Source organism: Callospermophilus lateralis, chromosome 10, assembly GCF_048772815.1.
Source record: "Callospermophilus lateralis isolate mCalLat2 chromosome 10, mCalLat2.hap1, whole genome shotgun sequence".
In the NCBI taxonomy this organism is placed as follows: Eukaryota; Metazoa; Chordata; class Mammalia; order Rodentia; family Sciuridae; genus Callospermophilus; species Callospermophilus lateralis.
This window is the reverse complement of record NC_135314.1, coordinates 78,369,820-78,440,922: the sequence shown is the minus strand read 5'-3', so window position 1 is coordinate 78,440,922 and position 71,103 is coordinate 78,369,820. Positions and strand designations below refer to the sequence as shown.

At 33.2% G+C, this 71,103-nt stretch overlaps 4 protein-coding genes across 4 annotated transcripts; all 4 read left to right on the top strand.

The window, feature by feature from the left end:
* Window positions 1-8,445: 8,445 nt before the first annotated feature.
* On the top strand, window positions 8,446-9,417 carry LOC143407872 (olfactory receptor 5K3-like). The gene has a single exon (XM_076867036.2). It carries the CDS (start codon window positions 8,446-8,448, stop codon window positions 9,415-9,417), a length of 972 nt encoding a protein of 323 aa, XP_076723151.2.
* Window positions 9,418-32,599: 23,182 nt separating this feature from the next.
* LOC143408525 (olfactory receptor 5K3-like) lies at window positions 32,600-33,523 on the top strand. The gene has a single exon (XM_076868347.2). The coding sequence runs from the start codon at window positions 32,600-32,602 to the stop codon at window positions 33,521-33,523; it is 924 nt and encodes a 307-aa protein (XP_076724462.2).
* Window positions 33,524-51,223: 17,700 nt separating this feature from the next.
* Window positions 51,224-52,150, top strand: LOC143408528 (olfactory receptor 5K3-like). The gene has a single exon (XM_076868351.2). It carries the CDS (start codon window positions 51,224-51,226, stop codon window positions 52,148-52,150), a length of 927 nt encoding a protein of 308 aa, XP_076724466.2.
* Window positions 52,151-64,812: 12,662 nt separating this feature from the next.
* Window positions 64,813-65,739, top strand: LOC143408529 (olfactory receptor 5K3-like). The gene has a single exon (XM_076868352.1). It carries the CDS (start codon window positions 64,813-64,815, stop codon window positions 65,737-65,739), a length of 927 nt encoding a protein of 308 aa, XP_076724467.1.
* Window positions 65,740-71,103: the final 5,364 nt, after the last annotated feature.

Sequence of the window (71,103 nt, the reverse complement as noted above, 5' to 3'; positions counted from 1 at the left end):
AGTGGTCATTTGTATGTGTGTGCATAGAATGTGTATATCGAATCTTGGCCTTGATTTTTAAAAACTTTTAAGCACAATCATAAAGTCTTTCTTTATAAGTACCTGATAATATGTCTTTCATCCTTTTTTAAAAATATGTAGCCATCTAGTACTCTGCTCTGTGTTTATTTACTTTAAGCTCATGGATAAGGATTGAGATTCTTGTCAGTACTTTACAAGACATCTCTACTTATTCCTTTTGTCTAGCCACATTTAATCACTTTACATTTGCTATATACCTTGTATATGTGTAACTCTAGAACCAAGTATTCCTTTATGAAAAAAATCTAAAAATATTACAATAAATGAGTTAACAACTTTACATTAACTTCTACAACTGATGGGTTTAATCCAACCTCTGTCAGATTTATCTCATTTAATATTTCTGACTCGCATCATGTTATGTTTACTGTTCTTCATTTATATGGTTTTTTTAACCCACTTTTGGGAGAATTTTTTATGGTATTTTTGACACTCTGTATAGTTTTTAGGTGTTTTCTTTATGTTAATACCTTTACCATATATACAATCCCCATTATCTGCAGTGTTTATAATTTGTAAATAATATTATTTGATTACCACTAGTATTTATGTGCCAGATGAGAGAATTGCTATACTTTAGTGTTCTCTCTTTATCCCTCTTTTGTTCATGCTGTTTTAATTTTTTCTAACTTTACTATTATTAATGACATTAAAGAGAATCAAACAAAAACCTTGGAACTAAAGAAATGAAAATTGGAAAAAATACAGTGAGAATCACAGTATACTATATAAAGCAGAGAAAGAGCATTTGGATTTGTATTTAGGGCTTTTAAAATAATCTGATCAGACAAAAGGAAAAAAATCAAGAATTGTTAAAAGATTCACGAGACACACTTCATTGAACAAATGTGTGCATTATGATTATTCCAAAAGGAGAAAGAGAATGACATAGAAAATTCATCTGCAAAACACTAGCTGAAAATTATACTAATATTGGGAAGATGCAGATATTCAGGTCCAATAAACTTAAATGCCCCCCAAATAGTTTCAATCAAGAAATTCCTCAAGGAGGTCTAAAATAGTCAAGCTGTCAAAAGTCAAAGGAAAAGATTAAATGCTAAAACTAGAAAAAGAAAATCATCAAGTTACCTATATATGGAAATCCCTATTTGGTTAACAGGAGATTTCTTGACAGAAACTGATTGGTATGGGGAAAAAGAAATGATATAATTAAAGTTCTGAAAGGAAAATTTCCAATGAAGAGTATTTTTATTTGTAATCTTTTTAGATATGCATGACAGTAGAGTATTTTGACATATGATCCCATTCTTGTGGTTGTACATGATGTGGAGTTTCACTGGTGGTATATTCATACATGAACATAGAAAAGTTATGTGTGATTCATTCTACTCTCTTTCCTATTCCCATTCCTCACTTCCCTTCATTCACCTTTGTCTAGTCCACTGAAATTCTATTTTTTCCTCCCAACCCCTTATTGTGTTTTAGCACTCACATATCAGAATGCACATTTAGCCTTTGGTTTACTTTAGCATAATAGTTCCAGATTCAACAATTTACCAGCAAAAGTCATAAAGTCATTCTTTTTAATGGCTGAATAATATTCTACTGTGTATACATGGCACATTTTCTTTATTCATTCATCTGTTGTAGGGCACATAGGTTGATTTCATAACTTTTCTTGTCTGAATTGAACTGCTATAAACATTGATATGGCTACCTCATGTCAATGTATGATTTGAAGTCCTTTGAGTATATAAAAAGGAGTGGGATAATTGAGTCAAATGGTGGTTCCATTTCAAATTTTCTGAGCAATCTCCATACTGCTTTCCAGAGTTGTTTCACCAATTGGCACTCCCACCAGCAATGTATGAGTGTTATTAATTCTTGAGCAGAAAAAGCCTCATGTTTTTATTCATTCAACAAAAATATGAGCACCAGAAAATGCCAGACACTACTCAGAGTTCTGGACATATTAAAGAAATCCCTTCTTGCTAAACCAACATGCTAATGGGGGAAGGAGAAGCAGTGACCAATCATAGAAGTATTGACAGATGTGGTTTAGTGAAGAGTGATTACCAGTACAAAAATGAAAGGTGGTGGTGGTGGGGGGGAAGAACAGTATAAGAAAGGTAAGGGGTAGGTGGTAAGAACAAGACATACAGAGAAAAGTCTCAGTAATTTGTGTACTAGACCAGTAATAAAATCAAATTTGAACTGAGTGCATTACAATACATGGGCATAAAATCAAGCCACGTAGTGAAGAACTTGATGACCTTCTCTGTACCTGACAACTTCTGGTTTCCTCTACAAAAAATAACTTTTTCTCATAAGACTTATTAATTCTACTTCCTCCAGAAAGTGGACAAACCAGCCATAAACTATTTTTTGACTCTCTTACATTTTATGTTCAGCATGTGAGAAGGAATGTTATAAGTTAAGATGTTTTGCACAAATCCGCAAGATGATCACAAGACTTTAGGAAACATCATTTGCTTTAACTTTATTGTCCAAAGGACATCTTTAATCAATTTCAAGTGGTTTAAATGTTTTTAGTACTTACTATCTCCAAAAAATAAAATACATTGATGTCAGTACAGGAAAACTTGGCAAAGTAAGGACACATTATTAACATTGGCTTATAGATATTCTCTGAGATTCTCATCCTCTTAATCCCAATTGCTGCAACACTAATGTACACGTATATATTTTTAAATACTGAGAGCCTCAGCATAAAGCAAACAATGTACTCTCAAAAAGATCTTCTCAGTGAAATCTAGGTAAAATGAGTATTAACACTTACATATCAGTATTTAAAATATGCTGCTTAGTATAACAGGCATAAAATAAATTCTGTTAAGAAGGAAAGCTGTATTCAGCCCTGCAGATTTTTTCAGTGTGTGTAATAGGCAATTTCTTTGGGATGATGCAGTACTCTTCAGGTTTAAAGTGGTTGAGTTTTCTGGAGTTTGGCAATAATTAACTTTTAAAATTTGATTTTGCTTAGCAATTTCTACAGAGAATGGAGAAAGTCCTAAACCTATATCATGTTTATATGTAGAAAAGCGTAAGCACAACTAACGCCCACATTTTAAAATTCAATTCAGTGTTCCATTTGTGCAGTTATTGCTTCTGAAAGGAAAATATTTCCTTGAATGCCACCATTATCATAGAATAATATTGTCACAAGAAGTTTCTCTTACCAATGAAACAAATCTATGTCAACCTAAACGAAATTGCCAATGTACCACAGTACTGCGCAAACTCACATAAAGGGCGAAAGCTGGTTCAAACTAATTGTTCCATTGAACGTAGAATCCTGAAATTGTTGCACAGTAATCCCAAATAATATTCACAAGCAATATTCCAGTATATTTTGAAACAGATTGGAATTGAGCATTAGTTAAGTTTTTACCTGAAAGACTGTAAGCTAGTAACAAATGCAGGGTGGGAAGCTGGTAAGTCAGTGACTGTGCAATAAATACCATTCAAGTACAAGGTTATAAAATTAAAGTCAGGAGCTGGGGTTGTGGCTCAGTGGCAGAGCACATGCCTCGCACATTTGAGGCACTGGGTTTGATCTTCAGCACCACATAAAAATAAGTAAAAATAAATAAATATATATTTTAAAAAAGAAAATTAAAGTCAATTTCAGTCAAGAATTTAAAATACTCATCTGTAACATTAGTTTGTATCCATGAATCCTATTCCTAGGATTTATGTGAATTCTGGCTACTTTGGGTTAGTCTACATTCTGTAAATATGCTTTGTATTTTATTATGTTTTGCATGTGAAGTGGGCCTCCAAAGCTCCTATGTTAATTAAAGGATATTCAGAGGTGAAATGCTTGAAGTATGAGTACTTTGACCTAATTTGTTCTGAGAAGTGGGGTTGTTGCTAGGACTAACTTGACACTGGGGTTCAGAATGTTTTTGAACTCATTTGTGGGAGGAGTTTGGATATGCAGGTTAGAGAAGACCTCGAATGTTGCAAGCAGAGCTTGATTGATGATTCTGGTGAGAGCTTCAAAGAACAAAATACTGATAGGAATGATGATAGTAAAGACTGTACTCATAATATGTCAGTGGGTAGAGAGGATTCCACTGGGATTCGGACTAGAGGTCATTCATATTTTATCCTGCTGAAGAACTTGTCTTCATTTTGCCCATACCCTGCTACTTTATGTGAAGGTGAATTTAAAGGTGATGAACTAATTGATGTGGCAGAGGATAAGTTAAGGCAGCATAGCATTCTGGCAGTGACATGGGTATTGTTGTTGACATTTAGCAAGGTTTATCATGAAAATAGGAAGCAGAAAGTAGAGAACAAGAATTTAAAGACCTACAGTTTTGTCAGAAAATCATGTGTAAATCTGAAACCAAGTAAGATGTGGTTGCTAAAGAGATTACTATCACTAAAGTGAAGCTAATGCTTTGTACAGAGATAATAGTAAAGGTACCTTGAGGGTATCTCAGGAATCAGAAAGGTCCTGCCCATGGCAGGACAATAGTGTATATGTGAAAACTAATTTAGGAGATGCTAGGGCATGCTGCTTACACAGGAGCACCTAGAAAGTTGTTTCTCTGGGATTACTTTCACTGTGCTTATGAACCCAAGCACCCAGAGTCTGTAGCAGCCATGGTCAAAGAGGGACTTAGCTATTGCTCAGGCTGGTAGTAGACCTTGGCATAATCCATATGGTGCTGATTCTGCAAGCATGCAAGATGCTGGAGTGCAAGAGTCAAAGAAGGCCGGGCGGGGGTGGGGTGTGGTCAGGCAAAATGTAGCAGGGCTGTAATCATCAAGGAAAACCCCTGAGAGGGTGATACATAAAATTGTAAGATGGGAGTAAAGCTAGAATGGAGTTCCCCAATGTACATAGATGCCAGTCATTTGTATCATCTGCTAAGGAGAGCTACTGGCCAGGGAAAGAGCCACATGAGGCTAAAAGACAGGCCACAAGAGTTACAATCAACAAGGTCAAAGGGGCAGAGTTGCCCAAGCCCTTGAAAGATCACATTTGCCCCAGATGCCAGATGTGGAGCTACAGGAAATGATTTCCTGATTGGGTTTAGGTCTTGCTTTGGTCCCATCTCTTCTTTATGTGCTCCTAAACTTCCTTTTGAAATGGGAACATTTTCTCTGTGCCATTACATGTTGGAGGTATATAACTTAATTTCTGTACCATTGCACATGGAAAGTATGTAACTTCCTTTCGATTTCTACATAGGTTCGCAACCTAAATAAGCCTTGAGTCTCGATGAGACTTTGGACTTGGAATTCTGGATAATGTTGAAGCTGTTTAGAGAACTATGAGAACTCTGGGAGAAGGAATAAATGAATTTTTCATTGAGAGATATACATGAGCTTTTGGGGACTAGGAACAGAATATAATGGTTTGGATATGAGGGGTCCCACAAAGCACCTGTGTTCATGCAGGAATACTCAGATGAAATGACTGTATCATGAGAGCTGTGACCTAATCAATCTCTGAAGGTTTAAATGAGCTACTGGATGATAAATGTAGACACCTGTTTCATGACTGGAGGAGGTGGGTCATTAGGGCATGCCCTGAAGGATTCATCTTCTCTGCTGCCCCTTCCTACCTCTCTCTCTCTCTCTCTCTCTCTCTCTCTCTCTCTCTCTCTCTCTCACACACACACACACACACACACACACACACACACACACAAACTTTCATAATTTATGTAGAATTGCCCTGAAATCAACACCAAGAAAATCCCTTTAGAATCAATAGTCAATAGACAACTTTAACTTTGCCCTAACTCTAACAAAATTATTGTCATTGATCTATGAGTAGAGAAGTTGTCCTAGATTTTCATTAATTAATCCTCAATTTTCTAAAGACCAAATTTTTAATATATCAATTTCCCTAAAAATAAAGAAAATTACATATCTAATAAGCTAATGTAAAATGTCAGTGAACTCAATTCAATAATGGATTTTCAATTTATTTGCAATATAAATATGAACATGTATTCTTTAAAATACTTGTTTTTATTTTTTATTTTTTTGGTTTGTCTCTACACTGAAATAGACACAACAAAAATATTGACAAGTGGTTAATGCTTCATTCAGAGAATTCTGAGCTCAAATGTAAAATAGTTTTTCTCCAAATATAGTGATCAGTCTACAAAGGACCCTATAAAATAATATTAGATCAGAGAAATAATTATGCTTTGCATTAGAAATCAAGGCAATCAATACATGTTCAGGATTTAACTTAATTTTCTGCAAAAGATAACAAAGAATCATAAAACACATTAATTCCACATTTCTACAAAGGTCAAAACAGCCTGAGAAATTTCTGGCTTGGTTTGCATTTTATGAATAGAATGGTGAAAAGAATTGTAAAACATAAGGCAGTTTCATACTAATAATTATGATGGTTATCAGACTTTCGTGACTATTACGTACTTATACTTTTCTGTCTCACAGGACACTTTTAATAAATTTCAAGTTTTTATGTTTTTAGGACTTAATATCTCCGTAGAAATACACTGATGTCATTACAGGGAAATCCCTTCAGGATTTGATGGAAAACTTTAACTTGGCTGTATAAGGGACATAAGTATTAACTCTGACCTGAAGGTTGTCTCAGAGATTTGTATCCTCTTAATCCCAAATGTTCTAGCAAGAATGTACATATATATATTCCAAATTCTGAGGCCTTCACCATAAAAGCAAACTTGCCTCAGTGAAATCTAGGTAAGATAAATATTTGAACTTATTTTTATTGTTAATATTAGCAACCAGAAATATTTGCTTCCCTGAATGATTTATAATTTTTCATGGATTCTAAATTTTATCCCCTGTTTTTCATTCTAGATCTTAGCAAAATTGGTACTGGGAACTAGCATGAGGTGCAATAGAAAAGTATAATTCATCTGACTTCCTGATCTCAATATATAATTTCAAAATACAGAGGTAAGATCCAAAAAATTTATTGAAAAACAAAGGCAAGTATACTGAAAGTTATTTATATTTTAAATGACTATATGGCTTATACTTAAAATTTATACAACGTTAATTTTCATGCTTTCCTCATGGAGATACAAACTATTTTAACCATAGAATTTATGATTTTATCTGTCATTTAATATATCCCAATGAATCACTAAGTAATAAGACTAAATAATTTTTAAAGCAAACTAAATATGAATTAAAAACACACATTAGGATTTAAAAGTTTTCTGTTTTAATAAATATTTTTAAAAGTTGTATTAAAATGACTATTTTTATTACCTTTATGTCTACTATCATACATTAGAGAATCTTATATAATTTTCTGAGGAAAAAGAGTAGAAAAGACACTTAAGATTCTCAACTTTGTCATTTAAAAAATTTCCTTGGACACTTTCCTTCATGGTTAACGTTCCTCAATATGCAGAGTATAAGAGGTCACTAAAGTTTATTAGGATACTGAAAATAAGGTCACCCATTCCAGATAACAGGGCAGAGATAGATTTGGAATTCATTGTGCCTTCATTCCATAACAACTTAGGGCTCCTTTCAGAGAAGTATGTAACAACTAAACTCAAAATTCTTACAATACAAAATTGTTCAGATACATGTTGAAAGAACAGAGCCATGTAAATTATACATGAAAAAATATATACTATAATGGGGTATAGAAAACATTCTCTGAATTCAAAAAATGATATTGAGTTGTCCTGGGACACTTGCTTAAAATCTCATGGAGTCATATTGAGTATTAAGTATGCTTTACAAAAAAAAAAATAGAAAGGATTTAAAGATGTGAAAAAAATCAGATTTGTGAAATATAGGCAGTGTTCATGAAAACAGTTATAATAATCTGAAAGCGTTTGCAATTGATATTGTGTGGACAGTAATCTCTTTAGCTATCTAAGGCAATTTTCTATGAGATTATCTTTGCATAATCTCTAATATATAAAGTTAATATATCTATAATATGCTATTTAAAAAATATTGGAACCTCTAGAATAAAATATAAATTTCTTCTCAATAGAAAAATACATATTATTGGAAGAATGATTTAAAATTTATTTTAGAGGTCTCAAAAAGTATGACACTAAAATTATATTGGAACAATGATCAAATATTGGTACCGACACTTTATGCTATCATTGCCGAAATGCATAAAGATAAAACATTTCCACTTAAAGTACCCTCCCTGCACCTATCACAACATTCTTGTGAATGTGGAAAGTCCTCAGCTTGAGGACAGATATACTGAAAATTTAAGAGAACAAACCCCTATAGAATTAAATGTAGTTTAATTCATAGAGTACAAAAGATGCTTGAAGAACTCCTCTGTTGCAAAAAGAAAAACAGTGGGAAATTTTATTCTTTTAATCAGAATCTTATATCTCAACAATTTCTCTTTCAACAGACAATATAGGGATGACTGGGGGCAACCACTCAATGACAACTGAATTTATCCTCATGGGATTTATGGATCACCCAGACATGAAGACCCTTCTGTTTGTGGTGTTCTCTGCCATCTATTTGGTCACCATGGTGGGGAATCTAGGGTTGGTGGCCTTGATTTACATGGAGCGCCGTCTTCACACACCAATGTACATCTTCCTGGGCAACCTGGCTCTCATGGATTCCTGCTGTTCCTGTGCCATCACTCCCAAGATGTTACAGAACTTCTTTTCTGAGGACAGAAGGATTTCCCTCTATGAATGCATGGTACAATTTTATTTTCTCTGTCTTGCTGAAACTACAGACTGCTTTCTTCTGGCAGCAATGGCTTATGACCGCTATGTGGCCATATGCAGACCGCTGCAGTACCACACCATGATGTCAATGGAACTCTGCATTCAAATGACCACAGGAGCCTACATAGGAGGGTTCCTGCATCCTATGGTTGAAGTAGGACTTTTGTTGAGGTTAACTTTCTGTAGGTCTCATCAAATCAATCACTTCTTTTGTGATGTTCTTCCATTATACAGACTCTCTTGTGTTGACCCTTATATTAATGAATTGATGTTACTTATCTTGGCAGGGTCAATTCAAGTCTTTACTATTACTATTGTTTTAATCTCCTATTTCTATATCCTTTTCACTATATTCACAATGAAATCCAAAAAGGGAAGAGGCAAAGCTCTATCTACTTGTGCATCCCATTTCCTCTCTGTGTCAATATTCTATGGTTCTCTGCTCTTCATGTATGCTCAACCAAGTTCAGTTAATGAAGGTGAGAAAGATATACCTGTAGCTATTTTTTATACTCTAGTCATTCCTTTATTAAACCCTTTTATTTATAGTCTAAGAAACAAGGAAGTAACAAATGTTATAAAAAGAATTATCAAGAAGAGACAATTTTGTAATGTTCTGAAACAAGTATCATCTCCCTTGGAAAATTGATTTCTACTTGATAATAATATTTTTTTCTAATCCTACAAATACTGAGAAAGTGGAAATGAGAGATCATCCTAATGTATAATTCAAAATCTAAAATAGTGACATCCATCACAAGTGAGCTAAATATTTATCAGTTTCAAAGTGCAATTATTTACATATTTCAAGAAAATCCAATGAATTCTAATTTATATATAGATATATATTTAATACTGTATTTCACTTTGATTTTCAACTTGAATTTGGTTCTTTCCTGAGATTGTATCTGAACAAGTACTCATTCAGACCATTTATTACCCATCCGAGAATATTTTACAATATATTTTCAGTTACTTTCACTCTCATATTCTCAGAAATACAGTGTGTATGTACATATAATACATACACACACACACACACACACACACACACACACACACTAGTGATTTATCAACCTATAATTTTTAACAATATTAAACATCATGAAGTCCATATGTATATTTTATGTAGTTTGTTTATTTTCCATCATTATTACAATGTAATTAGTAAACATATCAATTAAATGAAGTTTTTTCTTCCTGATATTATTACCTGTTTTGTTGTTCATTCAGAGTAGCAAAACATGAACTGATTCCAATGAAAAGCATTGATATGTTCATGTTCATTAACAAAAGGAGATGTTGTTCAAGCATTAATTTCTCATAAAAGTAATAAAACCCTAATTCTCTAAACAATAATATTTACTCAGCAACTAAAAATACGAATATCAAGAAAAATAACATACATAAATGTACTAACTGCTAGGTACTAATTGAGATATTTCACATGTATTTCCTATGGATTAATTAGGCCTACTTTGTTACACTTGTTTTTAATGAGAACCTTATGTATTGATATACTGGGTAAATTTCACATGCTCATTCAGTTGGTTAAGACACAGAGATCTGGACTTTGAATCAATACTGTCTTTTCTTCATATTTGGTGTTTCAGAAAAAGGACACTATATTACCTGAGGTCTTTACTTATTTAATAACGCCAGAAGTAAATTACTTTTAAAGGAAAAAATATTTGATCATGGGAGCTAAACAGAAATTAGCATTACCAGAACCAAATTTTTGGAAATGAGTGTGTCACTGGGAGTGGGAACAGGGGTAAACATTGGAACAGAGCCACCAAAGTGGCAAAGTGTTGGAGAGTTCTTGGTGTGGATAGTAGGATGGATGTGGATCAGATCATTAAGAACCTTAAATGCTGCCCAAAGAAACTTGAATTTATTTAGAACCATCATAAATTCCTGTCTTCCTGACATCAAATATGATTTCATTTTTCAGAAAGATTATCTGGTAATTGATTGGAGAGAAAGAGGAATGAGACTAACTCCAGTAATTCACACATTAAGTGATGAGAGTAGAACTTGAGGCTATCTCAGAAAGGACAGGACACATGTACAAATAATATTTCAAAGAAATACAAATTTTAAATTTCTACTATTTATAAAATAAAATGAACTACTAGCCTCTTCCTGTATCAAATACACCACATTTGATTTTATATTACCAGTACTCAAATAGTGTCCCTGATATTAGTCATTCTTTAAATGTTTTCTTTAAAATGTTTTCATTGTAATTATTAAGTAAAGGTTAATGGGATTATTATTATTATGTTTGAATATAAGATTTTTTCAGTCTTTCAGTTTAATTTCTTACCTGGTAAATACTAATAGATATAACCTATATAAACAATGGCTCTTATGGTCTTAAACAGGTTTGAAGACTATAAAAAAAAAAATCCAGTGATGAAAAAATTTGAAAAGCTCTGAATTCAATGAATAGTTTACACACACTGTATTTTAATGGGCATTTTCAGTTGTCAGAATTACATTCATTGATTTTCTTTTTTAGTAATACCATAATATTTTGTTGGGTATTTCTGCATCACCCACCCTAATGCATACCAACACTGAACCTCAAACATCTATATATGAAAAAGTATGTGAATTATTTGGGAACCAAAAGACAATATAGATAATTTTTTCTGAAAGTTTCTCAGAAATGAGTTGTCTTTATTTTAAAAGAGATTAAAAAGTAATATGCTTTCTCTGAATGTCATGGTCTATGGTTGTGAAATCTGTCAGAGCCCTCTTTAATTTTGCCATCAGAAAGAATTTAATCTAGAAATATGGTCAGCACTGAAAAAAGAAAACAGTTAAAAGATTGACAAAAAACAGACCTCAGATATCTGGACTAAATTCTTAGTCATTTCATTCAATAGATCTATTTATTATTTTAGCTGATTTGGGAAATATGGTTTATTTGCACATGATTAAATGGTACTTTAGTCATGTCTACATTCATGTCTCTTGCCTATGTTTTACATATGTCCTGTAATGCTCAAAATTAATCTTCACATACAGTTTTAGCTTACAAATAACTTTTCAGTGGTATCCACTTCAGTATTCAGCACATCTGTTAAGTCTTTCACTCTCATTACTATATTTCAATTTTCAATAACTCAATAAAAAAACATTAAGGGTAGACAGTTCATAATTTGTCCACAGAAATAGATGGTACAGCTCAGGAATCAAATCCAGTATATCTGGCTCCAGAATGCATAATGGTAACCATTAAGTCATACTGTAAATAACATACACCAAAAGTAACATGAGATAGAACTTTTTAAGAATCCAAGCTGTGAAATGGAAAGAGATTGAAGAGGCAAGTGGATCAATCACAGTTACCTAAAAATTTTTTGGAAAAATTTCAAAGTTCAAGAAAATAATGCAATTAATACTTCTATGCATTTTAAACCAAATTAAATAATAGATTAAGCAATTTTTTACATTTTATAATATTGATCTACATCAATATGTGCATATACATATATGCATATTCATGTGTACATAATGTTTGTATATACAACTATCAATCACGTGTATGTACATATCTTACAAATGCTGCAGGTAATATATTGACACATACATATAATACTGTTAAATTCGATTAAATTTAGGCATAAGGGGATCGCTGCACTTGTTTTCTTAGGAAAAAAACTGCAATTTAAATTAGTACATAAAACAAGAAAAAGCCTAACTTAGGAGTACATTCTTGTAACAAATAGCTGAGTGTTGGTCAATCACAGAAGCTGAGCTTTTGTCAATCATCAGTGGTCAACAGATTAAAGTAAGGCAAAACACTGTGAGCTGTAACCAATTAATCTCTCTACACATTGATTATATTTTCTGCCTAAAATGATTTACTACTTTGAGACCAGAAGTTCTTTAAATTAATTCTAGTTTTGAATAATGCTTAAGAAAATGTAAATAAAATTAAAGTAAGACATTTATATTGAATTTGTTTAAACTAATTTGTGAAGGTCTTTAAATTAAACCAGTCATTTATATGCCATGCCAAGTGGTGTACACCTGTAATCCCAGTGTCTCAGGAGACTGAGACAGGAGGATTGCAAGTTCAAAACCAACCTCAGCCAAAGTGAGGCACTAAGCAACTCAATAAGACCCTGTCCCTAAATAAAATACAAAATAGGACTGGGTTCTTGAACAAATAAAGACATTACATTATTAGAATGCATAGCTAACACAACAGAAGAAATGACAGAGAAGGAGTTCAGGATGTAAAAAATTAGAATGTTCTATGAATCAAAAAATTATATAAGAGAACAAATACAGGCAGCAAAAGATCATTTCAAGAGCTACATAAGCAAATACAAGAAGCAAAGGATTATTTCAATAAAGAAATAGAGATTCGGAAAAAAAACCAGAAATCTTTGAAATGAAAGAAATAATAAACCAAATTAAAAGTTCAATTGAAAGCATCACCAACAAAATAGACCACTTGGAAGACAGGACCTCAGACAATGAAGACAAAATACAAAATCTTGAAAATAATGTAGACCACACAGTGAAGATGGTAAGAAACCGTGAGCAAAACATTCAAGAAATATGGGATAGCAGAAAAAGACCAAATTTAAGAGATATTGAGATAGAGGAAGACATAGAGTTTCAAACCAAAGGAATGAACAATCTCTTCAATGAAATAATATCAGAAAACTTTCCAAACATGAAAAATGATTTGGTAAACCAAATTCAAGAAGCTTACAAGATGCCAAATGTACAAAATCACAACAGATCCACACTAAGACCCATTATAATGAAAAATGCCTAGCATACGGAATAAGGAGAGAATCTTAAAAGCCATGAGAGAAAGGAAACAGATTACATATAGAGGGAAAATAATTAGAATCTCTGCAGATTTTTCAACCCAGACCCTGAAAGCAAGGAGATCCTAGAACAGCATGTACCAAGCTCTGAAAGAAAATGGTTGCCAACCAAGAATCTTATATCCAGCAAAATTAAGCTTTAGATTTGATGATGAAATAAAAACTTTTCATGATAAACAAAAGTTAAAAGAGTTGACAACTTGAAAGCCTGCACTAGAAAACATCCTTGGAAAAATATTCCATGAGGAGGAAATGAAAAATAACAATGGTATGGTCATTAACAGTATTCACTCAGCAAAGGAAGTTATTACACTAAAGGAAAAACTGATCAAAGAAGAAACCAAGTCAAATTGAATAACAAAAATGATCAGGAAAGCAAATTATGTCTCAATAATAACCCTGAATGTTAATGGCCTAAAGTGACCAATCAAAAGACATAGAATGACAGACTGGATTTTTAAAAAATCAATATTTTGCCTCCAAGAGATTCATCTCATAGGAAAAGACATCCACAGACTGAAGGTGAAAAGTTGGGAAAAAACATACCACTCACATGGACTGCAGAAAAAAGCAGGGATCTCTGTCATCATATCAAATAAAGTAAACTTCAAGCCAAAGTTACTCAAAAGGGATAAAGAAGAACATTTCATACTGCTCAAGGGAACCTTACATCAACAAGACTTAACAATTATAAATATATATGCCCGAAACAATGGAGCATCTATGTTCATCAAACAAACTCTTCTCAAGTTTAAGAGCCAAATACACAACAACACAATAATACTCTTTCACCACTGGATAGATCTTCCAAACAAAAGCTGAACAAAGAAACTATAGAACTCAATAATACTATTAATAACTTAGGCTTAACTTATATATTTACAATATTTCATCCATCAACAAGCAAATGCACTTTCTTCTCAGCAGAACATTGTTTCTTCTCTAAAATAGACCATATGTTATGCCACAAAAAAACTCTTAGCAAATACAAAAAAGTAGAGATACTAACCTGCATTCCATCAGTTTATAATGGAATGAAATTAGAAATCAATGATAAAATAAAAATAGAAGCTATTCTAACACCTGAAGATGAAATAATATGCTATCAAATGAACAATGGGTTGCAAAAATCATCAAGGAGGAGATTAAAAAATTCTTAGGGTAAATTAGAATATTGACACAACATATCAAAATCTCTGGGACTGTATGAAGGAAGTATTAAGAGGAAAGTTCATTGAATGGAGTTCATTTCCTAAAAAAAGAAAAAGTCAACAAATAAATGACCTAACATTACATCTTACAGCCCTAGAAAAAGAAGAACAAATCAACACCAAAACCAATAGAATACAGGAAATAATTAAAATTAGAGCTGAAATTAATGAAATTGAAATAAAATAAACAATTGAAAAATTGGCAAAATGTTGGTTCTTTGAAAAAACAAATAAAATTGATAAGCCATTAGCCATGCTAACAAAGAGAAGCAGAGAGAAAATTCAAATCACTAACATACGTGATGAAAAAGGAAATATCACAACAGACACTACAGAAAAAGAGAAGATAATTAGAAATAATTTTGAAAATTTGTACTCTAATAAAATAAAAAGCCACAAAGGCATTGACAAATTTCTAGAGTCATATGATTTGCCAAACTGAACTAAGATGATATACAAGATTTAAACAGATCAATTTCAAGCAATAAAATAGAAGACACCATGAAAATCCTACCAACAAAGAAAAGACCAGGACTGAATGGGCATAAAGCTCAGTTGTAAAAGACTTTTAAAGAAGAACTAATACCAATACTCCTAAAATTATTTCATAAAATAGAAAATGAGGGAACACTTCCAAACTCATTCTATGAGGTCAATATCACCCTGATTGCAAAACCAAAGACACATTGAAGAAAAAAAACTTCAGACCAATATCTCTAATAAATATAGATACAAAAATTCTCAATAAAATTCTGGAAAATTGAATACAAAAACATATCAAAAAGACAATGCACCATGATCAATTGGGGTTCATCCCAGTGATGCAAGGTTAGTTCAACATATAAAAATCAATTAATGTAATTCATCATATCAAAAGACTTAAAGATAAGAATCATATTATCATCTCAACAGATGCAGAAAAAACATTTGAAAAAAGACAGGCCCCCTTCATATTCAAAACACTAGAAAAACTAGGGATAACAAGCACACATCTCAACATTATAAAAGCTATCTATGCTAAGCTCCAGGCCAAAATCATTCTAAGTGGAGAAAAATTGAAAGCATTCCCTCTTAAGACAGGAATGCCCTCTTTCACCACTTCTATTTAACATATTTTTGGAAACACTAGCCAGAACAATTAGACAGATGAAAGAGATTAAAGGAATATGAATAGGAAAAGAACGTGAATCATTGCTATTTGCTAATGATATGATTCTATACCTAGAAGACCCAAAAAATTCCACCAGATAATTTCTAGAACTAATAAATGAATTCAGCAAAGTAGCAGGATATAAAATCAACACCCATAAATTAAAGGCATTTCTATATATCTGTGACAAATCCTCTGAAAGAAAAAAAAAATCCTACCCCACTTACAATACTCTCAAAAAAAAAATGTGGGAATCAACCTAATAAAAGAGGTGAAACACCTCAACAATGAAAACTACCAAATGCTAAAGAAAGGAATTTTAGAAGATAGAAAGATCTACCTTGCTCTTGGATAGGCAGAATTAATTTTGTCAAAATGACCATACTACCAAAATCAATATACAGATTTAATGCAATTCCAATCAAAATCCCAATGACATTCCTCATAGAAATAGATAAAGAAGTCATGAAATTTATCTGGAAAAATAAGATACCCAGAATTGCTAAAGCAATCCTTAGTAGGAAGAGCAAAGCAGCTAGCATCACTACACCAGACCTTAAACTATAAATTAGAGCAATAATAACAAAAGCAGCATGGTATCAGCACCAAAATAGATCGGTAGACCAATGATACAGAATAGAGGACACAGACTAACCCACAAAATTACAATTATCTTATATTAGACAAAGGTGCTAAAAACGTGCATTGGAGAAAAGATAGCCTCTTAACAAATGGTGCTAGGAAAACTGGAAATCCATATGCAGGAAAATGAAATTAAACCCCTATCTCTCACCATGCATAAAACTCAACTCAAAGTGCATCAAGGACCTAGGAATTAAATCAGACACCCTGTGCCTAAATTAAAAAAAAAAAAAGTAGGCCCAAATCTTCATCATGTTGGATTAGGTCCTGACTTCCTTAATAAGACTCTTATAGCACAAGAATTAAAATTAAGATAAGTAATTGGGATGATTTTAAACTAAAGACCTTCTTCTCAACAAAAGAAACAATCAATGAAGTGAATAGAGAGCCTGCAGAATGGGAGCAAATTTTACCGCATGCACATCAGATAGAGCACTAATCTTTAGGACATATAAAGAACTCAAAAATCTTATCACGAAGAAAACAACCCAATCAATAAATGGGCCAAGGAACTGAACAGAAATTTCTCAAAGATTATATACAATTTATCAACAAATATATGAAAAAATGTTCAACATCTCTAGCAATTAGAGAAATACACATCAAAACCACTCTAAGATTTCATCTGGCTCCAGTCAGAATGTCAGCTATTAAGAATACAAACAACAATAAGTTTTGGTGAGGATGTGGGGGAAAAGGCACACATTGCTAGTGGGACTGCAAATTGGTCAGCCAATATGGAAAGCATTATGGAGATTCTTTGGACAACTGGAAGTATAACCACATTTGACCCAGCTATCCCACTCCTTGTTCTATACCAAAGGACTGAAAAACAGCATACTACAATGATGCAGCCACATCAATGTTTATAGCAGCATATTTCGCAATAGCTAAATTGTGGAACCAACCTAGATACCCTTCAGTAGATGAATCAATAAAGAAAATGTGGTATATTTACTCAATGAAATATTATTCAGCATTAAAAGAGAATAAAATCATGCAATTTGCAGGTAATTAGATGAAGTTGGAGAACATAATGCTAAAGTGAGTAAGCCAATCCTAAAAAAACAAATGCCAAATGTTTTCTCTGATATAAGAATGCTGATTCATAATGGGGATGGAAGGGAGCATGGGAGGAATAGACAAACTTTAGATAGGGCAAAGGGGAAGGATGGAAAGGGGAAGAATGGGGATAGGAAAGGTGGTGAAATGAGACAGACATCATTACCATAAATACTGTATGAAAACATGAATGATGAGATTTTCCTTTGTGTACAACCTGAGACATGAAAAATTGTGTTCTATTTGTGTAATTTGAATTGAATTGCATTTTGCTGTCATATATAACAAATTAGAATAAATAAAATAATATAATATAAGGCTGGGAATGTGGCTTAGTGGCCAAGTGCCCCTGAGTTCAATTTCAGGTACCCCCCCCAAATTAGATATTTTTAAATATATTTTATATACCCAGCTACATCAAATATGCATATGTATGTATATATATATATATATATATATATATATATAGATAGATAGATAGATAGATACATGCATACATACATTTCAGCTACCATTTAAAATATCCCATTATCCAAATTTCTGATATTTTCTCAAGATTAAATTCAAGTTATATACTTTTAGTAATCATAGGCATACTAAGCTTTTTTCTTGCAACACAAGAGACCCTTAATTGTCATTTCATCTGTTACTAGTGATACTAAGTTTCATAACTTGGTTAAGGTAATAAAACATTATATATTTAACCTGTATATTGATACTGTGTGAATTTGCTGTTCCTCCACATTTTTCTCAGAGGTGGTAATAAGCATTGACAATACTTATTTGAATTAAATAGTATATTTAGGAGTAGAAAATGGTAATTTTTTCAATTATTGGATTCTTTCTGAAAAACTTTACCTCAAAGTATTTATCTTTAAGTAATTTAAAAAGTTTTAGAGGTTTCTTTTAGATTTATAAAATTTTGTGAAATTAATACAAAAAGTTCAGCTATATCATACATGAATATGTTCATATTATTGAATTCCATGCTTTTTAAATATTTCTACAGTTCTAATAATTTTCTGTTTTCCGATATTATGTGAGAAACAGTATTATAGGCATTTCCTAATAAAGCCCCTCAATTGGAATTTCTCCAATGATTTCTGCATAATTATACTAAGGATACTGGTTTGTGGGATGAGCACCCATGTAGGTAAATTTGCATTTTATCATGTTTATCAACAGTAAATACAGTCATCATGATGTAATTCTTGAGACTAGCAGTGACAACCTGGCTACAGTGATGTTTGCCAGGTTTCTCCACTGTAATGTATGTTTGTTCTTCTTTATATACTGTGCTCATAAATAAGTCACTATACAAAAAAATTGAGAACCAATTCTTTGATGGCAATGTATCTATATAAATCTGAGGCACACTTCTATATAGGCTTTTTGTCAATATGCCCTATTTATTTACTTTTTCCAACATTTGTTTTAATCAATGTGGACTATTGGATCTTTACTTTATACCTTTATTTTATATCTTTTTATGCCAAATATAACTTTATTAATTTTGTGATTCTGGTAACTTCAATTTCAGACATTGGAGTGATATTTATTGCCTCCTGTATCCCTTTGACAAGTATCCATTAATGTGTATTTGAGGTAGTTTTCTGTGTGTTTTAGTACATCTTTTAGCCATTCTAGGCTCAAATATAGACATTTTGCCTCATATCTATGATCAGCATTTTCCAAGAAGCCCTAATTTTTTTTATTAATGAATGGTATGAGAACAAAGATCATGACTCTAGATGTGCTTACTGTTTTCTTAGAGTAACTGTTTCTATGGGCTCAGCTGGCAGAGAAGGTTCCTCATGTTGCAATTTCTTACAAGCAATTGATATATGTATATGTATACATACATATATACAGATACATACTATAAACACATAATCAAAGTTTTAATCAGTTTTTCTGCTGCTGTGACTAAAAGACTTGACAAGAACAATTTTAGAGGAGAAAAAGTTTATTTGGAGCTCAGGATTTCAGAAGTCTTGGTCCATAGATACCCAATTCTATTCTCTTTTGCTGAAGATGAAACAGAACATCATGAGGGAAGAGTGGGGGTGGGGGGTAAAGTGGCTCATGTAATAATCAGGAAGCAAAGAAAGACTCCACTTGCCAGATACAAAATACATACCCCAAAGACATGCCCCCAATGACCCACCTCCTCTAACCACACCCTACCTGCCTTCAGTTACCACTCAGTTAATCCCCCTCACCAAATTCACTGATTGAATCAAGGCTCTCATAGCTCAATCATTTCACCTCTGAATGTTCTTGCATTGCCTCACACATGAGCTTTGGGGGGACACCTGATTATTTGCCATTTGATTATCCTCTTCAATAAAATGCCTGTTTATGTGTTTTGTCAATTTTTTATTACTTCTAATCAGTTATACATAACAGTAGAAATCTCTTCAATTCATTGTACACAAATGGAGCAGGATTTTTCACTTCTCTAGTTGTACATGAAGTAAGCAGAGTCATACCACTCACGCAATCATACATGTACCTAGGGTAATGATGTTCATCTCATTCCACAAAATTTTCTACCCTCTAGCCTCTCCCCCTTTCCCTTTCACCCATCCAAACTTTCTCCACTCATCCCATGCCACCCCCAGTTATAGATTAACATCCACTTATCAGAGAAAATATTTAGCCCCTGGTTTGGGGGAATTGGCTTATTTTGTTTAGCATGATATTCTCCAACTCCATCTATTTATCTGCAAATGCCGTAATTTTATTCTCTTTTAATGCTGAGTAATATTCCATTGTGTATATATACCATAGTTTCTTTCTCTATCCATCTATTTAAGGCCATCTAGGTTGGTTCCACAGTTCAGCAATTGTGAATTGTGCTGCTACAAACATTAAAGTGGCTGTGTCACTGTAGTATGCTCTTTTTAAGTCCTTTGGGTATAAACCAAAGAGTGGGACAACTGGGTCAAATGGTGGTTCCATTCCAAGTTTTCTAAGGGAATTTTCATACTGCTTTCCAGATTGGTTTTACCAATTTGCAGTCTCACCAGCAATGTATGAGTGTGCCTTTTCTGCCACATCCTTGTCAACACTTCTTGTTGTTTGTATTCTTGATAACTGCCATTCTGACTGGAGTGAGATGAAATCTTGGAGTAGTTTTGATGTGCATTTCTCTAATTACTAGAGACATTGAACATTTTTTCGTATGTTTGTTGCATGATCATATATTTTCTTCTGAGAGGTGTCTGTTCAGTTCCTTAGTCCATTTATTGATAGGGTTGTTTTGGGGTTTTTTTCTGGTATTAAAAATTTTGAGTACTTTATACAATCTAGAGATTAGTGCTCTAACCAATGTGCATGTGGCAAAAATTTTGCTCTAAAATGTAGACTCTCTCTTCAACTTATTGTTTCTTTTGCTGAGAAGAAATTTTTTAGTTTGACTCCATTTCGTTTTGATTCTTGATTTTATTTCTTGAACTTTCGGAGTCTGGTTAAGGACTTTGGAACCTAATTAGACAGGATGAAGACTAGAGCCTACTTTTTCTTCTATTAGGAGCAGGGTCTCTGTTCTACTGCCTAGGTCCTTGATCCACTTTTGAGTTAAGTTTTGTGCATGATGAGAGATAGAGATTTAGTTTCATTTTGTTGCATACGGATTTCCAGTTTTCCCAGCACCATTTATTGAAGAGACTATCTTTTCTCCCGTGTGTTTTTGGTGCCTTTGTCTAGTACAAGATAACTGTATTTATGTGTGGGTTTGTCTGTGTATCTTCTATTCTGTATCATTAGTCTACATATCTATTTTTATGCCAATACCATGCCATTTTTTTATTGTCAGTTTTAATTGCATTATTTACTGAATGTTAAATTTTCTAGTCTTTGTATATTCTATAAACAGTTATGTGTATTGCAAATGTTTTGTTACAGTCTATGGCTTTCTTCTTTATAAATGATTTGTTAACTATTTTTCTGTTGGTTTGTAATGAGGTTTCCCTTCTTTTCCTTACCTATGTGTTTCATATATCAAACTACAAGGCTGTGGTACATACTGTAGTTCTTTATCAATCCTGAAATCATGAAGTATAAAAAAGAAAAAGATTTAGTTTTTCTTTAGCATCATGTTGACTATTTTAGTCACCTATCTTTCCAAATTAACTTCAGAATCAGTTTTTAATTTTTGATAATGTTAATCTGCATATTAATGTACAGGTTCATGCATTATCATATATTTTCCTTTTCAGTTGCATATATAGCAAGGAGTGGATTTTCTGATTCATATGATAACTCTATGGTTAGCATTTGGAGAAGTACCATACTGTGTTCCAAAGTAGATACATCATTTTATATTTCCAACAGCAGTGTATAGGTTTTTGTATTTTGCCACATCTATACCAATATTTCTTATTGACATCAGTCTTAGCAATGAATTTTTGGATATGACAGCAAGAACACAGATAGAAAAACAAAAATAAATAATTTGAAGTATGTTAAACTAAATTTCTATGGATCAAAGGAAAAGAATAAACAAAATGAAAAGACCACCTAAGGAAAGGAAGAGGAGTAGATGTTATTATTTATTCTTACCACTGTAAAAGAAGAAAGAAATGGGAAAGACATCAATTCTCTTTGAAAGACATATTTAGTATAAAAAATGTAAGTTGGGAAAGCTGATGAATGATCGTATATCTCATGGTTCCATTTAGGTTAAAATGTTATGTGTGTATGCATATGTCTGTGCGTGATTATGTGTATGTGTAAATAATATATGTATATATACACACATACATGTATATCATATTTATGATTTTAGAAACATTTCTTCTCTTATATGACTAATTAAAATCTGAAACATTAAGTGTTAAATATAAATATTTATGTGAAATTTGATGACTGGTGTGGACATGAAGGAAAATTTTTTAAGTATACTTACCTATATTAGTTGAATGCTATAAAACAAATGTTACTTTTGAAATTTAAATTTTATATTAATTATATAACAACACTGTAAGAGTTGCCCCATTTAGAATGAAATTATTTGTGTCCAGCTCTAGCAAATTGGATCTGGGGAAAATCTGAAGGGAAGGCTCTCATGCATTATATCCTTCATAAGTGGAATTACAAGAAAAAGTTTTTCCAAAGAGCAGCTGATTACATGAGTCACATTGAAGTGGCACCCACTTTCTCCACAGAAAAGTCTTAACTGGGCTTCTCCAGAAATCTTCACCATGGCTGATTTTAGGACTGTCAGCAAAAGAGTCTCTGTGAAAGAGTTCAATGTAGATAAACTTTCTATTTTTGTGTTGCCCTATCTTACTTGGCCATTGGCCAGGAAGAAATCAGCACTCCAGGTGTTGGACACCCCCTTACTAGTTTTTTACAAACATATCCAGTATAGTAGTTTGTAGAAATGAGCAAACAAGGCCTCTGGCCTTGAGCTGGGTTTCACAGAGATGTCTACATTTTTAAGAGAAGTTACCAATTGGGCTCCATAGTAACAGCTGGCAGGGGGAGGAATGAAAGGGGAGAAGAAGTTCTCCCCTTCTCAGGTATTGTCCTTCAAGGGTTAACTTGCCCAAAACAGTGAGAGGAAAAGCTGTTTTTATGTGAAATTCTTCAGACTGTGAACTTCTGATCCCATCCCCTTACATGCTGGGTATAAAATTCTGAAACTACCTGAACTCAGGATTCAGGGGATTAAATGATTACAGCAAAAGCTGTGCCCTCCGAACCTGGCTGCAGCCAAATAAAACTGTCTCCTGCTATCTTCTATGCCTTGCCTCATTTGTCCCTACAACAACACAAGTAGATATGGAAGATTTTTCATGGTAAAAATAAACCACTTGTTTCTTGCTCACCAAAGTCTAATGTATACAGTGACACATAACTGTGTAGTTCCTCACTGTTTTGTTTTGTTTTGTTTTTCAGCAAAGGTGGAAATAGCCATTGAAAATTCTTATTTGAATCAAATATTATTTTGAATAAAATTATATATTGGAAGGTGGAAAATGCTGCTTTTTCAATGGCAATTCAATTTCATTATGAAAAGAACAGCTTTATAACAAAATTTTTTCTTATAAATTTATAATTTTGATATCAGGTTAATACTGGCCTCAGGCCTCATTGAATGGAGTTGGAGGTGATATATCCTCCAAAATATTTTGAAAGATTTTATAAAAATTGATGTTTACTTTAAAATATTTAGTAAAAATCCACTGGTGATGCCCTGTTGACCTTTGCATTATCATTTGGTTGGTTTTTCAAATTACAAATATTATCTCTTTACTTGTTATGGGTAAATTCAGAGTTTCCATGTCTTCTTCAACCATTTTTCATACTTTGTGTCTTTCTGGGAGTTTGTCCATTGCAGAGCTTATCATCTAATTTTTTTTTTTTAGTGTAGTCTAAATATTTTATTTCCTTGTTACCTTCTGCCTAGTTGTTCTATTCATTATCAAAAGCTACAATTATCAAATATTTTCTTTCTCCCTTCTTTTCTTTCAGTTTGCCATATATATATATATATATATATATATATATATATATATATATATATATTAGATGTGTATTCATTTACAAAGGTTTTATCATCCTGAAGGATATTTCAATTTGAAATATCCTTTTATCTCTAGTGATGTGTTTTTGTTTCGAAGTCTAGTTGGTCTCTTTCTAGTTTAACCCCTGCACATTAATTGTGGTTGCTGTTTGCATGATATACTATTTCCTATTTTTTTACATTTAATCTATGTCTATCTTTGATTCTAAACCATGTCTCTTATAGGCCAGTATATAGCTGGATTATTTCTTATCAAATCTGATAATCTTTGCCTTTTGATAAGATCGTTCAGTATGTTTACATCTAATATTATTTATGTGGCTAAAATTATATCTCCCATTTCACTTTTGGGATTCTGAATGTCTCGTATTTTTCTTCCTCTGCTTTTCCTTCACTGCTTTCACTTGTATTAGAGAAATATTTTTTAATGTTGCAGTAAAGACTCTCTATGCAATTTTTTTGGGGGGTATGGTATACCAGGAATGGACCAAGGGGACACTTAACCACTGAGCCACATCCCCAGAGCTTTTTTCTTTTTGAATTTACTTATAGACAAGGTCTCATTGACTTGCTTAGAGATTTGCTAAATTTCTGAGGATGGCTTTGAATTTGTGATCCTCTTGCCTCAGCCTCCCCAGCCACTGGGATTGTAGGGCATGCACCACTGTGCCTGGCTTAATTTTTTATGTTTTTAGTATGTACTTCTTAAGAGAATCAGTTTCAAATTTATACTAGGTTTATGAGAATGATATATAGAAATGCTGCTCCTTGTTCTCTGCTTCCTGGTTGCTATGACCCAAGATGCTTTCCTCTGCAACACCTTTCTGCAATGATGTTCTGCTTCGTTTTGGGCCCAGAGATATGCAGTCAGCTGACTATGAACTTCAGTAGTTGTTGTTGCACAGATCTCTCCTCTCTTTAGATAGATTTATTTCTAGGTATTTTTTTAGCCTATGTGAATAGAAATGTTTTCCTGATTTCTTTCTCAGCATATGCACTTTAACTATTAAATACTTCAGAAACAGTTAAATACTTAGGAAAGTATTGATTTTCATATGTTGTTTTTGTAACCTGCTACTTTGATGAATTGATTTATTTACTCTAGCAGTCTTTTGGTAAATTTCCATGGGTCTTCTAATTATATGATCATATCATCTGCAAACAGTGATAATTTGACTTCTTCCTTTCCTATTTTTATTCCTTTTATTTCCTTCTCTTGCCTAGTTACTCTGTATAAAATTTCTAGTACAATATTAAGTAGAAGTGATCAGAGTGGACATCCTTATCTTATCCTAGATTTTAAAGGAAATACTTTCAGGTTTTCCCCATGTCTATGATGTTGGTTTTGGGTTTGTCATATATAGCCTTTGTAATGTATGTTTCTTTTATCCCTAGTTTTTTCAGTGTTTTTATCATGAGTGAGTGCTGAATTTTGACAAAGTCTTTTCTCTGCATCTATTGAAATGACTAAGGAAATTTTGTTCTTATTCCAAATTTATGTAATAAATTACTTTTATTTGTTTGCATAGTTAAACCATCCTTGCATTCTTAGGATAAAATCAACTAGGTCATGATGTACAATCTTCTTAATATGTTGTTTAACGTGATTTGTTAATATTTTATTAGGAATTTTTCATGTAAGTTCATCAGGGATATTGATCTGTAGGTTTATTTCTTTGATGTGTCTTTATTTGGTTTTGTTATAAGTGTAATACTGGCTTTATAGAATGAATTTAAAGCGTTCTGCCTCTTTCTATTTCACAGAATAATTTGAGGAACATTGGCATTAGTTATTCTTTAAATGTCTGGTAGAATTCAACTGAGATTCCATCTGATCCTAGACTTTTCTTTGTTGGAAGAAGGCTTTTTATTACTACTCCTATATCTTTGCTAGTTATTCGTCTGTTAACGTTTTCTATGATCTCCTGATTCAATTTTGGGAGGATGTATGTGCTTAGAATTGTATCCATTTCTTTTAGGTTTTCAAATTTATTGGCATATAAGATTTTCAAGTAGTCCTTAATGATCTTCTGGATTTCTGTGATGATTTCTCCTTTTTCATCTCCAATTTTATTAATTTGGGTCTTCTTCTTTTGGTTCATTTGGTTAAGGGGTTTTCAATCATATTTACTTTTTTCAAAAACCAACTCTTTATTTCATTGATCCTTTATATTGATTTTTTATTCTCCAATTTCATTGATTTTAGCTCTGATCTTGATTATTTTCTTCCTTCTACTGGTTTTGGATTTTTTTTTCTTTTTCCCCCCAAGGAGCTTGAGAAGTATTAGGTTGCGTCTTTGGAATCTTTCTGAATTTCTTATGTAGGCAATTAATTATAAATGTTCTTATTAAAACTACTTTCATAGTGTCCCATAGGTTTTGGTATATTGTATCACTATTATCATTTGATTCTGAAAGTTTTCAATTTCTACACTGATTTCTTCTGTTACCCATTTATCATTCAAAAATGTATTACTCAATCTCCATGTTTTTATATAGTTTTCTGTGGGGTTTTTGCTGTTGGTTTTTAATTTTGTTCAATGATTATGTAATAAAATGCAAGAAATTATGTGGATTTTTTTAATTTGCTAAGAGATGCTTTGTGAGTAATAGATATTCTTATAGAGGTAAGGTTCTAGCAAATAGTGGTTTTGATTTTCATTCCTCTAATGGTTAGAGATGTTGAGAATTTTGTCAAATGTCAGTTGACCATATGTATATCTTCGTTTTAGAAATACTCATTTAGGTCTATTACCCATTTTAAATTGGGTTATTTCTTTTATAGCTATAGAGTCTTGGCCTCATATATTCTTAATATTAACCTATTGTCCAGTGTTTCCCATTCTAAAGTTTGTCACTTCATACTATTGATCATTTCCTTAATAAGCAGAAGTTTTCTACTTTGATGAAATGGCCTCTGTCAATTTTTGTCTTTGTTTTCCGTTGGTTTGTTTTATTATTCTTCTACAAAAACTCTGCCCATTTCAATGTCTTGAAGCAATTCCCATATGTTTTCTTCTAGCAATTTTATAGTTTAAGGTTTGGTATTTAAGTCTTCAATTCATATTTAGTTAGTTCTTGAAAATGGTGACAGCTAGAGGTCTACATTTATTCTTCTGCATAGCAATGTTTTTCTCAGCTCATACATTGGAGATTTCTTTCCGTAATATGTGGTATTAGCACCTCTTTATAAATATGTTGACTATAGGAATATGGATTATTTCTAGGTTCTTTATTCTCTTCCATTGTTTTATCTGACCCTTTTCATGCCAATACCATGCTATTTAGATAACTAAAACTTTGCAGTATGTTAGGAAATGAAGTATTGTAATGAATGTATTTTGCTGTGTTCCTTTATTTTTAAATGGCTTTAGATTCAGTTATTACATATACATTTTTGGATTATTTTCAAGTTCTGTAACTGACATCATTGATATTTTGTTGAGGATTGTATTGAACCCAAAGATGGCTTTGGATAATACGGAAATTTTTGATAATGGCTATTCTTCTGATCCAGGAAACATTTTTGTGTTCAATTTTATTATATAAAATTTATTTTTATCATTTTCATTGTTGAGATCCTTAACCTATATATTTAAATTTATTATTTGGTATTTTTTATAGCTATCATATAAAGGACTGTTATAGCTTCTATTTGAGATAATTTGCAATGGGTGTATTGAGCTGTCTATGTTGATTGTCGGCCTGAAACTTTATGGAATTCATTTATTAGTTCGAGTGTTTTTCTAGTGAAGTCTTTGGGGTTTTCTATGTATCAAATCATGCCATTTGCAAACAGTGCCAGGTTGATTTTTTCTTTTCCAGTTTGGATGCCCTTTATTTCTTTTTCTTGTCTGACTGCTCTGACTTGAACTTCTAACCATATGTTGAATAAAAATGGTGGAAGTGAACATCCTTGTCTTGCTTTAGGCCTTAGAAAGTTTTCAGCTTTTCCTTTTCAGTTTAATTTTAGTTGTTGACTTATAAATGCCCTTTATTAAATTTAAATAATTCTTTGCTCTTAGTTTTCTTTACTAAATAGGTTAATGGAGATGACTGCCAGCCTCTCCTTGGCGGATTCTTCTTCCTCCCCAGGATGATGTAAGCCACCCTAAAACTTAAAAGTCCCAAATAACTAGTGAAGAACAATACACAAATAGTCAGAAATACATTTTCAAAAGGGAAGCCCCTGATAGATCTAGTCCACATGGGTACTGGAACTAGACAAAGAAAAGACGTCACTGGTGGTTTATTTAAGGGGGTACATCAAAGGCAGGGATAAGGTTTCAAGGGTGGAGTCTTGCTTCCTGATGTCTTATAGTCAGTCAGCAACTTGATTGACATCTTGGCAGGTCACACCCACCTCAGGTGCTGTGTGGGATCTTTGGCAGAGCTTGAGGAGGAAGTTAACTTGCATCAGGCAGTCAATCCCTGTGAAGATGCTACAGGAACTTCCCAATGGCAGAATTATCCCCTCACTAGATGACAATGCACAACATAGTTCACACACAGCCCATGGACAGCTCTTGACAGTATGTATTCACTAAATATTTTATTTTAGACAGCTTTTTCACAGCTGTGACTAAAAGACCTGACAAAAACAATTTTAAAGGAGAAAAGTTTATTGGGGCTCACAGTTTCAGAGATCTCAATCCACAGACAGCTCACTCTATTCCTCAGGGCTGAGGTAAGGCAGAACATCATGGTGTAAGAGTTTGATGGAAGAAAGTGGCTCACATGATGATGAGACAGCAGAGAGAATCCACTGCCAGATATAAAGTATATACCCCAAAGACACAATCCTAATGACCCACATCGTCCAGGCATACCCTACCTACCTTCAGTTATCCCTCAGTTAATCTCCATCAAGGGATTAACCACCAATCAGGTCAAGGGTTTTATAATCCAATCATTTCTCCTCTAAACCTCATACATGAGTTTTTGGGAGACATCTCACATCAAAACCATAACATATTTAATATACTTGTTTGAGATCATTTTAATCCCTTTAAATTTCAACATCAAAATAGTGGCACATAATATATTACTTCAAACTATGTTGCAATTAGTATTTGTTGATGGGAACAAATATCTGGGATATAGAGGAAAGTTAAAATATTTTTCAATGAGATTCTTATTTTCTAAAGGAAAATTAGAAATAATTCTATAAACATATAATTACACTGCTAAGCAGCCATCTAGAATGTATATTTCATGTTTTATTTTAATTTTGGGGTGGGGAGGGGCAAGTACCAGGAATTGACCTCAGGGCCACTCAACCACTGAGCCACATCCTCAGCCCTATTTTGTATTTTATTTAAAAACAGGCTCTCAATGAGTTGCTTTAGCACCTCACCATTGCTGAGGCTGTATTTGAACTTACATCCTCCTGTCTCAGCTTTTTTTGAGCCACTGGGATTACAGGCATGTACCACCCATGCCCGGCTTATTTTAATTGTCATGTTATATATTTACGCCTTGTGTATCTTCTCTATATTCAGTGTTCCTTTGAAATACTGTGCCTAAAATTAAATTTTATAATAAAAAATTTCCATTTTGCAAAATGTAAATTCATAAAGAACCGGTAAATATTGCCATTCTACTGTTTTTATACCACTGTCACAATGACATGTTGAGACAGAGTCAGGCTGGCTTGATTCAGCCCCTGATCTTGAGTTTAAAAGTCAACATGAATCAGTGTTTGGGAGGCAGTGGGTTGCTTGTTCACTAAAGAGAATTTGGACCATTTCTATTAAATACTTTGGGTTTCATGTGGCCAGTTGTAGTCGTCACACTTCACCCTCCCTGGAAATGCTTCGATGCCACATGCTTCAGAGCTTCAGCAGCAGCTTAGAGTGATGAATAATAGGATTAAGTGTTAAGCCAGAAAGACCCAACAACCTTTCAGAAACACCTACACAAGGGTAATAGAGGCTCAGTAGGAAGATGAAGGGAAGAAAAGAATTAGACATCTTCTCTAAATAAGGAGACGATGAGGAAATGGGCAGTAATCAGGGTGCATTTTTGTATTTCAGGTAGTTTTATATTGTATGCAAAGAATTGTGAGGAGAATTATAAAAGTTATGTCAGATCTATTCAAATCAGTAAGATGATCATCAAACATACTTTAGTGAAGGGCATTTACTTTCACCACATTGTCTCATAGGACATTTCTAATTAATTTCAAATGGTTTATTTGTTTTTAGGACTCACGAGCTCCAGGGAAAAACATGATGTAAGTGCTGGATGATCCCTTCAGAATATGATGGAAAACTTTAACTGGACAGTGTAAGGAGCATAATTATTAGCATTGACTGGAAATAGTCTCTGTTTTTTTTTCAATTGTCTTGATTTCAAATACTTTAGAGAGCAAGGTAAATATATATTTTAAGTCCTGACACCCTTACCATAAAGAAAAGAAAACACTACAAAGGGATATTCTCAGATAAATTTAGGTAAGAGAATTATTGTAACATATTGTACTTGTAATTTTTGTGACCATAAATATTTATTTCCCTTTGTTAATTGCTCCTAAATTTTCACTCAATTCTTATCCTTCTAACTCTTCTTAAAATTTAAAAGTATATCATGCTGGGATGAGGTACAAAACAGTAATTACTCTGACCTTCTTATGAGATCAAACTTTAAAATATAAAGTTAAGATCACAGAAAGTTCATTTAGATAATTAAGCATGACCTTGAAAGTTACTTTTCTCTCTCAACTACTTGCATGGATTAAATTCAGAATTTTAGAACAAAGACATTTTTATTTCCTTCCTTTTGATATTTTGATTAAGAAAGTGCAAAAACATTTGAACAGTAGAATTTATAAGACAAAATTTGTTGATTGGTAGGACCCAATGGACCTATAAGTAATAAGAATAAATACTCTCTTAAAGCAAAACAAAATTTAAATTTCAAAATTCTACTAGGATCTAGAGGGTTTTCTCTTTTTTCTAAGTGTTTAAATCTGAAGGATACAAGTGAACCAAAAACTTTTTTTTTTTTTATCTATTGTGGTATACTTTAGAGAATCTTATAAATTTTTTTAGGAAACTGCCAAATACTAGAAAATAGTCAATTTAGATGAAATAAAGACATCTAAATTTTTTAAGAAGATGATGTTGAAATTTTTTCTTATAAATTCTTCTTCAAAGATAACAATCTTAATGTGCACAAAAAGGGTATTAATAATTAAGAATTATTAATAGGTAATAATTTCATTCATAGAGTGAGCTACAATTGAAATGAATTCTTTCTTCCCATAGCATTTTTAGCTCCTTTTATAGAAATTTAAAAAAAAATAATAACCTCAAAATGCTTATATAGTAGTTAGAAAATCTGTCAGATATGTTTGAAAAAATAAAGCATTGTAGATTATACATGAGAAATTATAGATTGGGTTGGGTGTAAAAGACATAAAAGACATGCTCTAAAATTCAGAAAAGTAGAACAGTGTATCCTAGAACAGTCAGTTAAAATGTCATTAAAAAGCATTATATGTAAATGATGCCTTATAATAAAGACAAATTTAGATATGTGGAAAAAACTTATAAGAATAAGCGGAATAAACAGTCAGTGCTTTTGAAAATAAGTGTGACCCATAAAAAGATAATGAATGAAAATATGTGGATATTTATTTCTTCAATGTTCCAAGGTAATTTATTTTAATAGTGAATACTGCCCTCTACAATCCTTCATGAATTCTGTACAATTTCAATAATATAAATTTAACATAACTGTAATTTGCTTTTTTAAAATATGTAATCCTCTAAAAGAATATAGAAATTTAATTCCTCAGTAGAATAAATTAATATTTAAAGGAAAATAGAATTTAAAAATATTATAGGAATCCTAAAAATCAATGACACAGGGCTGGGGCAGTAGCTTAGTAGTTGAGCACTTGCCTCACATATGTGAGGCACTGGGTTCAATCCTCTGCATGACATAAAAATAAATAAATAAGGATATTTTATTCATCTACAATTAAAAATAAATAAATAGACAGATAGAGAGATGGATGGATAATGCTACAGTTGTTTGTGGGCAATGATCCAAATATAGCTACACTAAATTTTAATGTTATCATTGAATAAATGCATACAGATAAATTTTTTCACTTTAAATATCCTCCCTCAAATTATCAAAATGGCCTTGTGAATATTGAGAGGCATATTTTGATGTCACAGTTGCTGAAACATTCACCAATGAATTTGTTCAAAAGTAAATGTATCTGTAATCACAAAAGCACATGCAATGCTTAAAAAAAATTCCTCTACCTATTATAAATGAAAAAATATCAATGGAAAATTATGTAATTTCCAATGGAACATCATACATACATAATTCCTATCTCAACAGAAAAGCCAGAGATGACTGAGGACAACCACTCAATGACAAATGAATTTATCCTTATCGGGTTTACAGATCACCCAGACATGAAGACTCTTCTGTTTGTGGTGTTCTTTGCCATCTATCTGGTCACCATGGTGGGGAATCTAGGGTTGGTGGCCTTGAATTATAGGGAGCGCCGTCTTCACACACCAATGTACATCTTCCTGGGCAACCTGGCTCTCATGGATTCCTGCTGTTCCTGTGCCATCACTCCCAAGATGCTAGAGAACTTCTTTTCTGAAGACAGAAGGATTTCCCTCTATGAATGCATGGCACAGTTTTATTTTCTCTGTCTTGCTGAGACTACAGACTGCTTTCTTCTGGCCGCAATGGCCTATGACCGCTATGTGGCCATATGCAGACCACTGCAGTACCACACTCTAATGTCAAAGACACTCTGCATTCAGATGACCACAGGAGCCTACATAGCTGGACATCTGCATTCCATTGTTCAAGTAGGACTTTTATTGAGATTAACTTTCTGTAGGTCTCATCAAATCAATCACTTCTTTTGTGATGTCCTTCCATTATACAGACTCTCTTGTGTTGACCCTTATATCAATGAATTGATGATACTTATCTTGTCAGGATTTGTTCAAATTTTTTCTATTACAGTGGTACTAATCTCTTATTTCTATATTCTTTTCACTATCTTCACAATGAAATCCAAAGAAGGAAGAGGAAAAGGTTTATCTACCTGTGCATCCCACTTTCTCTCTGTGTCAATATTCTATGGTTCTCTGCTCTTCATGTATATTAGGCCAAATTCATTTAATGAAGATGATAAAGATATACCTGTTGCTATTTTTTATACTCTAGTTATTCCTTTTTTAAACCCTTTTATTTATAGTCTAAGAAATAAGGAAGTAATAAATGTTATCAAAAAAATTATGAAGATATGATATTACAACATTCTTAAACAAATGTTACCTCCATTGGACAATTTATTTTAATTTAATAATAACCTTTCCTTAAACATTCCATCAAATGTTAATTAAATAATTACTGAATACAAAAATAAAATTAATTCCAATTTCTAATAAGCCCAAAAATACTAGAAATAATATCATGTATAATAATAATCATTTAATATTTTCTTTGCAAATTTCTTGAATCACAAAGCATAATCTATAACTCAGGCACATTCCAAAAACTCAGATACTAATATTTATTTGCACAGCTTTGTATCTAGGAAGGAAAGCATATTTGAATTTGATTTTTAAAGTGATTTTAGACTTTTCAGGAAATTATGATTGAATTGCATGCAGAGAGAATATCTTCATAAGAAAATTTTAATTTTAATGTCAGTAATTTTTACTAAGTTTCTAAAATTATGTGTATTTTGGTGGTTTAGCAATCTGTATTTAAAACCAATTGTATTCCTAGTAAAATACCTGAGGATTTTATTTTTCATAGGCTTTGCTTTATATATCCTACATATATAGGATTGTAATCATTTAACATATCAATTAAATCAAGTTTTTTTCTCTCAGATATCCTTATTTCCTTCTTTGTGTATCAACCATGTCATATCTAATTGTATATTACCTGTACTTAAAGAGTGCCTGAAATATGTAGACATTTATTAAGTATTTCCTTCAAAATGTTCTTAATGTAATTATGTTATTTGTAATGGGCTAATGTTTTTTAATTGGAATGATGAATATGTTTGCAGTTTGTCTAATTTAGATTCTAATCTGGTTAACACTAACAGATATTACTTAAATTAATAAAGGTTTTACAGTCTGAAATATGTTTTATGACCACAAAAAAAATCCAGAGAATAAAAGGGTTGAGACACTCTGGATTGAATAGATATCGTAGATATTGTATTTTAATGATCATTGTCAGTTGTCAGAATTATGTTCATTGATTTTCTTTACCTTTTCTAATGGTACCATGCTTTCTGTTGTGTATTTCAGCACTACCCACCACTAATACTCAGCAACACTGAGCCCCAGATATCTGTTGATGAAACCCTATGTGACTTACTTGGGGGCACTGATACAAAAGAGATGATTTCTCTGGAAGTTTTTAGGAAATGGGTTTTTTTAACTTTTTAAATTTTATTTTAATATATTTATTTATTTTGGGGGGTTACCAGGGATTGAACTCAGGGGTACTCAACCATGAAGCCACATCCCCAGTCCTATTTTGTATTTTATTTAGAGACAGGGTCTCACAGAGTTGCTTAGTGCCTCACTTTTGCTGAGGCTGGCTTTGAACTCACAGTCCTCCTGCTTCAGCTTCCGGAGTGGCTGGGATTATAGGTGTGTGCCACCATGCCTGGCTGAGTTTTCTTTATTTTAAATGAGACACACACAGAGCTGTAGCTCTGTGGTTGAGTGATTGCCTATATCATGTGAGGCATTGTATTTAATCCTCAGCATCACCTACAAAGAAATGAATAAAATAAAGGTATTGTGTTCATCGACAACTAAAAAAAAAATTAAAAGACATACACACATACACACACACACACACACACCCCACAAAATTCATCTTACTCTCTTTAAATGAATTGATGGGAAATATGTCAGAGTGCACTCCCATTTAGCCATCAAAATGACAGCCTGTGGTGAGGTGTGGAGCTAAGAGAACTCCAAAAGAACAAACAAAAAATATGTGGACTAATATCATGCCTTCTGCTCAGATAATTCAATAGATCTTGATATTGTTTAAATTTACTTTGGAAAGCTGTGCCATTTGGGCCTGAGTAAATGCTATTTGCAATATCATAATTCTTTTCTGTCTCTTATATGTGTCCCTTAATGATCAAAACGAGTCCTTACACATTCTTTTAACTTACAAATACCTTTTCAGTGGTATGTACTTCACTATTCAGCACAATCATGAAGTCCTTTGCTCTCATTATTGTATTTTAATTTCAAGAACCCCACAATAAAGAAAAATTGAGGGACAGAGATAAAAGTAATTTGCCTACAGAGATATAATGGTGCAGTTCAGGAAATCAATCCAGGATATCTGGCTCCAGAATTCATAACCATAACCATTAAAACATAATAAGAACCATAAACTGAAAGTAGCACAATAGGAAAATATGTAAGAATCTAAATTTTTCTTAGTAAGAAAAAAAATGCACATCAAAATTACACTGAGATTTCTTCTAACCAGTTTTAATGGCAGTCATGAAGAATACATATAATAATAAATGCTGACAAGGATGTGTGGGAAAAGTTTCACACATGTATTTTGAGTGGAACTGTAAATTAGTACAACCACTTTGGGAGTATGGGAATTCATCAAAAGACTGGGAATAGATCCACCATTTGACCTAGCTATGTGTCTCCTTGTTATTTATCTGAAAGAACTGAAATCAGCATTCTGTAGTGATATATGCAACCCAATGTTTATAGCAGCACAATTCACATTAGCCAAATTATGAAACCAGTCCCTCAATAGATGACTGGATAAATAAAATATTGTATATACAAACAATGAAGTCTTATTCAGCCATTAAGAAGAATGATATTATGCCATTTGCTGATAAATTGATGAACCTGAAGAAAATTATTCCAAGTGAAATAAGCCAGAGTAGGAAATCAAGGGTCAACAGTTTTATCTCATATAAGGAAGGTAGAGAGAAGTAAGAATTTTTTTTAAAGGGAAGACCTCATGAAAATAGAAGGAAGAACTGTGTGGCAGAGGAAGGAGATCAAGGGAGAGTGATGAGGGATGATAAGAAAAAGGAAATGTGGAATGAAATTGACCAACTTTGCTATGTGCATGTATGAATTGATCACAATGAATTCTACTTTTACATATAACCATAATGCATCAATTTATGAAGGAATTTTGACACAGAGAAGTGTTCCTCTGGTGAGCAAACACCCCGGGGGTTGGGTTATGGGCATTCTGTTCCCACCCCTAGAATGCCCTGTGATTTTTCCTAGGAACTAGTAAGATAACTAATTCATGTGCTATGTCTAGCTCTGGTGCAATGCCACTAGTCTTATCAGCCTTGACCTTGACGTCAGGTACTCAGTTCTTGGGAATAAAGAAACTCTCTTGTTAGACAACCACAATGTTTCACTGAACTTAAGCCTGTCCTCATAATAGTAACTTTATACAATGGACTTTCTTTAGAACTACACAAATCTCCTACAATTGCACATTGCAACTTAGTATGTAACAGAGGAATAAGCTGCATAATGTTGCTAAGTCTGTAACCTTCCTAGTAATATAATTTACAATATGTACTAATAATGCCAATGACCTAAAGTAACCTATTGATATAAATAAAGCTGGCAGCTTGGCCACTCTGTCATTCTGCCATCTTTCCTGCCTCTGCATCTTGTCTCTGTGTCTCCTTATTATTTTTCCTTATAAATTAAAAATATCAATTAATCGAAGAAAGATCAATACAGTAAAGGAAGGGAATTGGAAAGAGGAAAGGGAAAAGAGATAGAACTATGCATTGAAATGCAGCAAGTTATACTGTATGAATTTGTGAATGTGTCAAAAGGAATCCCACTATTATATATAACTAACTATAATGAACTAATGAAAAACATAAATTTTTCAAAATAATGTAAGTATTGATGCAGGCATAAATTCAAGAGAGATGTGGATCAATCAATTATCCTCAAATTTATGTTAAAAACTCTCAACATGAAAGACAATTTTGAAGAATTCTACAACTAATATTCATGTAAATTTTAATTAATTAATTATACAGTTTTAACTTTCTACGTTTATCTAACTCAAAAGGGCAGTAACATATGTATAACATATATGCATGCATATAATATGTATATTGTAAATATAATACATGCATACAAATGTTATACACATTATATGTACTTACACATATTTATACACATAATACTGTTACTTTAAATCAATATTAGAACTGGGAGTATCCTTTTATTTTGTATGTTTTTTTATTTGTTTTCTGATAAAGAAACCTAACAGTATGTAAATCAAAATAAAGCTTAATTTAAGAGTATGCTTTTATAACCAATAGCTGAATTAAGCAGCTAAGCTTCTGTCAATCACAGGCATCCAGATGATTAAAATAAGTCAAAACACTGATTTTTACACAATTAAGCTATCTCTGCATATCACTTCTGAATTTTGTTTTAAAAAAAAAAGTGACCACATGACAGCTTAAAAGTCTGGTTCTGAGGGCTGTTTAATTATGAAATTGGAAGTAAAAACCAGTTGAGATATTTAAACTACATTTGTTTAATTTGTGAAGATGTTTAAACTAAATTACATATTTATACAAACAATTCATATTCACATGTAAATAATATATATATATGTACTACATACATTGTACTTACTTTGTACAATAGATTCCTTGTAAAATATTCAAAAATCTGTATTTTATAATATTTCTTCTTGATTAGATTCAAGTTAAATATTTTCAGCAGTGATAGGCATGCTATGACATGCTAATTGCAACACCTTTACTGGCAGTTTGTCTTGTTACTGGTGATGCTTAGTTCTAGAACTGGTTTGGCAGTGTTCAGCATATATTTCCGTGGTAAACACACTTGTTTCCTGGTTAATTAAGATATAATCTGAAGGGTGACATGCTAATACTGTGAGAATTCCCTCTCCCTCAAAATGTTTCATCAGTGATGAAACATTCACTAACATTCCTTGCTTGAATTGAATATTACATTTGTAGATGGAAAATTGGAGATTACCCCCATTTATCTGTCTTCTTTCTAAGAGATTTACCTCAAAGCCATTATCATTAAATAATTTTCAGCAAATTTTAGAAACATTTTAGCTTTACAAAAATGTGTGGAGTTAGTAAATTCTGATATATCACACACTTACTTCTCCATGTCACCAATATCTTACATTATTGTGGAACTTGTGGTGTAAATAATGGGCCAATGTGGATACTGATATACACTGTGTGTAATGAAATCCATACTTTATTCAGATTTCTATAGTTTACAGCTGGTCTAATTTTTCTCTCCCATAATCCCATTTATGAAATCACATTGCTTTTAGTTCTCTTGACTCTTCAGGTTCCTCTTGGCTACGTTGGGTTCTCAGACATTCCTTGGCTTTGATGATCTAGCATAATTTTGAGAACTAGTCAGTCATTTTGCATAGAGTTCTTTTGTTGTTGAGGGGAAGTTGTAATATCAGACATGTTTATCTTGTTCCTAATCTTAGAAGAAAAGCTTTCAGTCTTTGACCATTAGCATGACACCAGCTATTGAGTTTATGCTTTTTCTTTTTTCTTTCACTGATTGTTTTTAATTATAAATAACAGTAGAATTTATTTTGACATAATTATAAAAACATGGAATATAACTTGTTCTTTAGCATTCCCCTTTTCATCCCCTCCTTCTTCCTGTTTCCTACTCTCTACTGATCTTTCTGCCATTTACTTACAGTTGAGTTTTTTTTATTATTATTATTGGTGTTTTGTAGATGTACATGGCGCTGAGATTCATTGTGGTATATTAATACACGTGCATAGAGAAGTTAGATCAGATTCATACAAGTGTCTTTCCTTGTCCCATTCTTCCTCCATTCCCTTCTTTCCCTGTTGTCTATTCCATTGATCCTTCTATTATTTTTTCTTATCCCTCCCCCACCTTATTTTGGATTAGTTTCTGCATATCAGAAGAAACATTCAACCTTTGCTTTTGGAGACTGGCCTATTTCACTTAGCATGATAGTCTGCAGATCCATCCATTTACTATCAAAATATCATAAAGCCATTGTTCTTTATGGCTGAGTAATACTCCATTGTGTGTATATACCACATTTTCTTTATCCATTCAACTATTGAAGGGCACCTAGTTTGGCTCAATAGCTTGGCAATTGTTGGAGGTTCTTTGTTTGTTTGTTTCCTTGTGATATTGTTATAGGAAGGAGCTTGCCTAGGAACTGAGACATTTCTTCACCAATGCTTGCAATTATGCCAGAAAGATTTTAGACATGTCACTCAGAGTAGCGTTTATTAGAAGGGATAGAAAACAGGAAAAATTGACAATCTCAAGGAAAGAAATAGTTCCTTTCAAAAAGAAGGATGATGTTCTCCTTCTGCCAAAGAGTTCCACCTAAGTCCACTTGTTGACTTTTGACTGATAGCAGCATGACATCAGACTTTCAAGTCCTCACTGTATATGACAACTCTAGGTCACTTTGACTCATACTGACCAGTTCTAATTGGAACCTATTCTTACAGATTTTATGATTAGGAGAATTATCCTTATTGTTCTGTGTTTGGGGATCTAGTCCGTGTAAAGGTCACAAAAGTCACCCACTTCAGGATGTCACAGGCATTTGGGGCCTGTATTTCTCTTGCAGATGACATTTTGTTTGCTAAGGAAAGCAACATATCCTGTTGAATTAAGCTATGTAGGACTACAGTCAAATTTCATTTTTAAAAGAAAAAAAGGGGTGTGGAGGGTCAGAACAGTGGGTCAGTTTATAGAATTATTCTCTTAACCTCATGTTCCTACTGCTCACATATGTGAGTTCCCTATCTTTTCTCCCTCAAGGACAGTGGCTCACTAGATTCTTTAAGGGTATTTTGTTGTCAATTCTCTCTGGCTGAGAGAGGGGGGATTTAAGAGGAGTGACCCAAAGTCCTTGTTCTCTATCAAGTCGGGTATGGCAGTTAATGGTATTTAGCATCAAGGTAATCCAGAGGTCCACGTTGGCAATTGGTGGGTGACTGGGCAAGGTATGCATAAGACAGGATCACACTAGGACAGCAACAAACAAGACAGAAAAGCATTATTTTTGTAAACAAGTAGCACAAAAAAAATTAATAGTTTTTTTCAGCCAATTCCTGAAAACCATGAAGACAGTAACTCATTAAAGCTTAAGATGGGGTGTAACATGGCATTAATTTTTGTGTGAAGGACATTTAAGGTGTTAGAAACATTAACAGAGTTGTTAGAAATATATACATAACATTTAGTTTTTATAGTGGAAAAGGTGTCACCTTGAGCTCTAGTTAAGATAGCTAATGCCATCTGACTTCATAGGACATCATTTTTATTACCATTACCAGATAAGATGTAAGTGTCTCAGGTTTCTTTTTTTTAAAGATGAACATGAAAAGCATATGGTGGTGGCATTAGTCTAATGAGCTCAGTTCTTTCATTCATGGATCATAAAGCAAGCCAGGATGGTCTAGTTCTATTCAGAATCTTCAGATTGATGTTATCTAATTAATAAATAGCACTTGGACTTTACTTATAATATATATCTCTAGCAGTTTCTCTCTCTCTCTCTCTCTCTCTCTCTCTTTCTCTCTCTCTCTCTCTCTCTCTCTTAAATATTCAAGAAAGTTTGAATATTTAAAAAGTAAACGGAGACAGGAGATAGGCAGAGAAGGATGGCTATAAAGAAGAAGGTAAAAGAATTAAAATTAATTAAGAAAGGGAGGAAAGGTATATAGGGAAATTTGGGATATTAGTGGAGAAAGAGAGTTAAGAAGGAGAACTAAAAGGAAACAAAACTAAAGTTCAAAAAAAAACTACTAAATATAAGATCAAAACAAATTAAACCCACATAAAATTTTATCCCATGAAGTCAAAGTCAAAATAATACATGAGGAAGAAATAAAGAAATTAAAATGATAGAAAACAAAACACATATATATTCCATACAGTGAAAACATACAACACACACACACACACATGCAAAATGGAAAAAATTAAAAATTAATAAATTAAATGTTTAAAAGATGGAAAAGAGGGAATAGGAAAAATGTTCTTGGTTAAATATAAAGGGGTTGTTTCCCCTAAAGCAATCAAGATTGTCAGCAAGGATGAATGTTCATTTTTTGTTTTTATTTTTTTGGCTCTGTTACCTTTGGGTCAAGGGTTGGATACTATTAAGTCCCACATCTCTCTGTTTCTCATCAAGCTGCCACCCTGTGTGGCCAGCAACCAAAACTAATTATAGTAGCTCTCTGCTTCCCTTTTCTTAGTAGAATGGGATAGACTGAGGAGTGCTGATGAATAGACTCTTCCAGCAGAGCTGGTGCAGAGTTTTAATTTGGAAGTCCACACAGTGCCGCAGTCTGGCTGGGCACAATTCAGGAGCCACTTGTCAAAAGAAATTAACTTTATTTTTAGAACAACACACGCCAAACAAAACAGCTCCTCAGGAAAAAACCCTCAGAGCCCAACTGCCACCACCGGCTTCCCACAAGCCACATACCCCAACCCAGCCTCTTCCTCCCACAATCCTCCTGCTCTTGAGGCCGATTGGCTGGGTCGCATGGGCGGAGCCAAAAAAGTCCCCCAATGAGCAGCTCCGTGGTCTGAAAGGGCAGGGAAACAGTCCAATGAGCATCACCGCAGAGGAGCCAATCAGCTAGATGTTGCTAGATGTTGCTGGGGCCGCTGTGAGCCAATCATCAGCTGGTAGTCTGAAAGAGCAGGGAAACAGCTCAATGAGCATCTCCACAGAGGAGCCAATCAGCTAGGTGTTGCTGGGGCCACTGTGAGCCAATCATCAGCTGGCAATCTGAAAGTTTGCTGGAGCCCCTTCTGCTGTGGCTCTCAACAACACAGCCCGAGTTTAGTCTTGGCTGACCTCTGGAACTGTTTCTGGTTATTCAATATTAGATTCATACTCACTGTTTCTGGGATGATGTCAATCTCTTCTGGATGTCTGGAACCTCTATAAAATTCCACTTTTAGGGTAAGAAGTCTAAAGCTTTACCTATTTAAATTCACAAGCTTTACCTATTTAATAATTATAGTTGTGAATTATCTAGGATCAGACCTGGAGTACAGGCTCACCTATCTGACTGGTTTCTGGAATCTTTTCAGTTGTTCATATGGGACTCCAGCAACAAAGGGGACTTTCTCTCCTTGGTGTTTCCAGCCTGAATTTTCCTAAGCACAGTCCCCTTTGTGCCTGTGTCAATCATGCTGGTCTAGGCACACTCTGAATCCCACCATAGGTGATTGCTTGGTTAAACTGGAAGCAGTCTTTCTGAGTTTGCAATCTCATGTCATATTTTTTTACAGGTTTTTAAAATAGCTTTTATTTTTTAAAAGTTAACTGTTTGTTACAGGAAAAATAAAAACACAAGCAAAAAACAAAGTTATCCAGTCACAAGCAGCTTAATTGGACATATCCCTCCAGGTCCTGCCATACACACACAATATCCCATTTGTGTGATTGAGATTGTAGTGTGTTTCATGCTTTTCCACACATCATGAATATTCACCATTTCAAAATCCCAAAGCTATATGAGTATTTTTGATAACCAAGAATACACTACACCAACTCAATCTGTTATCCTTTCTTGGGGACAAAAATTTCGCTGAAGACAGAAATGGTAACAGGTCTCTAGATAGACATATTGGCAGAGTTACAACTAAAATAATGCATTCCCTTAATGCTCAATTTAAAATGAGATTGAGCAATAAAATACACCAAACTTGTTTCATTACCAGATTTCTACTATTAAAATATTAGATAGAATGCATACTACCAGTGAATTACAGTATTCTTATAGTACAGCCAAAAAAAAAAAAAAATACACACACACCAGTGGCTCACATCAAAATGCAAAATGTGGGATGACACCTATAAATTATTCGAGCTTCACTCAGCCTTGAATCAGGAAGATTTAGGTTTGGCATTGCAAACTATTTTGTGGCCCTTCCCACTCATGGATTGTGCAATGCACATGACCTCTGTCTTGGCTCAGCTAGGGAAACATTGGAAACTGGACAGCCCACCTCCTATCTTATTTGGCAAAAGAACATTCCATGGAAAACTTTTGATGCTTCCCCCCATGTAAATAAAGCAAATGTAGGCTCTAGCTCTCTCTTTCTCTCCAGTATGAGCTTGATCCCTATGATTGAAGAGCCAGCCTGCCCCCACCCCCACCCCATTTCACACACCCCTGTCTAAAATTACTTCCTCTGTCCTGTGCTTTCTTTGCCATTTTGTCTTTCTTAGCTTTTATTTCAGTGCCAGCCCACTTCACTCAGAACCCCAAATTTCATCACCCACATGGGAAAATATGGGCTAGAGTAAAGCTTTGAGCACTTGCTCCCATCTTTCCCTGTGTTTCCCTGTGCCTTTCTACTGCCAGCCTAACTGTATATATTGTATATATATTGGACAAACGATTCCTAATTTTGTAATACCTAGTCTCTAGATATTAAAGAGGTTGTCAATGTATGACAAAACTAGAGTTAGTAAACTCACACATTTGTACACTCTGTGTTAAAATTCATAGAAAGGAAGTCTTCTGAAAAGGACTTTTGGAAGTGAAATTGTAGCACCATATTATGTGACACTCAGATGTGACACATGTGACAAGGGAGAAAGAATGTTACTGTTTGGAAGACACTTTAAAACTCTAGTATTTTAAAAAGGGGATGGGGTTGCTTCAAAGTATGTCCTTTGTTAAGTAAGTGTTGAAGTTTATGCAGTGATACTGTATGTATATTGGAAACTTAAGTCTTTGTTGGAAATATCTAGTGTCTCTAGATGTTTAAAAGTGAACAACACATGGTAAAAGTAGAGGGCTAAAGTAATGCCTTTTAAGTAATTTTTGTAACTACATAGGAATAGTTGCCATTTAGGGGAATGGAATTGTTGAACTTAATGTCTTGGAGAGTAGGTTGAAGGCTCACTGAGTGGTGAGTGGGGGAAGGAGAAAGTCTGCATAGAGAAACAACCTGTGCCCCTTAGATTAATTCAGATTGTCTAGCCATTGTTATAAGTGCATTTTAGTTAATATTACTGGGTATTAAAGATAAGTCCTAATGCCCAAAATTTGTTAGAAGGAGCAAAATAATCCCTATGTAAATATACCCTTTTGTTAGTGTTTAGGAAGAACTGTTTTCTGGCAATGTCCCTTGTTAATCCACCTCTTGGAGGGAGAAGAGGAAGGCTGAGGGGAAGTTCTCATTGCTAGTGTCTCCATATCTGGAAGACAGGTTTACATTATAACCACAGATCTACATGTGCATTTGTGGTAAATTGCGTTTGTTGGGCACAAAGTTCATACTTCCTTTCACAACATTTAAGCTTTCTAGATGTCCTGAGGTGACAGTGAATCATAAAAAAGTAGCGCTAGTGAATTAAACAATTTGTAAATATCTTTTTATTATAATTGATAGAAAAGATACATCCTACCTTTTCTTGTTGCTGTGGGGCCACTTGAAATGACTGATCAATTTAAATTGTTTTTTATCCAACAATATTCCCCACTGTTTCTGAGTCAGTTAAGCTCAGCCTCTCTGTATATTCCACAGGTTCCCCCAAGCCAATTTTATTCACCAGGCTTTCCTCTCTCTGTTTTTTGTCTCCCCTCTGCAGTGGCCTGGTGGCACTGATGCCTCTGATGCTACTGATATTGCCACCAGGCAAGCTGGTGCATGTATACAATATATTGTTTCTTATTTTAGGTTTAAGGTTTTCAATTTACTGTGTGTGCAACACCCTAAGCATACTGTTTGCTCTTCCCAAAAGAAGAACTTGGAGGCCTCAATTGAGAGGTTTTGGAGACTTTATTACTTCTTCACTCTTTGGCAGTAGTGGGCCAGGTTAAAATGGAGGCCAATATTGTGCCTATGAGCTGGGGAGTGTGTGTGTCTGTGTGTGTGTGTGTGTGTGTGTGTGTGTGTGCAGACACACACACACACACACACACACACACACACACACACATATATATATGCCAAATTGTGTGCCCACTGCACAAGTGTATTTCTTCAGATGTTTTATGAGTACATTCTTTTACTTTAGAACCCAGGTCACCCTATTTAGATTCTTTCCTAAAGATTGGAGATAAGGGGAGTGGCCAGCTCCCCCTTTTCATTTCCCTCATTTCAACATTTTTTTAGAGAACTTCTTTTCTCACTGCAAGCTTTCCTAGCCAAGGCACCGATTAGTGTTCAATCCCACATTGAGTCTCTTTAATTATTTTACTGTCCAAAATTGAATTTCAATTCCTTTGCGCACCCACCTCACTAAGGGACAGCCTTCTTGCTATTTAAATCTTGCCTGAGTGAGGAACTACTGAGGAGTGCACTTTTCCTCTAATTCACCATATTCCAAGGTTTTGATTCATTGTTTTCTATCATGAATTCAGCTGCAAGTTTTTTGTTGTTGTTATTGAAGTTTAAAATGTCTCTCTTATTTTTTTTTCTACTATGGTTATACTATCAATTTGAAGTTTTTCTTGAAAATGTTCTTGTAGGTTCCTACTGTCCTATTTTCCTTCTGTGTTCTCATTGTTGAAAACTAAGTAAGAATTAGCAGCATGATGTTTTCATATCTGTATCCTTAAATAGAGATATGATATTTCTGTGTGTGTGTGTTCAGTCTAACAGTGGGAAGTAGAAATTCATCTGTGTTGTAACATAAACATTTCCTATGTTTGAATTTCTCGTTTTGTTTTCTAATTACATGAAATGATCTTGAGTCTCATCTGACAGAAGCAATGTTTGTGATGAACTTTTAGAATACACCATAGAGTGAGTGAAAAATAAGTATCAGATATATTATTAAAAATATTCAAAGAGCCATATAGAGCTAAATACAAATCATAGAGGTAAATTCAAATATCTCTAAAATTCTGAATATGAAAAAGCTCTAATTCATATGAAAAGAGAAGTAATAGTATTCAGTCAACTAGTTTCATTTAGCAATAAAAGTGGATCCCTTCTTACATTTTACACCAAACTTTATTTCATGCAAACTAAAAAATGTAAGATTCTGTGTTATCTTTTCATTGATATAACTAAAATGCCTGAAAAGAACAACATATAGGAGCAAAAAAAAAACTTATTCTGGGCTCACAGTTTCAGAGGTTCATTGGAGAACTCCATTGCTCTGGGCCTGAGATGACAGTTAATGAGAATGCTGGAATAAAGCTTCTCACTTCACAGCACCTGGGAAGCAGAGAGAGCAGGGGAGGTGGCGGTGAGGCAGTGGGAGGAATGGATCTTTTCCAGGAAAGTGATGAACTTAAGCTCCAAACCTCAGTTTTTGTGTCCCAACAAAAGAAAATTTAAAGTCAGACATGGAAGTCAATCAAGGGAATTTTATTATAAGTGAAAATTAAAGAAAGAACACTCTCAAGACAGAGAGAAAGAGTGGGTCATCTCCAAGCACAGAATGGCAAAGAAAAAATGCTACTACCAAATTTATTATTGTTTGTTTATTGTTTATGGGATACACCTTCTGTGGTCCTCATCAATCAGATGTTTATCTTCTCCGTCACATCAAGCGGGAATTGTTTTTACCTTAGTTGGTCCTTCCTGGAACTGTCATGATGACCATCCCATTCTCAGGTAGGAGGGGTTCATCAACAAGTCGATTTTATGTTAGCATGTGTGCTGGGGTTAATGACCAGGAAAACCTCATTCTAGAGCACTTTTACTATCAATGAAATTTCACTTCTGAAATACAATGAGAACTCTATGGCCACATATTCCAACTTCACAACAAACTTTGTAGACCCTGTCAGGAGTTAATTCCAATGGCCTTTCCTTCTTGATAAAGTTTCAAATTGACTCCCTTTGTTTTTATGTGTTTATTCTCAGGGATAGTATATCTGTTGTTTTTCTACAAGTTACTTGATTGCTCATTAAATCAATTCAAAGAAACCCTATGACCTTGCTGCTTTATTACTGATTTACATTCCACTGATGATTATTACTACTTAACAGGTGAGAGAGAGGTTCCAAGGAACCCTCCCCCCAAAAATAACATACTTTCTCCAGTCACTCCGACCTGTCTATACTTACCATTCAAATTATTAATACATACAAATGAGGAGATAGCTCTCTTTATCCAATCTTTTCACCTCTGAACATTGCTTCATTGCCTATTACATGAGCTCTTCAAGGGACATTCTTAGATCCAAAACATAACAGACTCAGAATTAAATACAAATCGTATAAGAAATAGTCCTGGGGAAATATAATGGTTTTAATAACAAAGCAGCAAATCAGAAACCACAAACAGAATAATACATGTATGTGATTCTTCTGATCATTGATCATTTACCTCTTTGCCCCCAATCCATTTCCTCATTTCTGTTCTGTTTTATATCACAATCAAAGAGACTCAATATATGGTATTTCCAACCCTTTCAAATGAACTCTGGCAGGATTCTCCCAAGGAAGGCACTGATAAGAAACTGGACAGTATGTGGAAATAAGTCATAATATTTTTCTTTCTTTCTCTGATATATCTTGAATCCTCCACTTAAGAATCTCCTCAGGCATTCAGTGTAACTTCACCTAGAGCCAGAATCCTGAGTTCTGTTAACAAAACTTTTATTTGTAAGAGATTATGACCAGAACTAATCTCCAGGAAGCTTTGTTTTACCCTAATTTTTTGACCTATTGTAACTGTTTCCTGAATTACATTTTCTCTCATTAACTGACAAGAGCTCTGTTTTCCTAAATAGACCTTAATTAAGAACTTATGTAAAACATTAAAACTTCTATATGATAAAAATTAACAAATAGCAATAATTTTTGAACAGAAAAACTGAAATGGTAGATATCACCAGTCTTTTTTCTTTTTCTTTTTTCTTGTTCATAAAGCTACCTTCACTACAACTGTTTTTATGCCACTATCAGACTGACATGTCTAGACAGACTCAGGCTGGTTTGACTTAGCACCTGGTCCTTGGGTTTGAAAGTCAGTTTGAATCAATGGGCTGGATAAGGTGTTTTTTATTTGTTAAAAGAGGGTCTTGACTATTTCTCCAAAACATCTTGAATTTGACATAGCCACTGTAGTCATCCCATTTCACCTTCTCTGGAAGTGCTTTAATCCAGGTACAGTCAGAGATTCAGCAGGAACTTCATGTGTACAGTATGGAGATTGCATTATGGTATAATGAGCCCAGGACCTTCCAGAAACATCTCCATTAGGGCAAGTGAGTCTCAGAATGAGGATGAAGCTAGGAAAAAAAAAACTAAACAATGCTGCTCTAAGTAGAGAGAGATGTGCAGAAGATTCGGATATTATTAGTAATAGGGACACATTTTATATCAGAGATAGTGTATTTTGTGCACAGATTTGTGAGGAGAATTGCAAAAGAAGAGCGGTTTTTAAAAGCAAATCAGCAAGATGATCATCAAACATACTTTAGTGAAGGGTATCTACTTTAATCTCAACTCACAGTACATATTTAATTAATTTCAAATGATTTATTTGTTTTTAAGATTTATGATCTCCAAGGAATAAGTTGAGGTCATCACAGGTTGATCCCCTTAGGATATAAAGGAAAACATTAGGAAGTACAAGGGACATAAACTCACATTAAGTTCCTCATATGCTTTTGAGAACAAGGTATCTATGTATTCTAAATCCTGACACTTTGACCATAAAGAAGAGAGTGCACTTGCAAAAAGCTATTCTCACAGAAATCTAGGTAAGAAAACTGGACTAACATATTGTAACTTCTAATTTTTGTGACTATAAATATTTACCTTCTAGTTTTCATTATTTCTAAATTTTAATGCCATACTTATCATTTTAATTCTTTTCAAAAATTTAATAGTATGGCAAACTAAAATGAGGTATAATATTGTAGTTCATCAGACTCTCATAAGATCCAATTATAAAATGCAGGCAAATATAACAAAAATATATTTAGAAAATTGTGTCTAGTGTCTAATCTAACTGGCTAATTATGTAGCTTTAATTCAGAACTTTAGAACCAAGAAATTTCTACTGCCTTCCTTTTGATGTTTTGATTATGGAAGTACAAACACATTTTGAGAGTAGAACTTATAAGATTTTTTTGGTCAGTATGTCCCAATAGATCCCTAACTCATAAGAGGAAATAGCCTTTTAAAGCAAAACAAACTTTGAATTCAACAAGTTCACTAGGATTTGAACAACTTTCTCTTTTTCTAAATTTTTAAAATTGAAATATAAAGGGGAGTCTTAAACTTTTTTATATATGATTAATTTAGAGAATCATAAATTTTCTTAGGAAACTGCAAAATATTAAAATGAGTCAATTTAGGTGAAATAAAAATATCTAACATACTTAAGATGATCATGTTAAACATATTCCCTGTACATTCTTCTTCAAAAATATCAATAAGCAGGCACCAAGAGGTCACTAAGGATCATTCATAGACAAACATTTACTCACAGGGAGAACTAGGATTGGAATTATTTCTGCTTTCTTCCCAGAGTTTCTTACAGCTCCATCACAGAAATATGTTAAAAAAATAACCTCAAAATGCTTATATATGGTTACAAAAATTTTCAGATATTGTGAAAAAAATAAGACAATTTAAATTATACATGAGAAATTGTAGATTGTGTTGTTTATAGAAAACATGCTCCTAAATTCAGAAAATGAGAGCAGGGTGTTCTGGAACATTTAGATAAAACTTTATATAATAAACTATGCCATAAAAATGAAAAAGGATTTATATATTTGGAAAAAAGATCAATGGAAGTCATGGAATGGACAGAAATGGTGTTTATGAAAATTGCTGTGACATTAGGAAATGTTTGAGAGGTGATAACATGTGCAGCATTATTTATTTAATGTTTCAAAGTAATTCACTTTAAATATGACTAGTCCACTCCATAGTACCTAGTGATCTTTGTAAAATCTCAAAAAAAAATCCAATACCTGTAATGCTTTTTATAAAAAAAAATTAATCCACCTAAAGAATTTATAAAAATTGTATCTCAGTAAGGAAAAAATACATATGAATAGAAAATTAATTTTAAATTTATCCTAGGGAACTTAAACAAATACAGACACTATAATTACTTGGGAACAATGATCCAAATATGAGTATGCTAAATTTTTATGTTATACTTGCATAAATGTATGCAAATAAATATTTTTCACTTCCAGTATTCATCTTGAAATTATCAAGATGTCTTTGTGAAGGTAAGAATCACACTGTGAAGTCACAGATGCTGACAATTTTGCCAAGTGAAGGTCTCCCTGGAAGCAGATATAACAGTAAACTAGAGAGTATATGGGATTCTAGAAGAAGGCACTCCTCTGTTATAAAAGAAATGAAATATTACCCAGCAATAAAAGAGAATAAAATCATAGCATTTGCAGGTAAATGGATGGAGATAGAGAAGATAATGCTAATGTCCCAATAGACCCCTAACTCATAAGAGAAAACAGCCTTTTAAAGCAAAACAAACTTTGAATTCAACAAGTTCACTAGGATTTGAACAACTTTGGGATTTGAACAATCCCAAAAAACCAAGTGCCGAATGTATTCTTTGATATAAGGAGGCTGATTCATAGTGAGATAGAGAGCAGGAGTATGGGAGGAATAGACGGATTCTAGATAGGGCACAGGAGTTGGAGGGGAAGAGAGGGGGCATGGGGTAATTATTGATGGTGAAATGTGATGATCATTACTATCTAAAGTACAGGTATGAAGACACAAATTGGTATGAATATATGTATACAACCAGAGATATGAAAAATCGTGCTATATATATGTAGTAAGAATTGTAATACATTCTGCTGTCATATATAAATATAAATAAATAAGTAGAAAGATAAATTTAAAAAGAAAAAACTGAAAATCACATGCTCTTAATAAGTACATTGTATGCACATAATTTCTCTCTCAACAGAAAAGCAAGAGATGACTAAGAACAATCACTCCTTAATGACAGAATTCATTCTCATGGGGTTTACAGATCAATCAGACTTTAAGACCCTTCTGTTTGTGGTGTTCTCTGCCATCTATCTGGTCACCATGGTGGGGAATCTAGGGTTGGTGGCCTTGATTTACATGGAGCGCCGTCTTCACACACCAATGTACATCTTCCTGGGCAACCTGGCTCTCATGGATTCCTGCTGTTCCTGTGCCATCACTCCCAAGATGCTAGAGAACTTCTTTTCTGAAGACAGAAGGATTTCCCTCTATGAATGCATGGCACAGTTTTATTTTCTCTGTCTTGCTGAGACTACAGACTGCTTTCTTCTGGCAGCAATGGCCTATGACCGCTATGTGGCCATATGCAGCCCTCTGCAGTACCACTCTCTGATGTCAAAGAAACTCTGCATTCAGATGACCACAGGAGCCTACATAGCTGGAAACCTGCATCCCATGGTTCATGTAGGACTTCTATTTAGGTTAGTTTTCTGTGGGTCTCATCGAATAAATCACTTTTTTTGTGATGTCCTTCCATTATACAGACTGTCCTGTGTTGACCCTTATTTTAATGAATTGATGATACTTATCTTGTCAGGCTCTATTCAGGTCTTTACTATCACTGTAGTATTAATCTCTTATTTCTATATTCTCTTCACTATATTCACAATGAAATCCAAAGAAGGAAGAGGAAAAGCTCTATCTACTTGTGCATCCCACTTTCTCTCTGTGTCAATATTCTATGGTTCTCTGCTCTTCATGTATATTCGGCCAAATTCATTTAAAGAAGGCAATAATGATATGCCTGTTGCTATTTTTTATACTCTAGTCATTCCTTTATTAAACCCTTTCATTTACAGTCTAAGAAATAGGGAAGTAATGAATGTTATTAAAAAAATTGTGATAAAGAGATAACTGTACAAATATTGTTCGTCTCCCCTAGAAAATTGATTTTAACTTGAAAATAACTTTTTCTTAACTTACAGATACTGAGAAAGTGGAAAATGCCTATTTCTAGAATAAAATATTAAATTCTGTCAACATGATGATACTGCTGTCAAATTAATTTAGAAAGTAGAGATTGTGTTAAAGTATATTTACAAAATGTTATTTACCACATTTCATCAGGTATGAACTAAATAATATTTTCTGATTGCCAATGTGAAATCAGTCCCAATTGTTAGCAAATCCAAAGAATGCTAGGAATAATACTCACTATATATAAAGAAGACATATTTAATATTTTTTGCAAATTTCTTGAGTTTCCAATTATAATCTATATCCTCAGGCACATTCCAAGATCTCAGATACTAATATTTGTTTAATCAACACCATCTATGAGAAGCATAGCATACTTGAATTTGATTTCCAAATTGACTTTAGGAGTTTCAGTAAATTAGGTTTGAATGTGGGTTCAGAGATAATGTCCTCCAGTTAAGAACGTTTTCATGTTAGTGTCACTTGTTTTTACTCTCAAATTCTCTGAAATCTAAAGTACCTATATATTAGTGAGTTATCAGTCTGTATTTTACAACAATGCTATTCATAATGAAAATCATATGGATTTTATTTTTTCCATATTTTGTTGTATACGCCTAACCTGAGACTAATTATTTAGTATATCAATAAAATCATTTTTTTCTTCCAGACCTTATTATTTATTTCCTAATGTGTCAACCATGTCACGTCTGATTTTGTATTACCAGTACTCAAACTGTGCCTGAATTATTTGGTTATTCAGTAAATATTTCTTTCAAAATGGTTTTTGTGTCTCTATGTTAGTATAAAATGGATTTAATGTTTTTATTTTTGAATGATGAATATGTTTTCAATTTTTCTGTTTTAATTTCTAATCTGATAAACACCAACAGATATATTATCTATGTAAGCAAAGGCTCTTAGGGTTTGAAATGTATTTTAAGAGTCTAAAAGAATCCAGAGACCAAAAAGTTTGAGAAGCTCTGAATTGGATGGATATTGTACACATTGTACACATTGTATTTTAATGGTAATTTTCAGTTGTCAGAGTTATATCCATTGATGTTCTTTCCCTTTTCTAACAGCATTATGATTCATGTTGTGTATTTCAGCACCACCCACCATTATCCTAGCAACACTGAGTCCCAGACATCTCTTGAAGAAACACTATGTCATTTACTTGGGGCCACTGAGTCAAAAGAAAAGTTTCTGGGAAATGAAAAGACATTCACACACACACACACACACACACACACACACACACATAAACTCACACATGCATCACAATATTCATCTTGCTCTCTTCTACACAAATGGATGTGAAATCTGTCACCACCTACTGTTCAGCATCAAAGACAAAATTAACCTTTTGTCATACTCAACACTCAAACAAGGACTGAACTGAGACAATTCTAAGAAAATATGTGGAGTAAAATCATCCCTTCCAGTCATATAATCCAGTAAATGTTACTATTTAAGATTTGTCTGAAAAAGTGTTCTGTTTGCAACGGTTTAAATGCTAGCTATAACATTCCTGTCTCTTACAAGTGTTCTTTAATGCTCAAAATGAATCCTCAAACATCTTAGCGTTTACAAATACTTTTTCAATGGTATCCACTTCACTACTGAGCACAAATATTAAGCCTTTTACTCTGATTACTATATTCTGATATTAAGAGCTCCACAATAAAACATTGATGGCCAGGAAGATATATACTTCGTACATAGAGATAAAGTGGAAATATATGCATTATTTCACAGTTTTCATCATGTGCAATTGTGAAGCTCAGAAATCAAATCCAGGATATCTGGCTCCAGAACCCATGATCTTAACCTTTAAAACATGTTATATAAATTACATAAACTGAAGGAAGCACTGGAGGAAAATATTTTAGAATACAAGTAATGAAATGGGCAGAAATTTAAAAGAGATGTGGATCAATCGCAGTTCCAAATTTATTTTGAAAACTCTCAAAATAACAGAAAATTTAGCAGTATAATATGACTAATACTCAGGTGTATTTTAGCTAATTAAAAATGAATTAAGCAATTTACATTAGTCTATTCAAAATGTGCATGTATGGGCTGGGGTTGTGGCTCAGTGGTAGAGCGCTTGCCTCATGTCTGTGAGGCACTGGGTTCAATCCTCAGCACCACATAAAAATAAATAAATAAAATAAAGGTATTGTGTCCATCTACAACTAAAAATAATTTTTAAAATGTGCATGTATATAAATATAATATATACATGCTTCCATATATTATATATCTACCTGCTATCAATATATACATATTACATACATTTTGTGTACTTATACATATTTATACTCACAATATTCTGTTTGAATTAAATTTAGACCTGAGGGTGCCTCTGCACTTATGTTCCTAGGGAATAAAATGCAACCTAATTTAGTATGGCAACCAAGCAAAAGCTTAAATAAGGAGTAAACTCTTATAACCAATAGCTGAGTGTTAGTCAATCATAGCCAATCACAGCAGCTGAGCTTTTGTCAATCAAAGCTCATAAACATTTGACCACATTGCAGTTCTTTGAATTAATTCTGGGTCTGGGAATGCCTAATTCAGAAATTGTGAACAAGAACAGGTTAAGGTCTTTAAACTGAGTGCGTGTGATGTGTGAAAGTTTTTAAACTAAAATATATATTTATACAAATAATTCATAACACATGTAAATAATATGTACTATGTAAACACATATGCCTTTCCTGGAACAATAGATGCCTTGTAAAATATCCAAAATCTGTATATTCTGATGTTTCCTCTTAATTAGATTTAAGTTAAATAATTTTCAGTAATGATAAGCATCCTAGAATATTCTAATTGCATCACCCAGTTTTTATTTGTTCTACTTAGCTATACATGACATTAGGCTTGGACAGCCCACCTCCTACCTTATTTGGCAAAAAAAAAAAAAAAAAATTCCATCAAAATTTTTTTGAAGCCCCCTTCCTATAAATAAATGTAACATGGGTTCACACACTCACTTTCTCTCCTTCCAGTGTGGAAGCAGGACCCTTAAGGGTGCAGAGCCATCCTGCCATGGATTTAAAAATCATTTCTGTGTCACATGATATTTTTGTTGTATTTCACAGAGATTTACCTCAAAGCCATTATCTTTAAATAGTTTTAAGTGTATTTTAGAAACATTTTACCTTTATAAAAATGTGTGTGTGTTCTAATATGTCACACACTCATTTCTCCGTGTCACCGATATCTTACATTATTATGGAACCTTCAGAAAAATTAATGGGCCGATGCTGATGCACTGCTGTGTATCAAAGTCCATACCTTACTCTGATTTCCATAGTTTATAGCTAATTTTGTTCCCTTCCATCATCCTATTTATGTAACCACTTTGTATTTAGTCATCTTGTTTCTTCAGGTTCCTCTTGGCTATGAGGTTCTTAGATGTTCCTTGGTTTGGGTGATCTCACAAAATTTTGAGATCTTGGTAGGTATTATGTATAAAGTTCTGTTGTTGATGGGACATTGCAAGAGCAAACATGCTTGTCTTGCTCCCGACCTTAGAAAAAAATGCTTTTACTCTTTGACCATTGACATAACTGTGAATTTACCCTATATAATAAAACATACATGCTTTTGATTCTGGGATATATGCCTTTTTCCTAATTAGTTTATTGATTTTTTTTCATGAAGAGTTATTAAATTTTGTGAAATACTTTGTATCTTTTAATACAGTCATTTGTTCTGTAGACTATTCATATGATGTGTTTTATTTATTGTGTTTCAAATGCAGCTTTGCGGCAATTTTTGACTTTCTGGAATAAATCTCAGTAATTGTTTACAGTCTTTCATAATTGTAGTACTTGGTCAACTAGAAATTTTTGAGAATTTTGAATTTATAATCATGACACATACTGTTCTGGAGTTTCTTTTTTTCCTTATGATATCAAGATAATATAAAAATCTTTATTTAAATGACCAGTGTTACTTTACCTACATTTAAAAAATAGTTTATAAAGAATTAATGTTTACACTAAAAATCTTTGATAGAATCCACTGGAGAAGCACTACTGAGCTGGACATTTTTGTTGGGTAGATTGTCAAATTAGAATAACTATCTCTTGCATTTTATAATAAGAGATTTTCTATTTCATTTTGAGTCATTTTTTGTAATTATTATTTTCTGTGAATTTATCCATTTCAGAGCTTGTCTGATAGTCAGCATACCTTTGTTTATATTATTTTTATCATCTCTTCTTTCTGAAACATTAATAGCAATGTCCCCTGTTGGACTTAATAATTTGTATTCTTTTTATAGTAGTCTAGCTAAATGTTTATCTACTTCTTTTATCTTTTAAAGAAGTCAACTTTTGATATTATTAATTTTCCCTTTTCCTTTTTTATTCTCTGTTGCATTGACTTCTGTTTTAGATTTATAATATCTTTCTCCTTCTTGTTTTACCTTTAGTATGCTCTATTTTTCTTAAAGTGAAAAGTTAGGCTATCTGTTCCAGCTCTTTTTCTTTCTTCTTAATAGACGTAATTATAGTAATTAATTCCCTAGTAGCACTACTTTGTCTGCAACTCGTAGGTGAATGTTTTCAACTTTCCTTTATGACTAGGTCTTTGAACAGTTGTTTAGGGTATACTCTTGGATTTCCATGTATTATTTAGCATCGTAATATCTCAACTTCGTTCTGTTATAATCAGACAAGCCTTGTTGGTATTATTTCTATCCTTTTATTTGTATTTAGTTTTGCTTTTACTAACATACAGTGTACACTGGAGAATATAAACTCTGATGTTGGCTGGAGTGTCCTATACATGTCTGTCTGGTCTATTTTATTATTAGTGTAGTTCAAATCTTTTATTTCCCTGCTGATCTTCTATCCATTAACAAAAGCAGAGTGGTAAAGTTTCTTTCTGCTGTCTTTGCTTTCAGCTTGTCATATATTTTGTTATTAGATGTATATTTATTACAATAATTGTATCATCCTGAAGGACTGAACTTCTATCATTTTGAAATGTTCTTTTCATCTCTATTGATTGTCTTTCTTTCAGAGTCAAATTGGTCTGTTACTAGTATAACATCTACAACTTATTTTTGGTTGCTGTTTGCATGATATATTGTTTTCTACCATTTTTCTCTCCATCTCTTTGTAATTTTTTGTTCTAAACAGTTCCTTTTATATCAAGGATATAACTGGATCATTTTTTGTCCAATCTGATAATTTGCCTTTTAATATGATTATTCTGTATATTCACAGTTAATGTTATTAATTTAGTTAAATTTTTTCCATTTTATTTTTTGTGTGTTTTTCATGCCTCATGTATTTTTATTCCTCTGTTTTTCCTTCACTGCTTTCATTTTTTATTTGGGGAGTATCTTCTAATGTTGCAGTAATGATTTTCTCTATTTAATTTGTGTGTCTGTGTGTATGCTTACCATATACTTCTTGACAGAATCAGCTTCAGATTTATGTTAGGCTTATATAGTTTGACTTCTTTATATAATATATAGGTTTAAATAGTGATATACAGAAGTGTTACTCTAATATAGCTCTAATTACTGTCCCACTTGTGTTTTTGTATTGTTATTAATACCAAATTCACACATTACAAGCATAAACATTATTATAATTTTTACTGTAGAACATGCCGTTATTTCCTTAATCCAGTATGTTCTTCCTCCTCTCCACCTCTTTTATAATATTATAGGCAAATATAGTACACAAAGATTTTATTTCTAAATTTGGTGTGTATAAAATTATATTGTTTACATATTTCCTTGTATACGTTCTGTATAAATCAGGTATGAGAGGAAAAAAGAAAATGTCCTTAAGTAGTATTATATAATTGCATAATTACTATTGCTAGTATTTTGAGTGTGTGTGTGTGTGAGTGTGTGTGTGTGTGTGTGTGTGTATGAAAAACCTTGAGAATACTTACTTTCAGTATTTCCTTTAAGATGTGTGTGCTGGGCACAAATTGTCTCAGCTTTTCCTTATGTGAAGGGATGGGTTGAATACGGTTTGCCCCTCTGAAATTCCTGTTGGAATATAATCCCCATTTATGGTTATAAAGTGGGCAGAAACTTTATCAGACTATAGCATTTGGTCCCTGATGAACATAGATGCAAAAATATTTAATTTAATATTAGCAAACAACTTCCAAAACACATGAAGACTATAGTACATGATGATCAATTGGATTTTATTTCAAGGACGTCAGGTTGGTTCAACACACACCAATCAATAAATATAATTCACCACATAAATAGAATTAAAGACAAGAATCACATGACCATCTCAACAGATGCAATAAGGCTTTAAAAATATCCAACACCCATTCATGTTAGAAATGCCAGGGAACCTAAGATAAAAGAAACATATCTCAACTTTGCAAAGGAACTTATTTACAACAAACACAAAGCCAACATCATAATCAACAAAGAAAATCTGAGAGCATTTGCTTTAAAATCAGAATAAGACTAACATGTCCACTCTCATCATTACTGTTTCATACAGTTCTTGAATCTCTTGCCAGAGCAATAAGGCAAGAAAGGGAAATTAAAATTATACAAATAGGAAAAAAAAAGTCAAATTTATCTCAGTTTGCTGATGACATGATTCTTTATCAAAGAAAACTGAAAATATCCCATCAAAAAATTCCAGACATAATTTTAAAATTCACCAAAGTAGAAGGATTCAAGATAAACAAACAACAATCAATAACTTTCCTCTTCTCTAATAATGAATCCATTGAGAAAGAAATCAGGAAAACTATACCATTCACAAAAACCTCAAAAAAGTCTTAGGATTAAAGAAATCAAGGTGAAAGAGATTTACAATGAAAACTAGAGAACGCCAAAAAAATAAATAAATAAATCAAAGATGGAATGATCTCCGATACTCTTGAATGGACAAAAGTAATATTGTCAAAATGACCAAAATACCCAAAGTGCTATATATATTTACTGCCACTCCCATCAAAATGTCTATGATATTCTTCAAAAACTAAGAAAAAAAAATATTCCTAGAAAAATAGGGCTAGTATCTTCAAATTGTGGTACAAATGCTGGTACAAACCTGCCCTGCAGCCAAGTTCTGCTGGATTTTGTAATTAAATAAAAGTTACTTGAACACAATACATTTTTTATTTTAGAGCTCCTTAAATTATATAAAGATTTTCATATGTGTGTGACTGTATTTCTGTAAGCATAACAATTAAAAATAAGTAGATATGTAGACTTTAAGTGGTATTTTTAAAAAAATCTAAACAGTCCTAAAGTTCATTTGAAAGAATAAAAGACCAAACAAAACTAGCCAAATCCACACTAAGCAAGAAGAGTAATGCTGAAGGCACCATAATGCCTGATTTCAAATTATACTACAGAGCTATAGTAACAAAAACAGCATGGTATTGATGTTAAAACAGACATAAAGATCAATGGAATAGAATTACAAGACACAGAGACAAATTCACAGAGATACAAGCATCTGATACTTGGCAAAGGTGCCAAAAACATGTGTTGCAGAAAAAAAATAGCCTTTTTAACCAACAGTCCTAGGAAAATTGAAAATCCAATTGGTGAAAACTCCAAACAGATCTTCCACCCAGAGCAAATTTCAACTCAAGTTCGATTAAAAACTTAAGAATTAGACAGACACTTTTCAACTACAAAAAAAAAAAAAAAAAAAATACTTTTTTGCCTTTTCAACTGCTGGAAGAAACATAAGTTTACGCTCCATTATGTAGGCCCAGGTACAGCCCCTTAGATATAGATGTTTCTTTGATATACTGACTTCATTTACTTTGGATATATATTCAATAGTGGGATTGCTGTATTATTTGACAGTGCTATCTTTCATTTTTTAGGAAAATCCATAAATAATGGGTTTATATAATAGTGCTACTAATTTACTTTCCTATCAATAGTACCTTAGAATTTCCTTTTCTCTGCATCCTCACCAGTACTTATTATCATTAGTCTTTTTCATAATGACCATTCTTATACAGGTAAGGTTATATTTCATTGTGGTTTTGGTTTGCATTACATAAATGGTTAGCCTTCTTGAAAAATTTTTCACATACCTGTTGGTCATGTATATATCTTATTTGGAAAACATCTACTTAGGTATATTTAGAACCATATTTAATTGCATTATTTTTATTGCTGTTGAATTATTGCTTTATGTGTTCTGTATATCAACCCCTTGTCAGATATACATATTGCAAATATTTTCTCCTGTTTTGTAGATTGTTCCTTCACTTTATTGTTCACTTCCTTTGTTGTGCTGAAGCTTTCTGGTTTGATGCAATCCCTTTTGCCTATTTTTACTATTTTTGCTTTTCGTTTCCTTGTTATTGGGTTCTTCTACAAAAACTCCAATTTTTCAAAGCATTCTCTGTGTATTTCTTCTAGTAGTTTCATAGGTTCATTAGATATTTATGTCTTCAATCAATATTTAGTTGATTCTTGGAAACACTGAGAGTCTGGTGATGATGTTTTATCTTCTGCATGATTTTTTTCTTCTCCATTTTAGCAGCTTATTTATTTAAATGAATGTCTTATCCTAATATGTATTCTTAGCATCCTTTTATAAATCTCTTAGCTACAGATGTATTGGTTTACTTCTAGGCTTACTGTTCTGCTCCATTGTTCCATATGTCTCTTTTTATGCTATTTGATAATTATGCTATTTGATAACAAATACTTTATAATATATCTTGAAGTCAGGTGTTATAAATTCATTCTGCTTTGTTTCTTTATGTTAAAATAGCTTTGGTTATTTAGCATATTTGTTTCTGTTTATTGTTGTTGTTGTTGTTTGTTTTTTTGTTTGTGTACCAGGGATTGAACCCAGGGGCACTTAACCACTGAGCCACATCCCTAACCCCCGGCATTTATTCTATTATATAAATTTTAGGATTATTTTCAAGTTCTGTGAATAAGGTTACTAACAATTTGTTGACAATTGATTGAATCTGTAGATTGCTTTGGCTAGTATGGATATTTTTGACAATATTAATTCTTCTGGTCCATGGACAATTTTTGTCTCTACTTCAATTTCTTTCATCAATTCTTCATAATTTTCATTGCAGAGATTCTTGACATCTTTGGGTTCATTTATATCAAGATATTTTATTTTATTTTATAGCTATTATAAATAAGATTGCTTTCTTGAATTGTATTTGAGATAATTTGCTATGGGCATTTAGAAATGCTATTTCCTTGAAATTTATGTGTAGATTTTTACTTGGTAATATGGAGACATTTCTGGGATATAGAGAAATTTAGAGCACTTTTCAATAAGGTTTCACTTTTCTGAAGGAAAATAAACATTCTGGAAAGATGTAGATTATACTATTAATCATAGTTATTATTAGGTAGCCATCAAAGTTACATATTTCATATGTTTTCATTTTCCTTTTATTCATTTATGCCTATGTGTCCTCTCTTTTTTCAGTTTTTATGTCAATGTGCATGAAAGTAAATTTTATAATAGAATTTTTTATCTTTGAAAAAAGCAAATACATAAAGAACTGGAAAATATTGCCATTCCTTTTTGTGTGTGTGTTCATGAAGCTACCTTCACTTACTACTGTTTTTATACCACTGTCTCACTGACATGTCCAGACAGAGTCAGGCTGGCTTGATTCAGCACTTGGTCCTTGAGTTTGAAAGTCAAGTTGAATCAATGGATTGGATAGAGGCTTGCTCATTTATTAAAAGAGGCGCTGGACTGTTACTCCTAAACATCTTGGATTTGACATGACTGCTTAAGCAATCCCACTTCACCCTCTCTGGAAGTGCTTTGATCCAGGTGCACTCCAAGATTTCCTTGTAGGCACAATAAGGTAACTTCTGACCAGCTATTGACCCCAGTGCCCACATTAACATGGGATTGACATGTAGGCGAAGCCCCACTAAATAGGATAGCCACTGTGACACTTCTGAAATTTGACTAAGGTCAAAAAGTCCACCACCTGACATGAAGGAGGAGTTGACCACCTGATTGGCAAAGAGTACAAAATACAGTCCCTAGTTCTCCTAACATCAAACAGTAATAAATTTGGGGACTTAGCATTGTCTCCTTTATTGTTCTCTGCTTGGAAACAGCCCACACTCTCTATTGAGAGTGTTCTCTGCTTATGCCTCACTTTGTTTTTACCTTATTTTCACCTATAATAAAGTTCTCTCGCATTGCTTTTTGTGACTGAGTTTAAATTTTCTTTCATTATAACACATGAACCAAGGTTTGGAGTTTCAGCTCCCCACTTTCCTGTGTCAAAAGAATTGTGAAGTTAGAATAATTCTGTACAAGTCAGCAAGATGCTCATCAGACAATACTTCAGTGAAGGGCCTTTACTTTCACCTCATTGTCTCACAAGACATCTTTAATTAATTTCAACTAGTTTATTTGTTTTTAGGACTTATTATCTCCAGGGAATAACATGATTTCAGTGCAGGGTGATCCCTTTAGGATATGATGGAAAACTTTAAGTGGGCAGTGTAAGAGACATGATTATTAGAGTTGATCTCTAAATATTCTCTGAAACTTTTATTCTTCTGATCCCAAATGCTTTGGAGAGAAAGCTACATATGTATTCTAAATTCTGACAGCATTACCATAAAGGAAAGAAAGCATTTGAAAAGCTTATTCTCAGAGAAATCTAGGTGAGAGAACCATTTCAACATATTTTTATTCCTAATTTTTATGACCATAAATATTTACCTTTATGAATCACTTACCATTTTCATTTTTTTCTTACATTTTGATAGCATTCTCATCTTTCTGGCTCTTCTCAAAAATCACATGGTATGGCAAATAGGATGAGAAACAATTGTGTAAATCTACTAATTTTTCCTTATAAGAACAAATTTTAAAATATATAGGTAAGCTCATGAAAAAATTCAATTAAATATTTCAGCCTAGTACCTTGAAAATTATTTATAACAACTAATTATATAACTGGAATTTAATATTATAGGCAAAGAATTTTCTACCATCTTCCTTTTGGTGTTTTGATTATGGAAGTATAGATACATGACAGTGGAATTTATATGACATGATTTCTCAGTAGATAGGTCCCTATATATCATTAAATAATAAGAGGTAATAGCCTCTTAAAGCAAAATAAACTTTGAATTCAAAATTTCTATTTGCATTTAAAGTTTTTTTCTTTTTCTAAGTGTTTATATCCGAAATATAAAGATAACCTAAAAGATTTGTATCTATTATGTTAAACCTTACAGATTTTTATAAATTTTCTGAGATAACTGAAAAATAATAGAAAAGAGTCAATTTAGATGAAGTAAAGATATCTAAGTTTCTTATGATGCTGATGTTGAAATTTTTCCTTGTAGATAACAATGTACAGAGACAAAGAGGTTACTAAGGATTATTACTAGATAAACCAATTCACCCATAGGGCAAGTTAGGATTGGAATCTATTCTGCCTTTTTTCCATATATTTTACAGCTTCTTTCACAAAAGTATGGACTTTAAAAAAAATCTCAAAATGCTTGTAATATAGTTTGAAATTTTTTCAGATAGGTGCAATAAAATAAAGCAATGTACATTATACAGGAGAAATTGTTTTAGGTATAGAAGAGATGCTCTGAAATTCAGAATAGGAGATTGTTGTGTTCTGGAACATTCAGTTCAAACTTTATTAAAAAGCATTATATGTAACCTATACCCTACTAAAAAAAAAGAGAGAGAGAACGCCCTTAGATATTTGGGGGAAAAAATATCTGATATCTAATGGAAACCATGGAACAGAAAGGGTTATTATGTGTAAAAATGGGTGACACCAGGAAAGGGAAGGTAATAGCGTGGAGTGTTATTGCTTTCATGTTCCAAAGTAACTCACTTTAAGGATGAATAGTCATCTCCATCATCTTTAGTGATAGTTCTGCAATCTCTAAGGTATAAATTTAACATGTCTGAAATATGAATTTTTTTAAATGTTTAATCCTATAAACATGCTTCTTGTAATAAAAAATGCACATTTATAGGTAAATTATCTTAAATTTATTTTAGAGGATCTCAAACACTGACACTATAAATACCTAGGTACAATTATCTAATTATTATACCCATATTTTATATTATAATTTCATGAATGAATACTTTAAGTATCACACAAGGCATTATCAAAATTGCTTTGTGATCCGGAAACAGCAGCACACACCTGTAATCCCCGCAACTCAGGAGACTGAGGCAGGAGATTGTGTATGTAAGCCAGCCTCAGCAATTTAGCAAGGCCCTAATCAACTCAGCAAGACCCTGACTCTAATAAAATATATTTTAAAAAATGGGTTGGGGATGTTGCTCAGTGGTTAAATGCCCCTGAGTTCAATCCCTGGTACCAAAAAAAAAGGAGTCTTTGTGAATGTTAAAAGTTGTTCCATGAGGTCATATTTGCTCACACTTTCACCAAATGAATGACTCCTAATAGTAATTGTAGTTGTAATCTTGAGAGTAAACAGGATACTGGAAGAATAAGCTCCTCCATTATGAAAGGAATAAAAATAGTTGAAAATTATATATTCTCAATTAGAACATTATATGCCCATAATTTTTCTCCCAACAGAAAAGCTAGAGATGACTAAGGATAATTACTCCTTAACAACAGATTTCATCCTCATGGGATTTACAGATAATCCAGACCTAAAGACCCTTCTGTTCATAGTGTTCTCTGCCATCTATCTGGTCACCATGGTGGGGAATCTAGGGTTGGTGGCCTTGATTTACATGGAGCGCCGTCTTCACACACCAATGTACATCTTCCTGGGCAACCTGGCTCTCATGGATTCCTGCTGTCCCTGTGCCATCTCTCCCAAGATGTTACAGAACTTCTTTTCTAAGGACAGAAGAATTTCTCTCTATGAATGTATAACACAATTCTATTTTTTCTGTTTTGCTGAAACTGTAGACTGCTTTCTTCTGGCAGCAATGGCTTATGACCGCTATGTGGCCATATGTAGACCACTGCAGTACCACACCCTGATGTCAAAGAAACTCTGCATTCAGATGACCACAGGAGCCTACATAGCTGGACACCTCCACCCTACAATTCATGTAGGACTTCTATTTAGGTTGGTTTTCTGTGGGTCTCATCAAATCAATCACTTTTTTTGTGATGTCCTTCCATTATACAGACTTTCTTGTGTCAATCCTTATATCAATGAATTGATGGTACTTATTTTGTCAGGGTTTATTCAAATCTTTACTATTACTGTAGTACTAATCTCTTATTTCTATATTCTTTTCACTATATTCACAATGAAATCCAAAAAAGGAAGAGGAAAAGCTCTATCTACTTGTGCATCCCACTTTCTCTCTGTGTCAATATTCTATGGTTCTCTGCTCTTCATGTATATTCGGCCAAATTCATTTAAAGAAGGCAATAACGATATACCCGTTGCTGTATTTTATACTCTAGTGATTCCTCTGTTAAACCCTTTTATTTATAGTCTAAGAAATAAGGAAGTAATAAATGTCATCAAAAGAATTGTGATAAAGAGATAACTTTGTACCATTCTGAAACAAATATTGTCCATCTCCCTTGGAAAATTGATTTTAACTTGATAATAACTTTTTCTTAATATACAGGTATTGAGAAAGTAGAAAACACCTGTTTCAGGAATAAAATAATAAATTCTGGCAACATGATGATATTGTTGTCAAATTAATGTAGAAAGTAGGACTGCTAAAGTGTACTTCAAAATATAAGGTACCTCATTCCATTAGATATAAACTAAAATGCTATTGCCTGAATGCCGATGTGAAATCTGTTCCAATTTTTGACAAATACAAAAATACTAGGGATAACAGTTGCCATGTATAGAAGATGCTACTATTTAATATTTTTTTTGCAAATTCCTTGAATTCCAAAATACAATCTTATAATTTAAGGCACATTTCCAGGTCTCAAATACTAATATTTGTTTATGCAACATCATCTCTGGAAAGCAAACTATATTTGAATTTGTTCTTCAAATTGATTTTAGGTCCTCCAGGAGAACATGTTTGAGTGTGTATGCAAAGATAATATCTTCTAATTAAGAATGTTTTCATTTTTAGTGTCAGTCATTTTTACTCTAAAATTAAAAGTACCTATATATGGTGAGTTGTCAATTTGTATTTTATAAAACACTATTCATAATGAAAATCATAAGATTTTTATTTTTCAAAGACTTTGCTTTATATAACCAATATATATGAGACTGTAACTAACCATATCAATTAATCAAATTTTTTCTTCCCAAATTTCAGTACTTCCTTCTTTGTGTGTATCAACCATGTCACTTCTGATTTTATATTACCAGTACTCAAACTGTGCCTGAAATATTTGAGTATTCAGCAAATATTTCTTTCAAAATATTTTTTGTGTACCTATGTTAGAATTAAATGTATTTAATTTTTTATAACTTTGAATGACAAATATGTTTTTAGTTTTTCTGTTTTGATTTCTAATCTGGAAAACATCAACAGATATTACCTACATTTGCAAAGTCTCTGAGGATATGAAATATGTTTCACAACCATAAAAGAATTCAGAGACCAAAAAGTTTAAGAATCTCTGAATTGGATGTATATTATACACATGGTATTTTAATGGTAATTTTCAGTTCTCAGAATTTTATTCTTTGATTTTCTTTCCCTTTTCTAATAGCACCATGGTTTTTATTGTTTATTTCAACAGCACCCATCACTAATCCTCACCACTAATCCACCACTGAGTTCCAGACATCTCTTGATGAAACACTATGTCACTTACTAGGGGCCATTGTGACAAAAGAGGTGATTTTTATGGAAGTTTCTGGGAAATGAGTTTCTTTTATTTAAAAGACATTCACACACACACACACACACACACACTGCAAAAAATTCATCTTGCTCTCTCTAAATGAATAGGTGTGAAGTTCGTTACAGCCTACTCTTATTTAGTCATCAAAAAGAAAATCAGCCTACGGTCATAGTCAGCACTAAAGGGCTGAACTGAGAGAATTCATGGCATACAAATTGAACGTATGAACTAAATCATATAATCCAATAGATCTTCTGTTTAAGATTTGTTTAAAAAGATTCTGTTTGCAATAGATTAAATGCTAATTGCAACAATAATGTCTCTTGTTGATCTCTTATATGTATCCCTTAATGCTCAAATGAATTCTCACACATTGTCTTAGTTAACAAATACCTTTTCAGTGTATCCATTTCACTATTTAACACATGTATTAAGTCTTTTACTCTTATTACTATTTTTCAATTTCAATAACCCCAAAATAAAAAGTTGAAGAGTACATAAATTTCCTAATTTATCCACAGAGATATAATGGTTCAGCTCAGGAATCAAATCCAGGATGTCTGGTTCCAGAATTCATGGTCTAAACTATTAATGCTTGTTATAAATTACATAATCTAAATATAGAACAACTGAGAAATTTCTAAGAATGTAAGATACCTTTGGTAATCAGAAAAATGCATGTCAAAGATACATTGAGATTTCTTCTCACTCCAGTTTGAATGGCAACTATCAGGAATACAAATAACAATAAATGCTGACAAGGATGTACAAGGAAAGTTACAATCATATATTATAGGTGGGACTGAAAATTAGTACAAACACTTTGGAAAAGAGTTTGGAGATTCCTCAGAAGAACAGAAATGGACCCACAATATGACCCAACTATCCCACTCCTTGTTATTTATCCAAAAGAACTAAAATCAGCATATTATAGTGATACATGCATACCAATGTTTATAGCAGTGCATTTCACAATAGACAATCAATCTTAATCCAGCCTAGTGTGCATTAATAGATGAGTGCATAAAGAAATTATGTTGTATATACACACTGAAGTTTTACTCAGCCATAAAAAAGACAAAATTATGTCATGTATTGGTAAATGGATGAAACTGAAGAAGATCCAGCTAAGTAAAATAAATCATGAACAGGAAGTCAAAGGTAGAATTCTTTATCACATATAGAAACTAGAGAAAAATATAAAAATTTTAAAGAGGGAAGATCTCATGAAAATAGAAGAGGAGTAAGGAAAGGGGATAGCAGCTGGAAGGATGACTATGGGGAGGAATGACAAAATAAAATGGACCAGCTATGCTATGCACATGTGTGACTATATCATAAAAAAATCTGCTTTTAAAAATAATGCAACAATTAAATTAATTAATTAATAGAAGGAAGTCAGAGTAGAGGAAGGGAGTTGGGGGAGGGAGGAACAGGAAAGCTAATAAAAGTGTGCATTGAATTGAGCAAATTAAGCAAATTCCACAATTAGGTATAGCTATAATGCACTAATCAAAAAATAAATTTAGGGACTGGGGTTATAGCTCAGTTTGGTTGAGTGCCTGCTTTTCATGCACAAGGCCCTGGGTTCAATCTCTAGCACCACAAAAAATAAATAAATAAATTTTAAAAAGAAATCTAAGCTGTAAGTAAGCAGAAATTCAAGAGAGATATGGATCAATCACATTTGCTCCCAAATTTATCTTGAAATCTCTCAAAACAACAGAAAATTTAGCAGAACAATATAATAATGTATAACATTTATGTGTATTTTTAGCTAAGCAAAAATGAATTAAGCAATTTATATTGGTCTATCTCAAAACATGTATTATATACCTATTTACATAAATGTGTACATATAAATATACATGGCATATATTATGCATATTTATACTCATAATACCATTTATTTGAATTAAATTTAGACCAGAGTGTGCCTCTGCACTTCTGTTCTTAAGTAATGAACTGCAACCTGACTTAGTATTGTAACCAAACAAAAGCCTAACTTAGGAATATACTCTCATAACCAACAGCTGAGTGTTAGTCAATCACAGTAGCTGGAACTTCTGTCAATTAAAGGAGACTAGATGATTAAACTAAGGCAAAACATGATATGTACCTAATTAAGGAGTATCTACCTGTCACTGCTGCATTCTGTTGCAGCCCAAAAGTTCTTTGAATTAAAAATCTTGTTTTGAGGGCTGCCTGTTTCAGAAATTGTGAACAAGAGTAGGTTAAGATCTTTAAACTGAGTTTATTTAATATGTAAAATTTTTTAAACTAAAGTATATATTTATACAAATAATTCAAATCAATATATAAATCATATGTATATATGAACTATGTATGTATATGTGCCTTTCCTTGTACAATAGATGCCTTGTAAAATATCTAAACTCTGTATTTTCTGATGTTTCCTGTTGATTAGATTCAAGTTAAATATTTTCAGAGATGATAGGTATGCTACATTTTCCTAACTGCATTGGCAGTGTTCCACAGATATTTCCATTATAAACTCAACTTAATTCCTGGTTAATTAAATTCTTAACTGTAGGGTGACATGTTAATATTGTGTGGATTCCTTGTTGCTCAAAATGTTTCGTCAATTATGATACAATTGATTAACACTCCTTTGCTGGGAGCCATCAGCCAAGTAGGTATGACAATCTCTTTGCCAGCTTACTCCCATGCTGTCTAGTGGAAGGACTTCTGAAAGGTGACCTTGCTCAAGGACCAGGGCGGTTTAGCATAATAGGAGATTAGGGTGTTCCCCCTTTAGAATAGGGCAGTTTAGCATAATAGGAGATTAGGGTGTTCCCCCTTTAGAATAGGGTGTATCCTGCTGCTGAGTTCCTCTTGAGTTCTTAGGGTCAGACAGTATATTTTGGGAGACAGAAGCCCATGCAGAGTGTGGATTTGGGCAGAAGTGGATTTGGGCAGAGAACGTGGATTCCCCCAGAACGTGTTTGTAGACGGCCGGTGTGAGTTCGGGAATAAAGAATTGCTGTTTGAATCTACAAGCTGTGTGGAGACTCGTGATTTGTGCCCAGCCAGAGACTGCGGCATTTGGTGGCCCGTACGGGGAACATCTGAAGAAAAGGTAAGTGAAATTGTTCGTCCCTGAAGAAGAGCGAAAGAATGGGTGAGCATTTCAAAAAACAATGTGTTCTTGTTCTAATTTATTTTGTTTTTATTTCAAGTTGCCTGTTCCTAGAACTTTCTCAGGCAAACTGGGGAAAATGGTTGACTCAAGATTTTAAGTTGTTCGCCTCCGAGGAAGAGAAATTGTTAGAGAAATTGTTAGAGAAAAAAGACACTCCCCCCTTCTGATCAATTAAACAACAAGTAATGTGGCTTAAGGACCGTGCCTGGTAGGTTGTCCAGTTCAACATATGGCTCTTACCCGTCATTGGAAAACTGACCTTTAGGCGTCAGCCTCCTGTCTTAGGTTGATACCACTGCAACTGGATCATACCCGTCACTGACTACCGGTCCAGCATACAGCCATACTTGTGGATAGGTCTATGCACCAGTGGGGGGGTGAGGTTCTTTGCCTCACCTCTGTTGGCCCCCAAATTTGGCCTTGGTGCCAGTGGGGGAGTGAGGTTAATGTGGCTTAAGGACCGTGCCTGGTAGGTTGTCCAATTCAACATATGGTTCTTACCCGTCATCGGAAAACTGACCTTTAGGCAACTGACCTTTAGGCGTCAGCCTCCTGTCTTAGGTTGATACCACTGCAATTGGATCATACCCGTCACTGACTACCGGTCCAGCATATAGCCATTGGCCCCCAAATTTTAGACCATCACTAGCAGAAGGGAGGAGGATACAGAAATGCCATGACACCAAGCCAATTGACAGTTCCTTTGGAAAAATTGCATCATTGGTGACACCATCAGCAAAGATATGCCAGCATTACCACAATTTGCTGCACTAAACGTAGTTACATAGTCTAGGCAAGTTCTGTAAGCAGTTCAAAGTGGAGGAATCTATCAATCTGTTCATCTCCTCCCAAAGTCCGTTGCCTCCCAAAGTAAGTTGACTCCTTGATTGAGCATACTTGTTGAGTTATATTCATTGGG

What these genes read in the sequence shown, in the direction of transcription:
- LOC143407872 (XM_076867036.2), top strand. Translation starts at nt 8,446, where the DNA reads ATGACTGGGGGCAACCACTCAATGACAACTGAATTTATCCTCATGGGA.
- LOC143408528 (XM_076868351.2), top strand. Translation starts at nt 51,224, where the DNA reads ATGACTAAGAACAATCACTCCTTAATGACAGAATTCATTCTCATGGGG.
- LOC143408525 (XM_076868347.2), top strand. Translation starts at nt 32,600, where the DNA reads ATGACTGAGGACAACCACTCAATGACAAATGAATTTATCCTTATCGGG.
- LOC143408529 (XM_076868352.1), top strand. Translation starts at nt 64,813, where the DNA reads ATGACTAAGGATAATTACTCCTTAACAACAGATTTCATCCTCATGGGA.